Source organism: Cynocephalus volans, chromosome 5 (genome assembly GCF_027409185.1).
Source record: "Cynocephalus volans isolate mCynVol1 chromosome 5, mCynVol1.pri, whole genome shotgun sequence".
In the NCBI taxonomy this organism is placed as follows: domain Eukaryota; kingdom Metazoa; phylum Chordata; class Mammalia; order Dermoptera; family Cynocephalidae; genus Cynocephalus; species Cynocephalus volans.
This window is the reverse complement of record NC_084464.1, coordinates 54,768,215-54,839,645: the sequence shown is the minus strand read 5'-3', so window position 1 is coordinate 54,839,645 and position 71,431 is coordinate 54,768,215. Positions and strand designations below refer to the sequence as shown.

The window sequence follows — 71,431 nt, the reverse complement described above, 5'->3', positions numbered from 1 at the left end:
GGCAAAAGGAAGGAGCCAGGGATCCTCTCGGTGCCTCTGCTGATCATTAGGTGCAATTAAAAGCAGGCAGGAGACAAATCAGGGCATGCCAGGCATGGGCCCTGTGCATCCTCTCGTCCATCCTGGCCTCTGGGGGACCTGCCTGAGCTGGCAGTTATCCAGGCTGTGGTGGCAGCAGCAGCAGCAACATACCTCCTGAGCACACACACTCAGCCAAAGAGGGCGTATGGGCTTGTTCCGGGGCTGCAGACCAAGCCCCCACCCCTTATTACTCAGCTGGAAGAGGCCTGCTAGCAGAGGGCTCAGAGAGGACTGGCCTAGGAGTCCAGATACCACATGCCCAGCCTGACTTTGCCATCTGCTAGTTGGGAGACCTTGGGTTAGTCCTTTACATTACCTGTGACTCAGTTTTCCCAGCTTTACATGAAGGAACTGGATACTAAGGTTCCTCCAGCTTTGATGTTTTATGTTCTAAGTCTGAGAAGCTGCTTTCTACCCTGTGTCTTCAGCCCAGAGATTCTGGGATGGCGACACACAAGTCTCAAACTAGGCTGCTCTGGGATCCCAGGCTGGGGCCAGAGTGCTGTTAACCTCAGGCTGGAGCCTGGCCCTAAATGTCAGAGTCCTCAATACACATCCACACTCTTGAATGTTACCATGCCTATAAAAAATTGTAAAGACTTTGAAAATCTCAAGGGAGGTCCAGAATTTAAACATACAGGCAGGTTCCCAGGGGAGCCTCCCTGGCCTCAGCAATGCCAGACCCACATGCTTAGGGTCAGGTGACCTCTGGCCTCTCCTTAGAAGAATGAGTCTCAGGAAAGAGAGTGGGGATTGTGTGGAGAAAGAATGTGTTCATATAAAACAAATCACGTCAAATTAACCTTCAACTGTGTCTCTGGTCCTGAGGGACACCATGGATGCTGTGATTCCAATGAGACCAAAAGTGGCTTAAGCACTTGTTCATTCATTGGAGCCTCCCATCTTGTGACTCTTCCATTCCATACAGGACCAGTGTGGACGAATGATATATCTTTGGTGGAGGAGGTTAGACCCCAGGAAAAAGTTCCTCACTGGTGTGAAACCCCAGGGACCTGGCGATGTCATGGCAGATGGCTCTAAACTGATGTGCAGGCCCCACCCTATCTATCCGTAGGCAAAGAAAAGCCAATGTGGCTTTTCCAGGCAGCTTTGGATTTGGAGATGACTTGTGTAATTCCTGCTGCAGTTAGAGTCTCTCTCTGGCCAGTTGTTCACGGTTAAATCAAACAAGATCAGGAGCATGGGCCCTGCTCCAACAGCTTGGTTCTAGCAAATCCTTCACTCCCCAACAGAACACTACATTCCCCACACCCCCAAACAGACACCCTATAAATAAAAGCATTTTCAAATTAGAACTATACCAAGATACAATTTTTCACCTATCAGATTGGCAAAAATCCAAAAAAAAATTGCTAGCACACTTTGTTGGCCAGGCTGTGGGGAAATAATCACCCTCATGCATTGCTGGTGGAAGTTTGTTATAATCTTTTTTGAGGGGGGAGGCTGGCTGGCATGGGGAACTGAACCCTTGACCTTGGTGTTACAAGGCTGCACCTTAACCGACTGAGCTAATTGGCCAGTCCCATGTTATAATCTTGATGGAGAACAATCTGGCAACATAAACAATCCCAGGTCTGGGAATTGGTGCTACAGATATACCTAGTACATGCAAAATGACCCATGTGTGAGATTACTTACTATAGCATTGTTTGTAAAAGCTAAAGATAGAAATGACCTAACTCAAGAGAAGCCCAGTTGAATAACTGATGGATCAGTCATACAATGGAATACTATGCAGCTATGATAAAGGATCAAGACATTCTTTTTGTACCATTATTGAAAATTCTCCAAGACAGAGTATAAGCCAAAGGAGCAAGATACAGAACCATGTGTAAAGTATGCTGCCTTTTGTGGAGAAAAGGGGGAAATTAAAATATATATTCTTTTTTTCTTGTAAAATAGAATTTTAAAAATTCATGCAGGGTAAAATGCTCAAGAGCCCGAGAGCAGTCTTGCCCTGCCCACTTCTCCAGCTTTGAATGAGGAGTAAATGAGGTACTGGGTGAAAGTCAAGAGCTCTGGACACTGTCAGGGATGAGGGGAAGGCATGGCTAGATGCTGCCCAAATCAATTCTGTCTTGAGGCCTCCGCCCTCATCCCCCATTCCCAGGGTTTTCTCATTTCCAAGCTAGCCTCAGGAAAGGAGTTTAAGCATACTGCCCCTGACCTCATTAAGGCCAATTGTCCTGGCCAATGAGGAAAGTGCAGGGGTGGGGCTTAATATGTAAATGAATATGTAAATGAGCCATTGGGTCAGGTAAGAGCAAACTACTCCCAGGTCCCCCTTCAAGACAAAAAAAAAGCCTGTATTCTGATGGTCAGTACACTGTTCACACCACAAGTGGTGATCTGGTTTCAGCAGGAGACAATACACTAAAGTGTATGCCCTCCATTTGAAATTTACTGGTTGTGTTGTTTTCTTTGTATTTAAACTGCAAATTGATTTTTGTTTTTGAGTTGTGTACCTTAGTTGTATGTTTGCACATATCTAAGTAACCTAATTGTAAGTTAATCCTCAGGATTTTTTCCCTTTAAATAAGGTCCTAGACATTAATCATGGTCAGAAAAATCTATTTGATTACAAGTTTTCCCAGGGCCTGGGAACAGTCTTTGATTTTTCTTTTTGTATCCTCTTGGGAACACAGTAGGTGCTTAGGAAATATTTGCTGAAATAATTATCTAATTTAAGTAGAAATCTAGGAGAAAAGCTGGCGAGGTCCTGTCCCTCTCCCCCATTGATTGCAGCTTGCAAGGACGCCAGAGCTTCACCATGGGGGGAAGCAGATGGGACAGGGTCCAGTACTCAGATCTGACCTACATTCTCCAGGCACCTGCCTGGGTACACACCCTCTTTGCTCCTGGGGCCTCCAGTTTCCTCTCTGGAAATGGGGGTAGGGATGGCAGCCAACCAGGGCAGACCACTGCCAATGTCGGGCGTGGTTGCCCAAGTCAATGGGAGCACGTTCCTGAGATAGGGGTGCAATGGCCGGAATGTGAGGGGCCACAGGCAGTGATGGACCGCGCCAGCCCAAGAGCTGAACAAATATTGACCCTCAGTGGGGCAGCCTCTTGAAAACCCTCCACAAGATGCCTCTCGCTGTTCCCCTATCTCCAGCCACCCTCCTGGCGGGGTGCCTCCAGCTGAGGGGGCAGGGTTCTGGGGAGAAGGGGGCTGTTCACTCTCCATCTGGGGCCCAAGGCTGAAACCCAGGCCCAGAGACCCTGGGCAGGGGAAACTGTGGTGGCTGGCCTCACTGCTCCTTGAGTGGGGTTCCAGGTGCTTCTGGGCCTGTGTCTCACTGTCCTCTGAGCTCTCCAGCCTGGGTGTGGGTGACACCTGGAATAGGATGTGGACCTCCCTGGATCCAGGTTGCCCTTAAAATGCCTCATGGAGGCCTGTCCCAGCTCATTCATTAAAAAAGAAAACCACTACGGGCCATCAACAACTGCATAGCTATCAACTGCCCTGTTAATTATTGATAATGATAATGATTAGTAACATTTATTAAGAGCTTTCTGTGTACTGGGCACTGTACTAAATGCTTTAATGTATTCGTTTAATCCTCACTACAACCTTAGGAGATAAGCATTATTTTTATCCCCATTTTACAGATGTGGAAACTGAGGCACAGGGAGACTGAGAAACGCCAAATAGAGAAAAGTATCTCAAATCTATTGTTATTTGGTCTGTGGCTATAGAAATGTGGAGCTGGGAGGTCCTTTGAGAAGGCTGGGTACTAGTCTCCTTTTACAGATAGGGAGACTGAGTCCCTGAATGGGATGACTTGTGCAAGATCCCTCTAGGCTGCCGAGCAAGGGTGCTGAGTCAAAGGCGCTGCTGACTGGCTGACATTCCTCAGGAACTGACCACTGACCGTTGGGATTGCCTGAGGTCTTGTCTTCCAAGAATTACAAACACTTTGTTTTCTTTTCCTGCAGGAACACTATTCGAGGCAAACTCCCCCAACCCCTCCCTCTACCCCGACGGATATCTTTCTCCTCTCCCACCTCACTCATCCTAACCCTGACATTTTCCTGAATCACCCAGCAAATTGCTCTCCAAGTCCCAGTCAGTGGGCCCTCTCCTGCGGTTTCTCCAATATGTTTTGGAAAACCTCACTTACCCCTGGACTCAATGATCCCCAAGATCCCTCCCGCTGTAGCTCCATGTGCTAGGAATCTCTCATTCTATTCTGCACTTTGTCTAGAGAGGCTGATGAGTGAAGACCTGGCCCCTGTTCAGACCCTGTAGGCAGCTGGGGTCTCCCCTCGGTGTCCAGCCAGGTTGAGAGGAAGTCAAGAATGGAGTCAGGAAGACTGGAAGGGTGGGGAAGCTCAGAGGGGGTGTCCAAGAAGGGGTTCGCTCCACTGCCACCCCCCCAGTCTCTCAACCAGACTCCATCACTGCATCCCCACACACTGCCTCAGCCCCCAAGACCTGGGCCAGACCCCTAGGATCTCTCCTCTGCTGGTGGGGGAAGAAAAGAGAATGCAAATTGGGGTAGGGGGTGGGGCGGGACACAGCCCTTCCCTGGGTGGAGAGGACACCTGCAGCCCACTGGCCTCCCCTCAAGGGTGCTGAGGAGCCCGGGCTGGGTCTGTGGCTGGGCCCCTCCAGCTCTGCTGAGGACAGTGCCCTCTGCTCAGGAGGAAATACAACCGAGTGTGCCCAACCCTGCCCTGCCTTGCCTCCTAAGTCAAAGACCTGGGGAACTCTAAGAACCTGGGAGGCCTCCCACTCATCCCTCAGCCTGTCTCCAGGTAGATTCCCTGAACGTGATCCCCAAGGAGGGAGACACCTCCTGAGCTCTCCCCTCAGTCTCACTGTCCACACATTGCTTGGACAAAGGGCAGGGAAATCCCCCAGAGCTCGACACCACCTGGCACACTGGCCCACCCTCACTGCCCAGGCCTCAGTCTGAGTGGCATATATAGAGTGTGTGTCCTGGGGGGGTTTCAAGCAAGCACAGGTTTTCCCCATGCCCTTAGAACGTGCATTCCTTGCCTCTGGGAGAGGCTGGAGGCAAGGAGGGACACACAGACACCTTCCCAGAACCAGAGAAAGCCCTCAGGGGAAAAATCAAGTGTTGACACACTGAACAGGCTAACTAAGGAGGTTTCCTGAGATGGCAAGGGGGAGCCAGGCCCAGGGCAGAAGTGGGTGCTTCAGAACACAGGGGAAATCCCTCCATTAATTTCACCTGGACCAGAGGAGTTGGGCTTGAGAACTCCCTGCGAGAAGGGCTGTGTCTCCCCTCAGACTGGGGCTCCCTGAGGACAGGGCTGTGTCCTCCTTAGACTGGGGGCTGGCTGAATGATAGATGGTGGTGGTTTTCCTCATCAGACTGGAAACTTGGAGCCAAGGATAGAAGTTAAAGAAGACAAAGCTAAAGAAATCATCCAAGCTATGACTAGAAAGAGCTTTCTTTGTGTGTCATTTAAATTGATTATCTTTATGGAAAATAAAGCCCACAGGTACCATTCTGGATATCAGATAAATTTCAGTTAGGTGTCCAAACTCATTTACTCTGAGAAACACATCTTCATCTACCAAGGGGCAAAAAATGAAGTTAAAATTTCATTTCACTTGTTTTTTAAAAATTAGATAATATAGCCACATGGTTCAAATATCAAAGTACTAAACCTTGAGAATTCTCACTCCCAATACCTCTCCATTCTTCCATCCCCTCCACCATATGTCATCACTTACATTAGTTTCTCAGGTGTCTTTCCTGTGTTTATTTATGCAAATAAACATTCTTACTTTTCCCTCTCAGAGAGAACTTTCTGATAGCTAGAACATGTCCAACAAAAAATCCAGATCTGTACCTGAGGTGTGATGCTAACCCCTTTGACTCTCACATCCCTCTCCTGGGTGGGGGAGACACACACAGCCCTGCTTGCTGTGAGGAAGGAGGCAAGGAGCCAGCGCATGTAATGGCCCTGCATCAGCAAGTGATCAATAAATGCTTATTGGTTTGGGGTTTTTAAAAGAAGAAATCATCTGGCCTCAATCTGTTTCCTGCACCCTTAAGTTTGGCTGAGCTGCACTTGTTGGCAGTAGATTTGGAGAGAAGAGCTCTTCAAGTGAAGAGGGTGGGTTGTGAGGACAAGGCTCTAAGAAGTGGGGTGAGGCTGTTGCAAATTGGAGGCAAGTGGCACTTGTGAGGTCTGCAGGTTCTGAGAATATCCCGGCCAGGCGTACTGGTCCTGGGAACAAAAGTCATGCCCATGTTTCCCTGGCAGCTCAGCCCTGCAGCCTCTGAGGCCGGGTTTAGAGCCCTATCTAAGGTACACAGCATTATCTCCATTCCTCCCCACTGGGGGAGCCCAGGCCTCCTGGAGGGCCTGGCTCCTACTGCTTTGTTAATATTTACCACCGGAGCTGGAAAACAGCGGGCATACACAGGCACGGGCTACCTTCCCACACAGAAATGCACACACAGCAGATCGCCTCACAGAGGGGTCCCTGGGAGCCCCCCCTGATGGCATCAAGTCCCTGCACACCCACTGGCAGCCCTAGCCCTTCAAGCCCAGGGAGGAACAGTGAGACAGTTAACCAACAGGACCTCACTGTCCCACACAGGTGGCTGTTGAGCACTTGAAACATGGCTGGTCCAAATCAAGATATGTTCCAAGTGTAGCATGCATACCAGATTGTGAAGATTTAGCACAAAAAAGTAAATTATCCCAATGAGTTTTCATACATGGATTACCTGTTGAAATGATAATATTTTAGATATATTAGGTTAAATAAATATATACAAGGGACTTTTAAAAGTTCATGGAAAATGAAATTAAAAGGTAATATGAATCTTTCCACAAACCTTTTGAAGACCCTCTGTAAATATAAAATATATTACTAAAATTCAATTCACCTGTTCATTTTACCTTTTTAATATGGCTCCTAGAAAATCTAAAAACACAGATGTGGCTTACATTATAGTTGTGTTGGACTGCAGTGACCCAGAGTGTTACAGGAAATACGTCTTGGAGGCAGTACCCTTTCCCGTCTGCCTGACCCAGGATACAGTCACATCACCTGCTCCAGCCCCTAGACCCTGTCCAGCCTCCTGCCATCAGACAAAGAACCCTCTAAGAACAGAAGCCAGGCCTCTCCTATCTCCTAATTTCCTCTGAGTGCCCAGACGTTTGGTCTCACATGACGTTGTAAGTTCCTGGCACTACCATAGGCTTTCCCACATTGCTGACATTCATCGGGATTCTCTCCACTATGAGTTTCTCTCATGTGACATTGTAAGGCACTCACCCTACTGTAGCCTTTCCCACATTGCGTACATTCATAGGGTCTCTCTCCATTGTGAGTCTTTTCATGTCTTTGAAAGGAACTATGAAAACGGGAGGTTTTCCCACATTGCTCATGTGCATAAGGTTTCTCCTCAATGTGAGTTCTCACATGACATTGCAAGTAACTGGAACATCTGAAAGCTTTCCCACATGGCTGACATGTACAGGGATTCTCTCCATTATGATTTGTTCTCAAATGACATTGTAAGGCATTCCCCCTACTATAGGTTTATAAAGACTTTCCTACATTCACGGCATTCACGTGGTTTTACTCCCCTAAAAATTTTCTTGCAGAGGTTAAGACTTGGAATCTGGCTGAAGCTTTTTGCATGTTGATGACCTTCATTACTCTCACAGAGCCTTTTCACCACATGATTTCTCAGATGTCTCTCCCAGTTGTGCTGATCCTCAGTACTGTAGTCTTCTTAATACTCCCCTACTGAGACCAGGTTCCTAAAAGCTTCCAGCATCACATCTCTGTAGAGGTACCTTTGAGCAGAATTCATCAAAGCCCATTCCTCCAGGGTGAAGTTCGCAGCCATATCCTCAAAGACCACTGAGTCCCTGTCCTGGTCCTGCTCCTGGCTTTCCAGGGCGTCCTCCCTGTGGGCTGTGTCCACTGCAGGTATAAGTGACAGGGTAAGTGCCCAGACATTTGGGAGGGAGGAGAGATGGCAATGGGAAGCTGGCCATTCATGCCCTCTGCCATGTCCTTGACAGGATAGCCCAGGGAAGGCCAAAACCCTAGCCCTGTGGCCAACCACTGTAAACCTCCTTTGCATTGATTGACCATCAAATTAGAAGTTGCTTGTTTCATTCAGGTGGTCTTAAGAGGAGGCATAGTTTCCCCAAGACTTGAGAGTCAGGCATTCAGCAAGGATGGAACACACCTGGGTCATAAATGGCTAGGAATACTCACAAATTACAAAATTGCATGGAGAATCCACAAATAAATGTAGGAAAAGTCATGGAAAAAACTCTGTCCTTTCAGCTTTCACTCGCTCATCCTCGTTCTACTGCTTTCAGACACACCAGTGGCATGGGCCCTTCCTCCCTAGGAGAGGTCTTCTTGTAGTAGAAGTTCCCCCAAGTCCATTCTTTTCCAAATTCAACATTCTAGTTCTTCACCCATTTCTCACGAAGTCTCCTTTCCAGTTCCCTACTTCCCTGTGTGCTCTCTGAACAGACTCTGCTGTGTCTCCCACCTTCCTCTCCCCCAGCCAAACCTCGTGTGTACTTGCCACTGCTGAGCCCAGCAGGTCAGTCACCTCCCTCATTCTGGATAGAATATGCCCATTAACCTGGCCTATAATTTCCCTGCTCTTCAACACGTCACTGTTGACACACAGGGAGTTGTCAACAAGTCTTCAAGTCTTTTGTACTAAGTGCCTCTGTCCCCTCCTACTTATGCCGTTGGCATTTGGGACCTCAATGCAGGGCCTGGAAAATACTATCTTGTACCACTGTATACATCACAGCCACCTGTCATGGTTCTTTTAGGTCCTGATTCTCTCACTGGTGGTTCACTTTTCCTCCCAGTGAGATCAGCATAATAACTAGGCCTTCATCCAAATCATTAGCTCTCACCCCCACCACTCTTGCTAAATGTTCTGGCCGGGATACCAGTCCTATAGTCAATCCTCAGTCCTCATCCCACTTGGCCTCTCAGCATCTTTTGTAACAATTGGTCACCCCCTCTTATTGAATTTTTTTTTTTTTGCTTGATTTTCCAGTAATCACATGCTCCTGGTTTTCTTCCTTCCTCCCTGACCACTCCTTATCCGCCTCCCTTGCTGATCCTTTCTCAGCTTCCAACTCTTCAATGCTGGAATGCCCCATGGCTAGTCCTTTGACCCCTTCTCTTCCTTATCTTCACTCATTTCCTTGGTGAAAACACACCATTAGCAGAAATATGGGGAAACAGACCCTCTCAGACATTCAAGATGGGGAAAAAATTAGCACAACATTTATAGAATTTGACAATATCTATCAAAATGAAACAGACACATATTCGTTGGCACAACTATTTCACCTCTGTTTATTCTATAGAAACACATACATATCACATATATCCAGCGTGGGAAGTGACATAAACACAGTGTTATTCATTGTGGAAATCTAGATAACAGAGAAAGGCTGGAGGCTGTCAGGGGCTGGCTGAATAAATAACGGGGCATCAAGACCACGGCACCCCACAGGCATTAAAAGAATGAGGCAGCTCCCGGTGCACTGCTGTGTACAAATCTCCAGGATACATTGTTAGAGGAAAAGAAAGTTAGATTTAAAATGGCAAGTAAAATATGCTATAATTTGCCTTTAAAAGGATAGGTCGGTGGATAGATAGAAGATAGATGGATCAATCATATGCATAAGAAAGAGTAACTCCAGCTGCCTTTGAGGAGAGGAGCTGGTTAGCAAAGAGAAAAGGGTGAGAGGGAGACTTTACACAGTCCATGTTTTTGTACTTTCTGAATTTGATTCTAAGGACATTTCTTATCTATTTCTCAATACTCTTGGTTTTTAATTGCCCCGACACAATGTGCTGGGAGTTCGTGCTGGCTCCCGGTGACCCCTTCCTTCTAAGTGCTTGCTAACCATTCCTTTTGTAATCTGCAAGGCTCCTGCCAGGACGGCCCTCGATGTGAAGCTGTGCATTCCAACCTCCACCTCTTTTTGAAATCCAGAACCACATTTTCCCTTCACCAGGCCCCTATCCTCCCAGCTTCCTCAGAAGGGACCAAGTGGACCCAGAAGTCTTCAAAAGTTTCCTCTGTGCCTGAAATGTCGTTTTATGAGGAGAGGCCCCTTGAACTCCGCAGGAGCAGCTGGTAGGGAGGGGCTGGTCCCATATCCATGGCTCCCTGGACCTCCCTTTCCCTCTCCTGATTTGGCTCTGTCCTCTAGGTTTGAGGGCCACTCTCCTGGAGAGGAGCAGTGAGGTGCCCCGCTCTTTCCTCACTCCCCACCCGTGTTATGCCACCAGGCCCAGATGCAGCCTCTTCCTCCCTTGGTCTTGACTGGCTCTGAGCATAGCTAAACAAGCCTGGCTTGCCCCTGGGATCTTCACAAACCTCTGCCTACTTTTGGCTCCCAGACACCATATTTACAGGCCCATAGCCCTGTCCTTCCCTCCTCTGTTCAAACCTTCTTAACACAGCAATTTAGCAGAGCTCCCCTGCCACACACTGATTTCCTTGGCCACCTTCCCTCTTCCTTCATCACTGGGATACAGAATAACCTGTGTGTGATGACACAGCCCAATGTACATGTTTAAGAGCTGCCTAGCCCTCTTGAGACATCTGCCCCTCCCAGGGATTTGTGCCATGGAATCCTGCCTATCTTGTCACTGGAATATCAACAGCCTGACTTTGGAAAAGTCTACTTCCAGGCCTTCAGCAGCTCTCATCTGGATGCCTGCAAGAACCTCCTAGCTGGTCTCCCTGCTCCAGTCTGAGCTTCACATGGCCTCTCCCACCCATTCTCTGTACCAGCATCACATGATCTTTCTAAAATGCACAGTGAGCCATGCCCCTCTGCTGCTGGAAGCCTTTTAAGACCCTACAGGATAAAATCCAAGGTTTACAGCATGACTTTCAAAGCCACCATGGGCTGGTCTCTTTACCTCTCCACCTGCACCTTCTCTCTTCTCTCTCTCTCCATTCCTTAACTAAATGTCTAACTGTGCACACTACACTATTTCACATCTCTGTGCTTCTGCTCCTACTGTTCATCTACCTAGGACGACTTTCCAACTGTTCTTGTTAGTGCTGCTTGCGACCTTGCTCAGGAGTCACCTTTTCCAGGATACCTTCCCTGACCCCTAAGAAGGGGGCGAAGTCTTCTCCCTGTTTTGTCTCTGCATCCTGGGCCTATCTTAGGTCTTACCACATGAAGCAGACACTGCACCTTCTACCCAACAGCCATTCTGTCCCACCCCCTCCTCCTTGCCACCAAAACCCTGACCTTTCCAGGTGGCAGTGTGTCCAGGCCCAGGGATGAATCGAGCTTCTCTAAGCCACCATGAACATCATCCCTCACTTTCCCAGCTTCCCCGCAGCATTTGCTCTCAGTTCTGGCCAATGAGACAGAAGAGGTATTTTTCTGAGGGGGCTTCTGGAAAACACTTTTCTTCCCTGATGAAAACAGAGCCCCCTTTTTCTTCTTGGCCTTTTTCTTTTCTGCCTTAAATATAATTGCAGGAGGCACCATAGTACACATCTTGCGACCATGAGGCAACAAGCAAGCAGACGAAAAGTTACCACGTTGATGACAGAGCAGAAAGACAGAAAAGGCCCGAGTGTTGATAATATCACCAATGTTATCCTTTCACCAAATCTGGAACCACCTGCCACCAGAATTCCTGCTGTGCAAAACGGATAAATATCTTTATTGCTCAAGCCACTGTCTGTTGGGTTTTCTGTTACTTAAGACCAAATACACTCCCAACTGATACAGCATGTTGTATGAAAATGATCTTGGAGTCTGTCCCCATGACTAGATGATACACTCCTTGAGGGCAGGAATGGTGTCTTACTCCTCTTAGTATTCCCAGAACCTAACACAATGACCCAATAAATGATGGCTCAAGTGGACTCAAACAACAACTTTTTTCCTGACTGTTTTGAATAAGGGGACAGGTTCAATTTTATCTCAGGTTTCCCCTGTCATTGTCACTCTGCCAACCCACTCTGCCAACCAATCCCTCCTTCCTCTAGGCACTTCTCCCACCCTCTGAGAGTTGAAATGGTTCCCAATGCCAGCGAAGGACTAATCGGATGCTCTGCTTAACAAGGCCTCACAGATGAAGTCTCCACCCTCTGTGTTGTCCTGGGCCAGGTGGGCACTGTGCATCCCGGTCCTCCTGCTGCCCTGGCAGCTAGAGGGCAGGACTCACCCTGTTAGCCCTGACCAGAAAGTCCCTCCTTCCCAACATCTAGATCCAGATTTCTACTGATCCAGGGAATCTTGCCTTAACTCTCTTGAAGAATAGAAGTTCCTTGAAAGCAAAAACTTGGCTGTCGGGGTGGCCCCAAGGACTAGCCAAGTGCAGACACCTAATTAATAAAGAGGGCATCTGGGTCAGCCCCTCCCACCTGTCCTACTACTGCCCTTCCCAGTGCTTGGCTTGGGTAGATATTAAATCCAGAATGATGGCTGGCTGGTTAGCTCAGTTGGTTAGAGCACAGCCTTGTAACCCCAAGATCAAAGGTTCGGATCCCCACACCGGCCAGCCACCAAAAAACTGCCCCTCCCCCCAAAAAACCAGAAGAATGAACTGCCACCCTGTGCCCTAGTCCTGCTTATTAAATAATATATCTAATTATTTAAGGTACAAAGTTTACTTTTTAAACCTAATCAATGCTGAGCACTTAAGCCACTGATAGCATTTCATATTGATTACTGAGGGCTCCCAATATGTGTGATAAATACTGAATATAGAACTCACATTCTTGTACAACTTAACAGAAGGTATCACCTGAAGACAGCTCGCCACACTGCTCACATTGTCATGTAGTGACTGACCTTGCCAAGAGACTCACCTAATAACCCTTCAATCCCTCCATGAAGCCTACAGAATGAGGCCCATGTCATGGAGGGCTTGAGCTAGGGCCACCAGGCACTCTCCAATATCCCCACCCATTTCTGCTCCCACCAGACAAACCAAGTGTGTCCCCAGAGCCATTGTGTCTGTCCCCAAATTTGTTTGCCACTTGGACTTGTTATTGGAATTATGTAATTTTAATAAAATCTGACACAAAACAATGAAATATGATTATGAAAAGAAAGAGTTTTCTTTTTTTCTTAAAAATCCAAGTCGGATGCTTTGGAAGAGTTTGGTAATAGCAAACCACTGAAGAAATAGTCATTGAGTTAGGCATAGAAGAGACAGACTGTAAAGTGTCATGCTGGTGGGTGGGGTGGGAAATCTAATCTGGAAGGATCCTGCCCTTGATTGGTTCTTAAGAGCCATGAAGTTCTGATTCTACTTCAAATAAACTGAGGCCAGAATCCAAAGAAGTCAGAGCGTCATCGGTTGGTTTATGCAAGAAAGACCATTTAGGGATCAGGAGAGCCTCTGCTGAGTCAAAGGCCTCAGACAGACATCAAAAGGCCCGTGAAAGTTAGCATATCTATGGGTCACCAATTAAAATGAAATATTTGCACTGTATAGGTTTTATTATTTTATGATCCCTTTTATAGCCAAACAACTACAAGCCTTGATGTTATTGGACAGGAGGGCTTCTCTGTGCCAATTGCAAATCTTACAGCAAAGGCTTTATTGCTGTGAGCCTTCGTTTCCTTGTGGGTCGTCATCCGGCCCATGTCAGAGGGTCCTGAAGGTTAACTGGGAGACTGAAGGGACGAGCAAGCACTTGTAAGCACCCAAGTAACCATTTCCGCAAAGGGCATCACCGTCCAACCGATGAAATGAGCCAGAAATCTTGCAACCAAACCCAGCCCCTCTCTCCTCCTCCCCTCCCAACTCCTTCTACCCAGCCTATCACCAAAATCCTGCCAAGTCTAAAGCCAAAAAACTCTGCTGACTGTCCTCAGAGCACCATCTCCACAGCAACCATCCTGGACAAAGCCACCACCCTCTGTCACCTGGGGTTCCTTCCTACCTGGTCCTGCTGTTTTTATTCACCCCCCACCCCGGAGTCCAGTCTCCTTTAACAGCAAGAGGGATGTCTCAAAAACATGAATTCAATTATGTCACTCCTTTCCTTAAAACTCTTTAACAACTTTCCAAACTCCTTCAAATGACCAAGACAGACACACACACAGAGCACACCAGCCATCTGTCAGCCCCTCAGAACGCACGCTGCCCCTTTCCTGCCTCAGGACCTTTGGACATCCTGTTCCTGCCACTTAGAACAGTCCTCACCCTGTCTTGACCCTGTTAATGCTTACTTATCTGTCAGGCCTCTACTTAAATGCCATTTTCTCAGGAATGCTTTCCCTTTCACTTACAAAAAAAAGTATTTATTCAGCACCTTTCACATGCCACGCATTGTTCTAAACACTGGAAATACAACAGCAAACAAAACAGACAAAATCCCTGCCCTCATAAAGATTATGTTCTAGTGGGAAAGAAAGATAATAAACAAATAAATACTATTTTCAGATGGCGGTAATAAAAGCATCTGATTAAAATATGATTCATTTTTTAAGAAGAAATAAACTATTACAAGAAATAATTTATATATTTTAATTGTTTTAGAATATTAGAATTGAACATTATATCAAAGGCATTTATTTATATCTGTGACTATTGAAATTTAGTTCTAGAATGTTATTGATATTTGTATAATTTTAAAAATGTGACTCTGGCATGTTCCCCCAATCAAAAAATAAACTAGAATTCAAGGGCACTGCTCATGGATGTACACACACAAACACACAAACCTCAAAACCAACAGAGAGAGCCGGTCACAGATCACGCACGTTGCTAACCCCCTTCGCTCTCACACACAGATACACCAGACTTGAAACATCACACACACATACACTCAGACAGTCAGAAACATGCAGAGACAGAAGGCCAGGGTGTTGGCACACCTCCCCCCATGCCCCACCCCACACCTCCCTTACCCCACCTGCCAAAACCTGACCTGCCTGCTGGAGATACGGCTGCTGCTGCTGCTGCTGCAGGTGGCAAGTCTCCCTCCTCCTAAGACATCATCATTCAGATGATAATCAGCAGCTGGGGTGGCAACAGGAGGCCCTAAATTCTGTCCCAACTCCCAACAGTTACCCAGCAACCTGAGTCCTGGCAGAGGCTGAGGTTAAATTAAAATAAAGAGAGATCAAGGTACATTGTAATTTTGTGGTTCTTCTCTACTCTGACCTCTACTCGCCTCCCAAGCCCAGTATCACACTCATGACCATCCCATCAGCACCACAGAGCAACCCCAGTCACCCCACACTCACACTGCACACACACTCCCACTGGCCCTGTCCAGCACCCCTCACCTCTCCCCACACGGACCCCCTTAGATCTAACACAGATATGCTCATTGGAAATTCATAGGCGCACATAGGCATACACTTTGCCCGTGCCACACGTAATCCCCATCCTCACATCTCTACACTCACACCCACAAACCACACACTCCTCCTACACAAACCTGTCCCACATGCATGCAGATGCAGGTCAGCCACCAGACATATCAGAAGATGGGAACATCTGGTGTATGGACCCTACTTCATCACCCCCTCCTTATCCACACATACACAGTGTCCATGCCCTGCCCTCTCTCTTCACCACTACCTGAAAGACGTGACTCACTGCACTTACACCCAGAGCCAGCCAAGCAGGGCAAAGTGGTCCCCTCCACTCCCGGCCCCAGGCCAGCCTCCAAGCCTCCCCATCATCCACTGCCACCTGACACCACCTGCCACACTGCCAAGAACATCCAGGAAAGGCTAAAGTCTTCCAGGACAAGGTCCCTCCTTAGCGGGGCAGGGCGAGTCACAGGACCTGCATTGATGTCAGGGACTGGGCAGAGGGCACAGCTGACTGCCTGTGTCTATGTGGTCTAGCACCCCTGGGGCACAGCTGGCCATGGCAGCAGTGACAAATGAATGGAGGACAGTCAAGCAGCTGCAGAGGAGTCTGTCCCATTGCCATTGGGTCTAGGGAAGGAACAGGGATGTCTCTCCACCCTCACTCCAGGGCTTGGTTCCGGGGTGCCCCCGGGAGTAACAAGGATGCCAAGGAGCCAATCGCAGGGCCACATCAGAGAGTCTCTGAAGGAAGACAAGGCCAGCACCTTTCAGGAAGCCCCAGGGTCTTCTCTTCTCTCTGTTCCCCTGGTACCAAGAGAGAACCAGGCAGCCAGCGAGCTGTAAGGAGAACAGACACAGAACAGACCAGGGCTTCTCAGTGGGAATAGAACAGCCTTGAGAGTCCATGCTTCTGTGACTTAGGGCAAGGGCATGCAGAAGAGAAAGGGGAGAGTGGCCGCCCTCCTCCAGCCTTCACCTTTGTGGCCTGCCACCTCCACCTGAGTCCATACCTGGAGAGGTGACTGTTCACATGGACAAGGTGTGGCCATCACAGCCTGCCCAGCCCCTGTCCCAGCCCAGCCCCAGGATCACTTTATGAAGGACTGACAACCAGCAGTTTGCCTCCCTGGAGGCCCTTTGCAGGGCGGCGGGGACAAAGACCCAACTGCACAGCGAGACACTAGAGAACAGAGCTAAAAGTGGCTCAGAGATGCAAAGGAGAAACTACGGGTACAGTGAGGAAGGACTGCCTGCCTGACACAGACAATTTAATTGAAGTAGCAGATACCAACTGAGTACCAAATCTGTATCAGGAACCGTGCTAGGTGCTGGGGCCACAGAGATGTAGGAAATGTGTTCTCTGCCCTCAGAGGGCTAAGACTATAATGAAGTCATAATAACAGCCAACACCATTCCAGCATTTATGTTGTGCTAGCCCTATTCTAAGTGTTTTATGTGTCATTTGGTCCTGTCAACCAACCTTCTAAGCTAGATATTATTATTATTCCCATTTCAAAGATGGCAAAGACATCAAGGCATAGAAGGTTGAGTAACTTGTCCAAGGCTGCACAGCCAGGGAGTGAGGTTTTGAACCCAATTCTCTGGCTTTGGAGTTCCTGCTCTGACCAAGTTGCTCTCCACCTGCTATCGGGTAGTGCCATCCCCGTGCCTATTCTCCATAGAGCTGAGAACCCCTTATCTCTCCCATTCATCCACCCCCAGCCTAAATAACCTGTCATCACGCTTAGGTCAAATTCACCAAACACACGCTGAGCACCTACTATGTGCCAGGCCTTGTGCTGGAGTTAGGAATGCAGACATCAAAGAGGCTGGGGCCTGGCCTCCAAGGAGCTCTCTGCCTGGTGGGTGACATCATCCAAGTAGATCTACCTGCATCACAAAGCAGGGAGACAGGTCAGAGGCATAGGCATGAGACACTCTGGAACCCGAGGTAAAGGAGCCACACTGACAGTATCAGGAACCAGGACCATTCATGAAAATTACAAACTTTTGTGCATCAAAAGACACTACCAACAGAGTAAAAAGCCATCCAGAGAATGGGAGGAAATATTTGTAAATCACATATCTGGTAGGGGATTGATATCCAGAATATACAGGGAACTCCTAGAACGCAACAACAAAAACTTGATTCAAAAATGGGGAAATGACTTGAGTAGACATTTCTCCAAAGAAGATATACAAATGGCCAATAAGCACATAAAAAGCTGTTCAACATCACTAGTCATTAGGGAAACGCAAATCAAAACCACAATGAGACACTTCTTCATGTCCATTAGGATGGGTACTATTTTAAAAAACAGAAAATAATAAGGGTTGGTGAGGATATGGAGAAGTTGGAACCTTTGCGCACTGCTGGTGGGAATGTAAACTGGTGCAGCCACTGTGGAAAACCATATGGCAGTTTCTCAAAAAATTAAAAATAGAATTACCATATGATCTAGCAATTCAACTTCTGGAGAACATATATATGTATATCCAAAAGAATTGAAAGCAGGGTCTCAAAGAGATATTTGTACAACCATGTTCATAGCAGCATTATTCATAGTAGCCAAAAGCACTTGAGAAGTAACCCAAGAGCTCATCAATGGATGACTGAATAAACAAAATGTGGTATGTACATGCAATGGAATATTACTGAGCCTTAAAAAGGAAAGAATTCTGACACAGCCTACAACACTCATGAACCTCGAGGACATTATGCTAAGTGAAATAAGCCAGTCACAAAAAGACAAATACTGTACGACTCCACTTATGTGAGGTACCTAGAGTAGTCATATTCATAGAGACAGAAAGTAGAGTGGTGGTTACCAGGGACTGGGGTGGGTGGGGAGTTGGTGTTAAATGGGTGCAAAGTTTCAGTTTTGCAAGATGAAAAGAGCTCTGGAGACAGATGGTGATGACGGTTGCATAACAATGTGAGTGTACTTAATGCCACTGAACTTGTACGCTAAAAAATGGTTAAGATGATAAATTTTGTTACGTGTATTTTACGTCAATAAAAATTTTTTTAAAAAAACTAGGGGCAAAGTGTAACTCCAAAGCCAGCCAGCCTCAGAGGAGAAAGTTTCCCTGGGGCAGGGACAGAACAGAGGCAAGAAAGCAGCACTAAGGGAAAGCTGAGTGTGTGTGAGGACGGAGCTGGCCTTGGCCACCAAGCCTGGCTATGTTCTAGATATGTCACTTCCCACTCAAGGGCTCAGTTGCCTCATCTGTCTAGTGGGATCAATAAAACCTACTCTGCCAAACCCTAAGAAATCGTGTATGCAAAACTTGGAAAAGGATAAACTGTGAGTGTGCAATATTGAAACAGAAGATAACAGATAAAAAGCGACGGTCAGGAATCTGGTAGAAGACTTTAGATTTGAACACCTGAAACAAGACAAAAGTTTTCAAATATTCATGAAGAGCTCTGTGAAACAGGAGTAGGAAGAGAGTGTGAGCTTGAGAGAAAATCTTCCCCGGAGGACAGACAGCCCTTTCCACAGCGGGTTTTCCTGTGAGGGTCATCTTGTCCATCCCCCTGCCTCCACAAGACCCATCAGAGCCCCTGCCTTGCACTACCCCTGGGGTGGCCCTGGGATGCAGGGAGGCCACAGCCACTTGCAGACACAGAGCCAAGGCAGTGGCAGATGAACCCAGCCTGGCTGAGCTCAGGGCCACTGGATTCTCACTGGGGGAAGGTAGAAAAGGGTGACATGGACTGGATGGGTACCTCAAAAGCTTTCTGGAGGACTGGCTGAGCCAGTCTGGTGGGGAAATGGCAGGGAGGCAGCCCATCACCCACAGTGGCAAAAAGCACAGAACTTTGACACAACACAGACCAGGGTCGAGTCCTGCTCTGCCCTGCACTCCGTGCGATCATGGAGCAGTTACATAAGCGCTCTGAGCTTCCTTTCTACTCTGGTAAAAGTGGGGGTGAAATTTGTACCCTTCTCACCGGGCTGCTGTAAGAATTACAAGTGAGTCTACATGCCCAGTACCCAACAGAGGGTGGCTCTTGTTATCATTAGTAGTACATATTAGCCTGTTTTCCAAGGCCAGGAGGTGGGACAGAGGTGGAGGATGGAGGAAAGACTGGAGATGCTGTCGGGTTGAGACAGTGTGATGCTGGAGCACCTCCCAAGTCCAGTGGGACATGTGTATGGGGGTGCAGTAAGGAGCCCCAGGCTCCTTCCCTAGCCAAAGCCTGACCTCTTGAGGTCTTAAGGCATGCCCCCACCTCCCTATTGGCTAGGAGAGACCCCACCTCCTGCAGGAATCCTAAGCCTGGTGTGTTTTTTCTTCCCCCAAACTGTTCTCCTGTCAGAGCTTGGGGCAGCACCCTAGGCTTCAGCATCCTTCTGGGGCTCACTAGTTCCCTGGGCTGTTTCCCATTAAAGACCTAAGTCCCTCCTCAAGGCCCAAGGCCAGCCAGGAGAGCTCCAGGGAGGAGGCAGCCCTACTAGGACGTGTTCAAAGGAAGCCTCCAACCTCCTGCTAGGGCTGAGCCACCCCTCTGTCACCACCTCTCATTCCTCTACCCACCTATCTTCACACACACCAACATCTAGGTCTATTGGTGACCCAACAGGTAATCATTAACCCTGGGAGGAGGTGCTGGCCCTAAGGCTGCCCTGGGAAGAGATGGCAAAATCACCCCATTGGACTTTGCCCTGAGGCTAGTGGGGAAAACAAGACCTGGGAGCTGAGTTCAAGAGCCTGCCCAGGCAGGCCCACAGTGGGAAGCCCAGCCCGGAGAGCAGCTCCTTCTGGCCTTTTTCACTCCCTCTTCCCTCTGTAAAGCTCACCCTGCTGGAGATTATAACAGTAACTCTGCAATGCACACATGTCCCCAGGAGTGATACTCTCTGATGAACATTCTTTCTGCCCAGATTGTTAGGCTTTGTTCATACCCCACCTCCTTCCAACGAGTGTCTGGGATCCTTTCAGTGCCCATCTGGCACTGTGTGAGAAAGGGGACCCTGGTAAAGACCACCCCGGCTGTGCCAAGCATCCAGCCCAGAGCCCAAGGTGCCAACCCAGCAAAAGCATTGGCCTAGTAAAAGCAATGGGAGGTGGTGGGATGGGAGAGGGCACAGGGGTGGGAGTCAGGACACTTGGGTTCTGAACCCAGCTCTGCTCTGAGTCACCACAGGGCCTTTGAGTGTCTCAGCACGTCTCTGATCCCAGTGTGTCTGCCTGCAGATGATGGGCCCTCTCTGCCAGCTGGTGTCTGTGGCTCTGCCACCCTCAGGTAGCAGTGATGGAGCAGGGGGTGCTGATGCAGGAGGTGGCCACCATCTTCCCTCCTCCCTGTGAATCAGGACCACAAGCGGGCCACAGGCATATCTTGGACTAACTGCAATGGGCAAAAGCTTTCTTAAATAGCTTAGAGCAAATTAATGGTTGAGTAAGTGTCTTTCAAGGGCCTCAGGTGCCACCGCCTCTGGGAAGCTTTCTCTGACTGTCCCAACCTTTGGCTCCAGTGCTCAGGAGCTGCTCTGGTAAATATATCACCTCCCTAAATGGTTTGTGACCTCCCAGAGGCAAAAGAACTGTATCACCTCTGACTCTGAGAGCCAGAGTGAGAATACCGCCTGACCAATCAAAGGCACATGGCAAATGTCTTGTGAGTGAACAAAGGAATGAACATCAAAGGATTTAAAATACCAGCTCTGCACACAGAAGGAAGCCACAGGTCTGAGTCCTGAAGTGCAGGTTTGGTCAAGGACGAGCCCAAGCTCTTTCACCAAAAAGCTGGGAGACCTTTTGAGAAACAATCTGACCTCTCTGACCCTACTTTGGCCCAGATCCCATAGGCTAGTCAGTTGGTGAGCATCAATTAGGGGAACAACGTGTGAAGGCACTGGGGAGGGTTTCAGAGGACCACACAGGAGAATTAGAAGACACAGTCTCTGTCTTCGGTTGTGGTTGAACATACCCATCTGAAATAATCTGAGAGCAACAGCAAGGAGAAACCAGGACAAGACAGGCAGATATGGCCTAGGAACGGGGTGATGCAAAGAATAGGGTGAAAGTAATCCTAGGAGGCTTGCTAGAGGAGGTGAGTTCTGAACTATAGACCTAGGACATTCGCCCCATTCATCATTCATTCGTCCATTGAAACAATCAGGCCTGAGAATACAGTGGTGAATGAACACAATCCTTCCTTCAAATTGCTTACGGCCTCACTCGGGAGCCAGCAACTAAACTCAGGTGACTATGGAGTCTAAGATGTGACTTGATAGACATACAGACCACATGCCAGAAACTGGAGGAGGGGGGTGAATCTCAGGAGGGTCAGTCTTGAAAGAATCCTCCACCAAAATCTGCCCAGCGGATCTGAGCTTCTAAGGGAGTGGGAAGATGCAGGTAATGAGAAAAGGAGCAGGAGGAACCTTTGTAAAGCAATAGTTACCTGGCAGATAAAAAAGGTTTATGGAGACTGTTGTTTTTCCAGGTTCTTGGTGACCTCACCTTTGACCAACAATTTTCTGGCACTAGCTCGGGCTGCTAAGTGTAGCAGAGGGGGAGGAAGAGGAGGGTAAACAGCAGGTGAGGCCAAAGGTGGCCCTAGAAGGCAAGGGGCACATTCCAAAAAGTCTCCCCAGCCTGAGGCCTGCGGCAGAGCCCAAAGTCCGATAGGGAACCCACACCTGCATTCCAGCCATTGAAAACAACATAAATACCTGATTACCCAATGGAAAGGATGGTTTCTGCTGCCTGGGAATGCCTCCCTTTCCCCACTCCGCAGCCCCATTCCTAAGTTCTCCAAGTGCCCCCTTGTCCAGGAGACCTTCTGGATTCGCTGGAAGGAGCTGAGTATTTCCACCTGGGCCTGACCTTTACCTCCCACCACCTCTTCCTCTTCTCCAGTATCACTAATAACCATTAGGAGAAGCTCCCTCTCTTCAGTCTTCTCAGCCCAGACTGGCCAGTGGGAGAACTTTAGAGGCCTTGCTGTGCTGTGACCCTGCTGGGCACTATAGGGGAAGCCCTGAAATTCCTCAGCCAGCAGCCGAGTTCCTGGATCACTTGACCACTGAGGCTGTGTGACCTTGGGCAAGTCACCAAGCCTCGGTTTTGTCATCTGTAAAATGGGAGTGCTGACAAGGAACACATTCACTGGGCTTTGGGGAGGAGCAAATGAGATAATGTATATGAAATAAAATTAGGCATTATTATTCTAAATGCTGGATATAACCAGCGATCACCCAAACTTCCAATGTTATTGATGAGTAACTAAGCCCCAGAAAAGACATGAAAAAATTGGAGGACTGGGTACTCTGTCCTCCTTTTCTTCCTCCTCCTATTACTCATCTTCCAAGTTCAGCCTGGACTTCTAAATATGGTTCCTAAATTTTGGGGGTGTATTAGTCCATTTCTGTTGCTTACAACAAGATGTGGAACTGGGTACTTTGTAAGAAAAAAAATGGTATTGCTTACAATTTCTGAAGCTGGGAAATCCAAAGTCCAGGGAATACATCTGGTGAGGGTATTGGTGACGGAGACGGTGACCAAGGGGTCTCAGATTGCAGAATATGGTGGAGCAGAGAGAGAACTTCTCATGTGATCTTCTTTTAAAGCTCTCAGAACTGCGCCCCTGATCACCATTATTAATCCACCCACTATGGCATGGTCCTACAGTCTAATCACATCTTCAAGTCCCCACTTCTCAATTACTGTAATAGGATTTTCCACCCTCAACATTTACAATGGGAATTAAGCCTCAGTGAGGTTGGGGAGTATCTAATCAACAGCATTCTGCCCTGACTCCCCAAAACTCGTGTCCTTTTCACATACAAATACATTCATTTCATCCTCAAAGTCTTAACTTGTTTCAACTCAAAAGTCCAAAGTTCAAAGTCCTATACGTGAAATCAAAAGAAGTTATCTACTTCCAATATACAATGGTGGAACAAACAGAGGGTACATATTCCCATTCAAAAAGAGAGAAATAGGCCAAAAGAAAGGGCTAATGGATCCCAAACAAGTTCAAAACCCAGCAGGGCAGGCATCAAACCTAAAGCTGGTGAATCATGTACCTTGACACCATGTTCGATGTCCTCTGCACACTGGTGCAAGGATTGAGTCCCCAAGTACTGGGGCAGTTCTGCTCCTGTGGCTTTCCTGATCTGAGCCCATGCTTCAGCTCTTGCAGGCCAGCATTGCATGCTGGTAGCTCTACCATTTTGGGGTCCCCATGGAGGTCCCACTCCTATGGCCACTAGGCATGGCTCTGGTGGGATTTCTCTGCGGCAACTCTGACCCCACGTTTCTGCTTGGCTTTGCTCTAGAGAAGGCTGTCTGTGGTGACTGCCCCTGCAACAGATCTCTTCCTGGGTCCCCAGGCTTTTCCATACATTTGAAATCAGGGTGGAGACTTCCAAGCCTCCACAGCTATGGCATTCTATGAGCCTGCAGACCTACCACCATGTGGACTCCACCAAGGCTTCCAGCTTGTATTTTCTAAAGCTGTGGGTCTAGCCACACCTGGGGCCAATTTAGCCACAGCTGGAGCAGCCAAAGCAGCTGGGGTGCTGGTGTGGGAAGCAGCATCCTGAGGTGGCCCTTGGCAGCGAGTCTGTGGAGGCACCTCGGGCCTGTTTCCCAAGACCATTCTGTCTCCCTAGGCCTCTGGGCCTGTAATGGAAGACGCAGCCTCCAAAATCTCTGAAAGGCTGTGAACATCTTTTCCCTCTTCTCTTGATAATCCCTTTCTTCTGCACTCATCTCCTTAGTAAAGATTCCCTGGGCTACACCCTTGCTTTTGTGGCCAGGCTAAAAGTTTTTCAGTTTTTTTGCCCTCTGCTTCCCTTTTAATTATACATTCTGGCTTTATGTCATGCCTTTTCTGCCACAACTCAGCGTAGACTGTTGCAAGTAGCCATGAAGCTTCCTGAATGTTTTGCTGCTTAGAAATTTCTTCCACAAAATGCACTGGCTGAGCACCTTGAAGTTCCACATTGCATAAAATTTGGGGACATGAATAGAATGCAGCCAAGTTCCTTGCCAGTTCATAGCAAGGTTGATCTTTGCCCCAGTTTCCAATAAGTTCCTTCTCATTTACAACTGAGATCTCCTCAGAATGTCCTTTACTGTTGATATTTCTTTTACTTTTATTTTTTTTATTTTAACTTCTCAATATACATTGTAGTTGATTTTCATGTCCTTTTACCTGTTCTCTTTCCCCCTTCCCTTTCTCCCCTCTCCCCCCAACTACATCATATCTGCTCACTTGTCTTAACAAGTTCAAGGAATTGTTGTGATTGTTGAGTCTTCTTCCCTACCCCACCCCCCATTTATTTGTCTGTATACTTATTTATTTATTTATTTTTAGCTCCCACAAATAAGTGAAAACATGTGATATTTCTCTTTCTGTGCCTGACTTGTTTCACTTAATATAATTTTATCAACTGTTGATATTCCTATCAGCGTTCTGGTGACCACCATTTAATCAGTCTCTAAAACATTTCAAACTTTCCCTGTTTTTCTTCTCTTCTAAACTTTCACCAGCCTCTAGGTTTTTCCTAGTCTGTTGCTCCAAACTCTTCCATCCTCTCCTCAACACCCAGTTCCAAAGCCGCTTCCACATTTCAAGTATTTGTTATAAGCAACACCTCACTTCTCTAGTACCAATTTTCTGTATTAGACCATGTCTGTTGCTTACAACAAAATACCTGGAACTGGGTACTTTGTAAGAAAACAAAATTTATTGCTTACAGTTTCTGAGGCTAGGAAGACCAAAGTCCAGGGAACACATCTGGTGAGGGTCTTGGTGGTGGCAACAGTGACCCAGGGGTCTCAGATGGCAGAAGATGGCAGAGCAGAGAGAGAGAGAACTTCTCATGTGTTCTTTTAAAGCCCTCAGAACCATGCCCGTGACCACCATTATTAATGCATTCATTACAGCATGGTCCTACAATCTAATCACCTCTTCAAGACGCCCCTTCTCAATTACTGTAGTAGGATTTTCCATCCTCAACAGTTACAGTGGTGATTAAGCCTCAGTGACACTGGGGGAGCATCCAATCTACAGCAGGGATCTCTAGAGATCTGTGAAAGTTAAGTAAGGACTTTCTCTCCCCAAAATACATGTATTCATATACCCGCAAGACTATACAGGCAATTTCAGGGGTTCGTGTGCCACAGTTGGGGACATTGCTCCATGACAGAACAGAAAAAGAGAGAGGCTGTCACAGTTCTCAGGTTGTGCTTCCCACAGTCACAGCCCTAGAGAATCAGGAAATGACAAGGGGCAAAGCCGGAACTTCAGGGAGCAAACCTTGCCCAAAGAGTCCCCCAAAGCCCAATCCTCAAGGCCCTGGGGGAAAAAGTTCCATTTGATCCCCCTCCAAAATCCTCACTGCCTTTTCCCTTACCCTCACCCATCTCAGTCCATCTAAAACCCCCTGTCTACTTCAGAAGTCCAGAACTGATTAATTCCATTCTTGTCTTTGAAAATCAAACAGAATCTTAAAGACTATCTGTACAACTCTCTTTATCTTTACAGATGAGAACTATAAACAACAAAAGATGTACTGACTTGCTTAAGTTACCCAGATAATCAGAACAGGAGCCGGGCTGCATTAACCAACTCAGTCCCATGAGTGTGCACTGAGGACCTACTGTGCCTTCTGTGCCCTGCTGGCAGGGGTGGGGCCACCAAGAATTGGTGAATTGTATCTTGATTGGCCAAGCAATTCTAAAATCCTAGGAATGAGAGTGCAAACAGGGTTACCAAGCTCCTGATTGTGTAAGACAGGTTGCAAAATCTCTGGAAGTTCAGCAAAGGCAGAGTTGGAACATTCATTCATTCATTCATTCATTCATTCACTCATTTAACAAATATTTATTAAAAGCCAAGCACTAGACATGGGGCAAACAATTAAAACAATCACCAGACAGGGTTCCTGCTCTCTTGAAATCCTATAAGGGAGAAAAACAGTCTCCAAACAAATAAATAAAATTTAGCTAGAGATAAATACCATGAAGAAAATAAAAAGGATGATACGCAGGCAACTTGGTGATGTCATTTATATTGACGGGGGGAGGGAGTGAAATGCTCAAAGAAGGCCTCTTGGAGGAGGTGACATTTAAACTGAGTCCTGAAAGGTGAAGCGGAGACATCCATGGAAAGGTGTGGAGGCAGAATGTTCCTGAAGGAGGGACAAGTGCAAAGTCCCTAAGGCAGACATGAAACTGACATGTTCAAGGAATGAAGGGGTCATTGCGTGCAGGAGGTGAGAGGGGCCCCAGAGGAGGCTGCAGAGATGATCAGGAGGCAGAACAGGGCTCGTGGGCAGTGAGGAGGGCAGCCTTCATGCTGTGTTAAGGGAGTATTCAAGCATGAGCAGCATGAGAGGCAGCATGAGCCATGTGTGGTGTCAAAGTTAGTCCTGGCCGCTGGAAGGGCAAGCACTGGAGAGGCCGGAGGAGAGTGGGGACTCCACGGAGCCCAGGCCACATGGCGGGAAGAGGGAAACAAGGGATGGAAATGTTTTTGAAGCAGAACAGGCCCTGGGGGATAAAGCAAAAGGAGGATCAAATATGAATACCAGGCTTCCAGCTTGAGCAACTATGTGGGTGCTGGGCCATTTACAGGTATGGGAAAGTAACGGGTTTACAACGGGAACCAAGGCTTAAATTTGTGTGTCAGGAAAAAAACTCAACACCCTTTGCTCACAAAACCTATTCTGTCTGAATGTGCTGTAAATCAATGTGGCCATATGACAACAAAAGATAGAGCCATTTAAAAAATTCAAAGGAGGCTGTGACAGGGGATGAGGGAGCCAGACTAAAAATGGCCAAAATAGCTGCATATGTATCAATCACAAGTAAAATTTCAAAATTGCTTTCCTTGTGGGTTTTTCACTCCATGTAGTAGTTGGCTAGGCCTCTGCCTCAGGCCAAAGGAGGGGCCGTATGGTTGGGGAGAGGGCTGGCTGGGGCACCTCATGCCCGTGTTTATGGTTCTTTAACTCTTGTGTTCCCTTTCATCCCATTTTCATGTTATGCAAAGAGTGGTAACTGGATTTGGGCATGGTTATTTTTATAAGTCAAGAGTTCCTTTTTGTTAGAAAAAAGTACCACCTGTACAAAACCACATTCTCAGCACCACATTCTGAGGGAGGCACGGGCATTAGACCCTACGGCTGGAGTTCCCACTGGGCGCCACCAATTAGAGGACAACACTGACCATCTGTCCTGTGCTTATCACTGCAATCCCCAGAGGAAGACATGGCAAATTCCTTCCTCTAGGGATTCTGGTTGGGAAAACCCAGCCTCTTCTTCCAACTCCATATCTTGTGAGGTCCTACTGGATCCCAAACCTGAAGCTTTGGGCCTTGACCAGCTCCAGTCTCAGCCCTAACCTCAGTCCCGCCTCTCTCCTGTGTCTCCCCTGACCTCTGCCACATCCTCCCTCTTTCTTCCCCCATCCCAGTCTCTCCACTTGGTCTTCCTTACTTCTGAATGGAGATGACCTGTACTTTTTCCTCCTGTGCTAGTCTAGCACTGGGCCATGTCCTCCAGGTTGTCCCCAGTGGTTAAGCCTGATGCCATCATCAACCTGGCAGTACAGTTTCCAGCCCTCCCTCTCTCTCTGCTCTATACAGTGATGTGTGATCATCCTGGCTTGTGTGGGGGTGTGCATGCCCATGTGCATTAACAGACCTGAAAGAGCACATCTCCTGCTCAGATTGGAAGATCTTAAGGGGCCTTGGAGTGACCAGTAGACAACTTTTCATTCTCTTCCTCGGGAATCTTCCCTTTCTGGGCCTGTTCCTGGTCACTGTCCTGTCTTCCAACTCTCCCTGGCCTCTGCCTCAGGTCTTTTCCATCCAGCCAACAAATATTTACTGAGTGCCTACATGGTGCCAGGCAACTGCTGGGCCCAACCGTGAACAAGATAGATATGGCCCCAGTTCTCATGGAACTGTTATCCTGGGTCAGGAGTCAGCTTACCCACAGGGGGCTTGATGGGTGAGTGGGGAGTCGGTGCTTAGCAGAGGCAGAGAGAGGGAGAAAAGATCATCAACAACAGTGATAGGTGCCACTTACTCACTCAACAAATTGAGCATCTACTACATGCCAGGTGCTATTCCCGGGACTTAAAATATATCAGTGAACAAAACAGACAAAGATACCTACCCCTGTGGAACTTAAACTCTAGTGGGGAAGACAGACAATATAAATATGCGCATTTTATAATGTGAGAACATTAGAAAGTGAAAAGTGTTTAGAAACAACGATAAAACGTTAATAGGAATGGATAGTGTGGGAAGGATAGTTCCATTTTAGATAGGATGTTCAGGGTAGACCTCACTGAGAGGGTGACATGTGAGCAGACCTGAAGGTAAGGGAATAAGTCCTGCAGATGCCTGGACAGGCCATGCAAAGGCCCTGGGGGCATGCGCGTGCCAGCTGTGCTTGAAGAACACAGTTGCTGTTCTTGAAAAGATATCACATAGGACCTTGAAGGCCATTGTAAGGACTGTGGCTTTTACTCTGGGGAAACCCAGGAGGCATTGCACGTATTGGAGCCAAAATGTGACACAATCTGACCCACCACTTTCTTGTTAAATGGAGTGATTGACAGAAAGTGACTGGGGGCAAAAGGAGGTTGCCACTCTAGGTAATGAGATCAGGGAGGTTGACCCAAGGAGGAGCATCTGAGCTGGGAGCGGAGGGGTAGTGACGGACACACCCACTCTTCCTTCCCCTCCTCTTCCTCAATCTGCCAATGGGAAGGGCATCTGACGTCTGACCACACCTCCCTCATGTCCTTTCCCTCATCTCCTCACCCTTCCTCTCTCCCTCCTGTACCCCCCCACTCCCTGTCTCCCCATTTCCCTCCTTTCCTTCCCCTCTCCTTTTGTCTTTGGCCTCACCCCACAGACGCAGGGCCTCTGCCTTCCCAGGGTTCTTAGAAAACTGTTGTGAAAAGAAGAAGGAAATGCTGTGGCAGGCCCTCAGCAGGCAGGTGGGCAGCCGATTACCATGTCTCGTACTGGCAGCTCACCCTGCAATCATCACCGTGTTTCAGGTGGACAGGGACATGAGGCATGGCCCTGCCAGGCCAGGACTTTCTACCCTCAGCCAGCCCCTCCCCAAACCCTGTCTCAAACATAGGGGAGAGAGAGACGACACCTCGAGGCCCTGCCCTCTGCCCAGCCTTCAAGCACTGATGAGGGAAGAGCTAGAGGGGACCCACGAGCCTTCAAACACAACCCCTCATGGTACAAAGGATGGAACTGGGGCCCTGAGAGGAAACAATGCCGCTCCAGGTCACATAGTAAAGTTTGAACCCAGCGTGCTGTGCATACCCCAGACTGCCTCATCTCCCAGCCCAGGCCTTGAGATCAAGCAGCAGGTCAAGGTTTTAGTACTCCCTGCCTCAGGCAAATAAGCAAGGGCTGTCCACGGTCGGTCGGTCGTCTGACAGTGTTGGAAGGGTAAGGACAGAGGTGGTTTGCTGCTGCATGCTGGCTTCCAAAGGGCTGGGGTAAATAAACTCTTTCCCAGTTGAGAGTGACCCTAACCCTCTGCCTCTGGGAGAGTGGGGATGTCTGAGGACAGCTCCCCCCACACACATGCAGGTGAACAAACACACTACTAGAAGAACAGCTCAAGCAGTCAATGGATCCAAGTCTCCAGGGGACAAGGAAGCCCATGACGGGCCATCCTGTCAGTCCTACTCAAGGGGTCCAGGCTCTAAGCCTATGAGTAGTATCTCTCCTGTCCTCTAGGGAGGAGATTTCAGCATCAGTTTCTTGGGTCACCTATCTGTCCAGGAACAGACCAGGCTCTCCTTGGCAGTCACATGCCACGCGTGGCTGTGGCCTCCAGCACCTGAGTCATCTGTGACTCATCACCCTCTGCCCTTGGTCCCAAGAGGGCTGGGCCAGCAGACTCAGCCCTGAGATGGGATAAGACCAGTTTGATGTCCCTGATACAGACCTGTTCCTTCCCCATCCACCCCACACTGAGACATAGGAATAGCCAGACCCCTCACAGAGGACCCACATAAACACACATCTCACAGAGGACCCAGAGCAGCTTGTACCAGATCCCCAGCCCACCCCCAACAGCCCCCCCTCCACGCACCCACTCCTTCATGGGGTCTCCCACTCACATGTGTGCTGGGTGGCCCCACATCCCCCTGAGTCTCCATAAGCCCAGAGCACCAGTCTGGGATTAAGGCTCTGCTGTAACTCCTGTATGACCTCACCCACAATCCTACCCCTTCCCTTTCTGGTCCTCAGTTTCCTCCTCTGATCTGGGACTCACGGGTCTCCAAGACCCTTTCTAGTCCTTAATCTAGGGAGGGGCTTTAGTAAGGTGATCACAGGCCTGTGGCCAACCAGTGAAGGGAGAGCGAGGAGAGTGAGGGAGGCCACTGCCGAGGAAAAAGGAGGACACCGGCCTGGTACCCTCCAGATCACACTAACCTCTGGCTACAGACCAGCACTGCATGGAAAGAACAGTAATGCCCTGGAACCCTTTCCCCAAACCAGCCAACTCTGGGCCAACAGGGTCCCATTGAAGCTATTACCTCAAGGGAAGAACCGAGGAGGCGAACCCCCAGATGTCTCCTCTCAGACTGGGGCTCCCTGAGGACAGGGCTGTGTCTCCCCCTCAGACTGGGGCTCCCTGAGGACGAGGCTGTGTGTCCCCTCAGGCTGGGGCTCCCTGAGGACGAGGCTGTGTGTCCCCTCAGACTGGGGCTCCCTGAGGACGGGGCTGTGTCTCCCCCTCAGACTGGGGCTCCCTGAGGACGGGGCTGTGTCTCCTCTCAGACTGGGGCTCCCTGAGGACGGGGCTGTGTCTCCCCCTCAGACTGGGGCTCCCTGAGGACGAGGCTGTGTGTCCCCTCAGACTGGGGCTCCCTGAGGATGGGGCTGTGTCTCCCCCTCAGACTGGGGCTCCCTGAGGACGGGGCTGTGTCTCCCCCTCAGACTGGGGCTCCCTGAGGACGAGGCTGTGTGTCCCCTCAGACTGGTACTCCCTGAGGACGGGGCTGTGTCTCCCCCTCAGACTGGGGCTCCCTGAGGACGGGGCTATGTCTCCCCCTCAGACTGGGGCTCCCTGAGGACGGGGCTGTGTTTCCCCTCAGACTGGGGCTCCCTGAGGACGGGGCTGTGTCTCCCCCTCAGACTGGGGCTCCCTGAGGACGAGGCTGTGTGTCCCCTCAGACCGGGGCTCCCTGAGGACGGGGCTGTGTCTCCCCCTCAGACTGGGGCTCCCTGAGGACGGGGCTGTGTGTCCCCTCAGACCGGGGCCCCCTGAGGACGGGGCTGTGTCTCCCCCTCAGACTGGGGCTCCCTGAGGACGGGGCTGTGTCTCCCCTCAGACTGGGGCTCCCTGAGGACGGGGCTGTGTCTCCCCTCAGACTGGGGCTCCCTGAGGACGGGGCTGTCTCTCCCTCAGACTGGGGCTCCCTGAGGACGGGGCTGTGTCTCCCTCAGACCGGGGCTCCCTGAGGACGGGGCTGTGTCTCCCCCTCAGACTGGGGCTCCCTGAGGACGGGGCTGTGTCTCCCTCAGATTGGGGCTCCATGAGGACGGGGCTGTGTCTCCCTCAGACTGGGGCTCCCTGAGGACGGGGCTGTGTCTCCCCTCAGACTGGGGCTCCCTGAGGACGGGGCTGTGTCTCCCCTCAGACTGGGGCTCCCTGAGGACGGGGCTGTGTCTCCCTCAGACCGGGGCTCCCTGAGGACGGGGCTGTGTCTCCCCCTCAGACTGGGGCTCCCTGAGGACGGGGCTGTGTCTCCCTCAGATTGGGGCTCCATGAGGACGGGGCTGTGTCTCCCTCAGACTGGGGCTCCCTGAGGACGGGGCTGTGTCTCCCCTCAGACTGGGGCTCCCTGAGGACGGGGCTGTGTCTCCCTCAGACCGGCGCTCCCTGAGGACGGGGCTGTGTCTCCCCCTCAGACTGGGGCTCCCTGAGGACGGGGCTGTGTCTCCCTCAGATTGGGGCTCCATGAGGACGGGGCTGTGTCTCCCCCTCAGACTGGGGCTCCCTGAGGACGGGGCTGTGTCTCCCTCAGATTGGGGCTCCCTGAGGACGGGGCTGTGTCTCCCTCAGACTGGGGCTCCCTGAGGACGGGGCTGTGTCTCCCTCAGACTGGGGCTCCCTGAGGACGGGGCTGTGTCTCCCCTCAGACTGGGGCTCCCTGAGGACGAGGCTGTGTTTCCCCTCAGACTGGGGCTCCCTGAGGACGAGGCTGTGTCTCCCTCAGACTGGGGCTCCCTGAGGACGGGGCTGTGTCTCCCTCTCAGACTGGGGCTCCCTGAGGACGGGGCTGTGTCTCCCTCTCAGACTGGGGCTCCCTGAGGACAGGGCTGTGTGTCCCCCTCAGACTGCGGCTCCCTGAGGACGGGGCTGTGTCTCCCTCAGACTGGGGCTTCCTGAGGATGGGGCTGTGTCTCCCTCAGACTGGGGCTCCCTGAGGACGGGGCTGTGTCTCCCCCTCAGACTGGGGCTCCCTGAGGACGGGGCTGTGTCTCCCTCAGACTGGGGCTCCCTGAAGACGGGGCTGTGTCCCCCTCACACTGGGGCTCCCTGAGGACGGGGCTGTGTCTCCCTCTCAGACGGGGCTCCCTGAGGACGGGGCTGTGTCTCCCTCAGACTGGGGCTCCCTGAGGACGGGGCTGTGTCTCCCCCTCAGACTGGGGCTCCCTGAGGACGGGGCTGTGTCTCCCTCAGACTGGGGCTCCCTGAAGACGGGGCTGTGTCCCCCTCACACTGGGGCTCCCTGAGGATGGGGCTGTGTCTCCCTCTCAGACGGGGCTCCCTGAGGACGGGGCTGTGTCTCCCCTCAGACTGAGGCTCCCTGAGGATGGGGCTATGTCCCCCTCAGACAGGGGCTCCCTGAGGATGGGGCTATGTCCCCCTCAGACTGGGGCTTCCTGAGGATGGGGCTATGTCCCCCTCAGACTGGGGCTCCCTGAGGATGGGGCTATGTCCCCCTCAGACTGGGGCTCCCTGAGGATGGGGCTGTGTCTCCTCCTCAGGCTCTCCCACCTTTTTCCCCAATCTTCTCTCTTGAGTGAACGTGACTCAACTCCAGGACCAGTTCCTGTTCACCTCTTTTTACCATCTGTGAATTGGACCCCAAGATGACAGCACCCACAGAGAGGCAAGTACTGATGAAACAATCTTAATACAGGTAGCTATCACTACTAGGCCTTCCCATTTTCCATCCGTTTTATCCTCAAACCTTCCTGAATAATGTGGGTCACACACCTGGATCTTATTCTCCAGAGGAAAGGCAGAGCAGTGAGTTCCGGAAAGCCAGAGACTTGGCAGGAGGCACAAAGCTGAGTGTCATCAACCCCTCACCCTCTCTCCATCCTTGTCCACTCACCCAAAACTCCTGGTGAGGGCCACCTCCCCGCCCCCAGGAAGGGGTTAAGGAGCATCAGTCCTCCCAGGGTGGAGGGAAGTTGGGAAAGCTAGGGAGGGAGCAGTGTTTCTACACTTGGCCAGAGCTTCAGTTTCCCAACCCAGTAATGTTGCTGTGGGGCAGAGCCAGGCCAGAGGCAGCAGACCAGACTGGGCACCACCAGGCTGTGGAGTCCAGAAACTTCTTCTCCTGTTGGAGTGGCCCAGCGAACCAGACTAGCCCACTGAGGGCTCTGTCAGGCTAGGGCTCAGACCCTTCAGACCTGTTGTACAGACTGGGTCATAAACCCCTTACATGCAGGTCCACAAGCTAGGTAACAGGAAAAGGATCATAGGAGCTGTGGGTAAAAATTAATAGGCTTTATTCAGATGCAAGCTCAAGTAGCTAGCAGCAGCCGCCCTAGTGGCCTCCTTGGGTGTCCCGAGGGCCGTGGCAGCAACAGCCTCCAGCAGCAGTAACGACCTCCCCGAGGGCCGGGGAGGAGGGGTGCACTGTGGATCAGAGCCGTTCATACTTTATACTTAATACCTTATATTGATAAAGGATATAAATATCCTTTATACTGATAACCCAGGACACATGGGTGCAGTCAGACACCCAAAGAAGACTTGGGCATACATGCGCAATTACATTAGACAATAACCAAGGAACATCTGGGCGCACATGCATATTCACATCAAATGCTCAACAAGATTCTGAACATCTGAGGGACCTTGACCGTTTACCTTCACTTTCCCTACAGGCTCTCAACTGCGAGGGTCCTGGCCCCTTGGGAGAGGGGGCACCAGCCCAGCAAAGGCAGGGCAGGAAGACAGGCTACTGTCTTCCTTACTCTGTGTAAGACTCTCTAAATATTTTCTACCCCATTCTCTTTCATTTTTAGGGCAAGGGCTTTTGCCACACCCCCCTGACATCTGCACCCAGCCCGGCAATGACCAAACCACCACTGGAAGCCCCCTGGTCTCCCCTGTGGGAATGATGGGGGTGCCACAGGCCTCAATCCCACCCCTCCTCCTTCCTCCTTTTTCCATCCTATTTCCTTCCCCTTTCCCCTCTCCCCCTGCCTCCCAACTGCTCCACAACTTCCTAGAATGTAAAAAATAATATTAATAAAATTACATTTTCTTTTTAAAGAAAGAAAAAGAATAATGCTGGTTGCAAACTGCTAGATTGACTTTATGACCCACTGATAGGTCACAATTTGCAGTTTGGAAAACACTGCCCCAAGGTCAACAGGCCATTGTACAGATGGGGACACTGAGGCACTGAGAGGAACAAAGAGCTGCCCAAGATCACAGGGTTGGTCAGTGACAGAGGCCCGGCCAAAGCTCAAATGTCTTGGTTCTCAGGAAAGTATTTCTACTGCAAGTTTCCAGAGCTTGGGGACTTCTTGAGATAGCTGTCTGCAAAAAGAAGTCTGGGGGAGAGAATTACCACTGGTGGATGTCAGAAGAGGTGAGATAGATGTTTGCTGACTAGCAGGGTCTCCGAGGGCTCCCCCCAGATCACAGCACTAAAAGCCATGTTGAGCCTACGGAAAAGGTCAGTCTTGAGGGTCAGTGCCCACGTCCTCCAGAATATGATGGAAAGGGGATAGGGAAGCCATCAGCCTGAGGAGTAACTGACTCAGTCCAAAGGAGGCTCCCAGTTGGAGGGGGGAGACCCTGACTCTGCCCTCAGAGAGCTCCTAATATGTTTCAGATCTTCGTTCCAGGGAGAAATTAAGCACATATCCAGAACAGGGGCCCCATGTGCAATGTCTACACTGGGAATCTCACTAGAAAAACAGTGGGGAAGAGGCAAAAAAAAAAGTAGAGAAGAGGGAGGCAGGCATCAAATCACCTGAGAATTCACCCGAGAGGATGATCCAGCCACTCCCTCCGGGCAGGTTTTCCAGATAAAGTACAGGATATCCAGTTAAATTTGAATCTCAGATAAGCAATGAAAAATTTAACAAGGCACCCTATATTTTTATTTGCTGATCTGCCAGCCTACCTCCAGATTCTTCCCTCCAGAAGGGCCAGCTGCCCAGGGAATCCTGAGTCCATGTACAACTAACAGATAGCAGGAGAAACTCAGGTCAGACCTGAGAAAGAGCTTCCTGTTCAGGCACCCAGTACTGATCTGGAAGGGGGCGGGGTTGGGGGGATTAGGGTCTCTGGGACCCTTCCGAGCCTCCAGTAGACAGTCCGCAGACCACAGGTACCCCCAGCTCAAGTAGCTGCCTCCCTACCCTCAGAGAGAGGATGTATGACCTGGGATGGGGAAGGCGAGAGGTAGCCTTTGGAATGGGCATGTGATGGTGGGCGACGGAACCAATGGCTTCCTTTGCCCCTTCCTGGCAGTCGCAGCAGGCCACTCGAGATAAGCTGGTCTTTTGGGAAACTTCCTGTTAGGCAAGAGCCAACGGCTAGCATGCCAGTGGCATCTGGGGGCCAGGACTGGGAGAGGGGCAGTTTCTCTGAAGTCATGAGGCCTTGGGGAGGGCTTTACCAGCATTGAGCTGCGCTCTTCCCCTCAACCCCCTGTCTCTTCTGCCCTCTTTCTCCCCTGCACCCCTACCATCTGGGCGTTTAATGTGACTGCAGGAGTTAAGCGGTGCCGATGGTGTGGCTGGGGTGACCACAGCCTGAAGGAAAGGGGGTGAGCCCCACTGGCCTCACCAAGAAGGCATTCCCTGAGCTCTCACAGGCTTTGTGGGCAAAACATCCCCTTCCCTGGTCCCAGGGAAGAGGTTAAGTGCTGGGACTGGACTGGGGGACAGGGGTACAGAGCAACGCTGGGCAAGCAGCTGGGAGCTGAGCCTGGGGCCACGTCCTGGGAGGGGACTAATTGTAGGGCTGGGGCCCAGGCTCTGCCTGCACCTCATTACAAAGAGGAAAGGAAAAGCTGTTTCCATTTTTCCCTGTGGGTTTCTACATTGGCTATTGCCACACCAAGGGAATAAACCATCTAAAATGCTGAGTCTTTGTTGGGTTCTACAGATCAGCCCCAAGGGAACAAGCCCAGAATTGTACCCTCATCTTCAGGGAGCACAGAGGCTGATGAGAGAGAATCTGCCCCCTGCACTTGGGAACCCTGAGAGGATGAGGTGGCTAATGTTTTATTCATTCATTCAACAAGTATTATATTTACTGAACCCCTCTTAAGTGGCAATCACTTTATGTTCATTATCTAAATTTAATCCACATCAACACCTCGGAGGCAGGTGTTACCATGCCCATATTACAGAGCAAGACAATGAGATCCAGAGAGGTTGAGCAACTTGCCCAAGGTCACAGAGCCAGAAAACTCTACTCATGTCAAAAGTAGAGCTCAGTTCTATCCAATTTCAAATACTCCCTTCACATCACCCTGTGCTCAATCTCAACAACAATAGCTAACCTTTATTGGGCACTAACTGCATGCCAGTCACCATCCTAGGCTCATCCACATTTCTCCAAGCATCAGCGTTCTCATCTCTAGAATGGGGACACTACTGCCTACATCTGGTATTGGGAGGATAATGTGACCTTATGTATACAAAAACACTATGAAATGAATATCATAGTACCTGTTTCACAAATGATGACTGAAATTCAGAAAGGTACTTTCGTCCTAAGACGTAGTTTAGAAGCTGTCAGGGTTGGGGCTGTATTTTAGGCTTGGGTTTTGGGCCCAAAATTAGCAGCCGGGATTTGAATTAGCAGCTGGGATTTGAACCCAGGCAGTCAGGCTAGGCCAGGCCAGAAGTGACCTAGTGTTATCAATTCTGTGCTGCCAGAGAGAGAGTTATTAATAGCCATGAGGTATTTATTGCCAAACAGTCAGCAGCTCCCAGAAGGCAGCTCGGGGTCATGGGACTGCAGCCAGGTCAGCCCCCTACCCCCAGCCCCATGGGGGCTCATCCGAGAAGCTGGCTCCCCAAGCTTGGCTTCACCCTGCCCCTAGGAACCCTTACCCAACCAGGCACTGCCCCATGACTGGGAATGGTGACCCCTGTCACACTTGTGTGTGTTCGAGCCTGTGTGGATGTGCTCATGCGGAAGAAGACCTGTGACCGTGGCCTCTTGCTCCGGGAGAGAGGATGCCTTGGGAGGGTGTCTGCTGGGGGGCCTTCCCCACAATTCCCAGCCTCAGGGGCCCAGCAGGCCCTAAATCCGGGCCCAGCCTTCCTCACTCTTTCTGAAGCTGAACAAGAGAGCAGATGGGAGGGAAGCCCTGGGGAGTGAAGAAGGAGAGACTTGGGATCGGGGTGGAGATTCCTTTGGGAACCAAAACACACAGATTAGCAAACAACCTCCCTGAGTATTTCCCCAGAGATATCCTCCTGCTGCCTCCCCAAGAGAGGGCAGCTCCCAGCTCTCAAAGTCCGAGGGAAAGCCTTCTTTTTCCCCGACCTAGTCCCACAGGCCCCTCTCCATACCTGTACCACAAACCTTTTCCCCCAAAGATCCTGGAACAACCAGGTTTTCACTTGGCAGGGTAGGGGGCCTTCTGAAGCTGACTCCCCGAGGGTCTCCACTGTAGACCCTTCAGATGTAAGCTGGCCCAGGCAGCCCTACCCGGGCCTCAGAATGTCCTGCCCAGAGCCCAGCCATGTGTATAAGGGTAGACACGAGGCCTCCTCCATCAGACTGGAGACTCCTGGTGTATTGCAGGGACAGGAGAGAAGACTGGCCTTGTGTTCTGGTCCTGTTCATTTGTTCATCGATTCCACACTCACACAGGCCACCTTGTACATGGCCCTGGGTTCAGAGCCACAGGCATCATTCCTACCAGGAAGGGCTCTCCCCATACCCTCCTTTCCCTTAACTCCAACCTCTTTTCCTCACTCCTGGGCTCCAGGACTGAACCTGCCCCGGCTTGCCTCTCTCCACCTCAGGAGAGTAAGGATGTATACTTGCAAAGATGGGTATAAAACCCAGCCAGAGTATTTCAGTTAAAAAAAAAAAAAAAAAAAAAGGTGAGGGGCCAGCCCGTGGCTCACTTGGGAGAGTGTGGTGCTGATAACACCAAGGCCATGGGTTCGGATCCCATATAGGGATGGCCGGTTCGCTCACTAGCTGAGCTTGGTGCTGACAACACCAAACCAAGGGTTAAGATCCCCTTGCCGGTCATCTTTATTAAAAAAAAAAAAAAAAAAGGTGAAAAAAGCAAACAGCCAAATTGTACTATGGGGACTAGAATAACGACCCAATTACAGTGACCATTTTTCAAGTGCACTCTACACACCAGTCACTGCACAAGGTACTTTCACATGTCAGTATCACTTCATCCCTCAAACTCCACCATGTGGGTATTATTGTGACCATTTTAGAGATGAGGAAGTTAAGGCCCAGGGAAGTAATTTGTCCAGTGGCAGACCCAGAATTCCGACTTAGATCTGTCAGAAGTCTTGGTGGGGCTTAGGGCAGCCCAGAGGCACCAGACAAGACATCTGTAGAGAGGTCCATATGGGCTGAGCCTCCCAGGCCATCACTCCACCCCCTGGGGGACTTCTAGTCCTAGGACGGCAGGGACCAGCTATAAATGGGGTGGGGAGTGGGGACATAGTGTTCCTGCAGGAAGTCTGAGGAGGTGACAAATGAGGTTCTCAGACCTCCCCAGCAGAGGGGACAGGAGGAGTCTCAGGAGGACTCTCACCTGGAGCCAGGCCCAGGAACCGTCAAGGGATGTGTGGGGAAACACCAGGGCCCAGGCTGGTGAGCCACACTCATGACAAATGGAGAGGGAGAATCCCTGTGGGGACTGTAAATGTATGCTGGGAGTAAAGGACAGGGTTGGTGGCCTTAAAAGGATTCATCTAGCACCAACATCCAGGGACTATGAACACCTACAACAGCCAGATGAAGGTGAGGCGGTACCTTCCCAAGACCAGCTTCCATCTTAAACGACAAAAAAATGTCTGATGGAGTGGGTTCTGTCTCTGCCCTCAGACTAGAAACTCTGTGAGGGCAGGGCACATCCCAAGGTCAAGGGCATGTCACCCCCTCAGACTACACTTCCCTCATGAAGACACTAACTCCTAACGGCAAATGCAGCCTTTGAAACCCTCTGAAAAGAGAGTGTCTCGTCGTGGGGAGAGCCAGGCCCAGCCAAGCCCAGCCTCACTCCCCGTACGCACCTGCACCTGATGGGCCCTTTCCCTTTGAATCACTACCCCCTCAGTTCTAGCTCTTCCCTTCAGAGTCGCCCCTTCTTTCCCCGCCCCTGCAGATGCTCAGCCAAGTCCTGTCTTTGCCTTGCATTTTCCTTTTCCAGGCAAATTATAAATATTTACTGATCCCTCCCCTGCCCTCCCCTATTCCCCATGTCCTGATGGATAATGTCCTGTGGATGCAGCTGAATTATCTCCCTCCCAGCAATTCTGAAGCCAACCTGGTGGGGCCTTCCAAGGGTCATCTCATCCATCCCCCATCTCTAGAAGGCCATATGCTAAAGCTGCCCCTAGTAAATGAGAGACTGTCTCATACCAGGGCATTGCACACATGGCTGGTATTCAATAAATGCTGGAGGATGGGAGAGAGAAGGGAAGAAAAGGATTCTACAGCCTTTTCCTCCAAATCCCTTGTGCTTCCCTCTCTGAAAGTCTTTCTCATCCTCTGTCCTCTCTACATCATGCTGTAGGCGAGGTCCACTTTCTCTTGGTGAGACTTCAATAGAACCGAGTCACTGTCCTCACTCCAGAAACTTTGTCCTGCCTTGGTCAGCCTTTGTGCTGAGTCTTCCTACCAAACTTACCACCAGGGCAAACCCCTGGTCTCTGATTCTCTTATAAACATGTCCTTCCTTCCTTGAACATACCTCCACCCCCTGAGACCTTCGTGCATACCAGTAAAACCTGTGGAGGGGAAGGGACAAAGGTCCTAATCCCAAGGAAGTGATTATTTAGTTGGATGGTTCAGTTATTACTTCTGAGTAACAACCATCCCAAAACTTAACAGCTTTAAACAACAGCCCATACATTTGCTCACAACTTTGTAACTTTGAGCAGGGGATGACTTCTCTCTACTTTATGTATTGCTGACTGGAGTGGCTCACCTGGGGCTGGAGAATCCAAAATGAACTCAATTGAATGGTGCCTCCGCTTGGAGTGGCTAAAACAGCTGGGTGCTACCTGAGCTTCTCTTTTCTCAGCAGCGTGGTTGAACGTCCTCACAGCATGGCAGCTGCTTTCCAAGAGGGCAGAAATGGAAGCTATAACACCTCTTAAAGCCTAAGCCGGAAAGTCCCAGAATATCTCTTCTGCCTCGTTCTTAGTCAAAGCAAGTCATAAGGCCAGCCCAGATTCATAAGGAGGAAACATAGACTCTACTTCTTTTGGGGAGGAGCAGCATGTGGGCACCAGGATGGGAAGAAGTGTTGGCAGCCCTGTTTGCACACAGGCCACCACAATGGTCCTAAAACACAAAACTGACCAGAATCACAGTTCTATGTGGGTCCACCCACCCTCTTTCAGTAGCAATTGTAGGAGGGAGGAGAGTGGGCAGACAGGCTCCCAGAGAATCGGGGACTCTAAAGGCCTTTGAGGGCTGTGACTAGGGTGGGTAGCTCCTTTGGGAAAAGGGAAATGGTCGCAGGCTAGGCAGAACGTAGTTGAGAAGAAGCGATATATATCTCCAGGGAAAATAGCGGCCAGACCTTGCAGTGTGAGTCCCACAGTCTGGAGATGAGCTGGGAAGGCAGGGTAGGCCTTGGGACTTGGTTAGGTCTTCTCTGGGCCCTGACAGCTCCTTGGGAAGGGCTCCAGGGGTGTGTCTGAGCAGGTCTTATACAACTGGGGATGCAGCTTTTCCATTTTCTCCTTCTTTGCTCCATGATCTATTTCAAGACTGTTACTCTTGTCCAAGACTACGTGTTGCAATCTCTCGCGTGCTTAGGTTTCCAATCTCCCACTGACGAGCCCCAGCCCCTGGAGACATCTCTTGCCTTGCCTTGCCTTACCACGCTTCGGGAAGTCTGGATTTCAGCCCTGGGTTTGGCCATGGCTACATCCTCCCCCGTCCCACTTTTCTTCTGCCTGTTTGTATTCAGTCTAGACGACTCATTTTTATTTGTTGATATCCTGCCTTAGCCTCGGGCAGCTGCGGTGTAGTGGGAAGAGGACTAGCACTGGAGTCAGGAAAGCTGGTTTAAATTCTGGCTTGGCCATTTACTGGCTGTGTGTAAATTCAGGCAAGCTATTTACCCTCTCTGAGCCTCCTGCTTCCTATCTGCCAGGCAGTAACAAAGATCTCCAGGGTGGCTAAAAGGAGGAGACAGCACCCAGCACCTACGAAGAGGCATCTGCTCCTAATCCCTACTGGCTGGCTCTGGGTTCACTTCTCCTAGCCAAGCCCCGCTCAAGTCTCCACCTGTCCAGCAAGCCCTCCACCAATCACTCCTGGCATCTCTGTAGAAATCCCATACCCATCTCCATTGTCCTGGGATGAAACCTCCAGTCTCCAAGCCTCAGTTTCAACAATGTCAGTCATTTAACAAATGTATATTGAGCATATACTACTATGCTCCAGGCCCTATTCTAGGAGCTAGGGCTACAATGAACAAAACAGATAAAAATCTCTGCCCTCACAGAGTTTGCATTCCAGTGGGGGAAGACCGATGAAAGGCCGAGTACATTTTAGAGCTACACCGTTCAAAGCGGTAGCCACTAGCTGCATGTGTATATTGAGCACTTGAAACATGGCTACGACCAATTGAGATATGTGATAAGTGTAAAATACTCACCAGATTCAAAGATTTAGTACCCCAAAAAAGTAAAATCCCCTATTAACAATTTTTATATTGATCAAATGTTGACATATTTTAGATATGTTGGCGTTAAATAAAATATATTATTTAAATTAATTTCACCTGTTCCTTTGTACCTTTTCAAATCTGGCTCCTAGAAAATATTAAGTTACATATGTGGCTTACATTACATTTCTATTGAATAGCACTATTCTAGCTTATGTTGGAAAAAGCCAAATGGCTTTAAAAGGTCCTGCACCATCTGGGCTGCCTCTGCCTCCCTGATTATTCAGTGATTTCTGGCATGTGCTATCGGAAAGAAGGCAGGATTGTGAAAAGGAGAAGCCCGAGTGCAGAATGGGAACAGGGTAGGGGATCAATGCTGCAGTCAAGGTAAACCTCACTGAGAAGGTGGCAAGACTTGCAGGTAAGGGAGCCACGCATGCCATGTTGTGGCAAAGAGTGCTCCAGAAGAGGGGACAGCCAGTGCAAAGGTCCTGAGGAGGGAGCATGCCCACTGTGTTTGAGGAACAGAGAAGCCAGTGAGGCTGGAGCTGAGTGACCAAGGGGGGTCAGAAATCACTGACTAATCATGGAGGCAGAGGCAGCCCAGATGGTGCAGAACCTTTTAAGGCCATTTGGCTTTTTCTCTGAGTAAAACAGAGTCTCTAGAGGGTTTTAAGCCAAAGGTGACATGATTGGGCTCACGTTTTAACAGGCTCACTGTGCCTGTTTTGTGAAAATCAACTAAAGGGAGGCCAAAGGAGAGTCCAGGAGGCCAGTTTGGAGGCTTCAGCAGAAATCCAGGCAGGATGACAAGAGCCCTGCCTCACAGGGCTGTTGTGCGGACTCAGTGTTAACCAGCATGGGAGCCAGCACATGGTGAGTGATGGGGACAGGAGCACTAACTAGCCCAAAACCTCCGAGAGCAAGAGACTTTGCCTTCTGTCCCCCTCCCAGCGTAGACCACTCTGCCCTCACTGCCAGTCACCTAAGTCGCCTCACCACCCTCAGGGCCTCTTCCATGTTGCCAGGCATCCATCGAAAATCATATCTGACTGGGATGCCCCCTGTGGAAAGCCCCTCAGCAGCTGCTCCTCCCTGACAGGCCTCAGGCTGCTGGCACAACGCTGCAGGCTCCCCCCAAGCAAGCGCACCCCTGCCTCTCTCTCTAGCCTCAATCCCCTCACTTACTCCCTGCCCAAGCCCCCCCTCCACACCTTTGCTCACCCTCTCCCCTCTGCCTGGGATGCCCTCAGTGCCCCCACTCTCCCTGTTCTGCCTGTCTTCTACCCATCCTTTAAGGGGCAGCCTAAAGGTAAAGTCATGAGAAGACCCCTCCATCCACCACCTCCAATAAACTCCCACCCCAAGCTAGATCAGAGGCTCCCATCACATTTTATGTATTTTTCTATTCATGGATTTGCAATTCTGTCTTCCCACCCACTCACCCTCACCAGATCCTTGAAGGGTGGAATTGTGTCTCATTCATAACAGCATCCCTGTGCCACAGCACAATGGCTAGCCCAGTATTTCTTCAAACCACATATGTGGTTTGAAAGAATCAGTGAGAGGCTAGAGGAAGTAGATATTGAAGCATTGCTCATCAATGCCCAAGACACAGTCAGGCTCACCTTCCACAGGACCAGAACAAGAAAGGACTTAGGCAGCAAGGTTGGGCAAGGAGTCCTGTCAGTGGAAACCAGAGCTGTGGATCTGTCTTTCACTTCAAGGAACTCCAAGACTCACTATGTGTAACTATGTATAAGTCACACCTGGGGTCACAGCCCCCCAGCATCACTCCCTTTCCACTCTCTGCCTGTTGCAGCCAGGACCCCACAGCCAAACAAACACAGGCCTCTCCTGTCTCTTACACAGCAAGCTTGGAGACATGGTCAGTTCCTTCCTTGACCAAGGGACAAGGCCTGGATCACATGACTCCCAAAGGCACCACTATCCACTGCAAGGGCTCTTCGCTCCTGTCTAAAGGGCTATCTCCCCTCCACCCATTCCCAGAATCCCCTCCTCCTACATCAAGACAGGGGATGGAGGGGTTCCCCCAGGACCAGACCAGACAGAATGAGAAGGACTCTGGCCCCCAGCACAAGGTGGATCACCCACATCCTACACACCAGGGACCCGGTTCCCGGACCTAAGACAAATGCCATGCTCCCCAAGGGAGGAGGGGAAGGGGGCAGGAGGATGTCTGGAACAAGGATCCAATGGAGAAGGAGAAACCAAGAGGAGCTTTGCAATCAGAATTAAATTCTTTAATACAAAATGCTTTAAGATATATCTGTATTTCTTTGTTGTTTAAAAATAAATATGTACTACGGATTATCTCGAAAAACTGCACTAGAGACAAAGACGTGATGTTAATATCTTTCCCCCCACAATTATTACAGATAAACAGTAGCACCAATAAATAAATGATAACAAATATTAAAATTAAAAAAGGAGAGAGATTTAGTATGTAGAATTCTCTATTTTTTCTTGTTTTGTTTTTACATATAAAAAACAGAATAGCAATGTCTATTTTATCAGAATCACATATATACATAAACATATATATATATATATACATATACAAACACAAGTTGCCAAATATATATATAGTATGTAAATGTATATTGAAACCTTATTTCAAAGGAATGTGTGGTGGGGAGCCAGGGGAAAGGGGAGGGCAGAGCTGAGTGTTAGCAAAATTAAATATCTGTTCAGGACAAGCTAGTGACTGTCACCAAGATCAGGGAGAGATTGGAAACATGAATTTTATACACAAAAACCAGTACAAATAAGAGAGAGAGAGAGAACAGAGATACATTTCATAAATAGTTGAAATTAAATATTAACCAAGAATACTGAAAAAAAACCCTACTCTTTAATTAAATTAACTGTTTTAATTTCTAATTAAAAAGGAATATTAAATAAGTATCATATATAAAACACTTTCTCTTTTCTCTGCCTCCACAGTGGGCACGTGGATCCTGCCCTGTCTCTCTGTGCCTCAGGAAGGGAAGGGTCGGGGGACGAAGGAGGTTTAACCACTCACACACACACACACACAGCCAGGTCTCCTGGGGGACAGAACTAGTGGTTTCAATGGTCTGAGGACATCAGGTCCTTCTGGGCTGCAACCCAGGACATGGAGCAGGGAGAGGATGGGGGGGGGTCCCAGGAGAAGACTCTGTCACCAGGCTGCTTCTTCCACCAATGTCTCTTTCTCTTCGCCGGGACATCTGTCAGTGGCCTCCTGGGCAACTTGGAAGCAGGTGAGAGTAGGTGAGGGCTGCCCGGGCTTCTGAATCTTCCAGGCAGTGCCCCTGGAGCCAAGATGCCTGTGCAGCATGTAGAGGGGATCCCCAAAGCACAGCAATGTCCTGAGGCTCCCCAAACTCCTGGTGGGAGCCAGCGTCCTTGACCCTGTACCTGTCATCCATCTGTCCATTTGACTCAGAGTAGAGGCTCAAGGCCAGGGCTGGGTTTGTCGGTGTTCCCAAAAGTGGGCCAAATTTGCCCCCGTGCCCTGGCCTTGCATGTTCCCAGGCAGGGGAGAGGACCCTGGCCTCCCTAAGAGGGACAAAAAGACCATGCCAGAGTCTTTCGCCCCATTGTCTTTCCTGTCGGGATCTGGGTAGGGACATTCTCCTCCCAACTCAAGTCCACAGCAGTCAAATACATCCAGTGAAGACACCAATAACATTATCAATGTTAATTTAAAAAAGAACATATATATATTTTATATATATAAAATATATATATATATTTATTTTTTATATATATAATATATATATAAATGTATGTATGTGGGTGGGCGTGTCTACAGGAATCCCAGAAATAAAACTCTCTAATCTTCCGGGCTCGGTGATTTAGCAGCAAGAAAAATAAAATGGCGAATCCAATTCCAAGAGGGACCGTGCTTGGTCACCCGCCCGGGAATGCTTCTGCCGGAGTCTGGCCCTCCGGACCCAAAGTGCTTTGCGCAGTCTCCTCTTCCTTCATTTCAGGTTTCTGGATTAAGGATTGTTCTGTGGATGGTGGTGATGGTGTGGTGGTGGTGCTGTGGTTCTGTCTCGGTCATTCTGTGTCAGTCTTTCCTGGTGAGACGTCTGGTTCCCAAAACCCTGCGGGAGGCTCCTTCCTCCAGCCCAGCTCACCGCCTCGGCTTGTCGCATCTGAGGGAAATGGAAAACAAGGCTGGGGGTCAGGGCCAGGTGAGGAAGCCAAGCCATGAAGCAGGCAGCCTCCCCAGTCCTGGGAGCCCTGGGTCCCTGCAGGCACCCTAAGAGCAGAGAGGATAGGGCAGGAGTGATCCTGGGACAGAAAGACTTAGTGTGAGGGAGAGAAGCAGCCCCTGCCCTCCAGGAGCCCGGCTGCGCAGTAGCTGTGCTCAGAGGCTCCCTGTCTGCCCTCTAGAACTTGCACTCTAGTTAAGACAAGACAAAGACAGGAACACTTTACAAAGCAACAAATGAACAAGTACCAAAGAACAGTCCCTACTTGACATTTTAAGGGCTGATGGGTGACCAGAGCTGGATGAAGTTAATCAGGAGAGGGTCCCTGCAGCAGGAGGTTTTGCAGCTCAGTCTCTATGGGGCTGGTCTGGGGAAGAGTGGGCAGAACAGCAGGGAGAACCCCCTGAGTTGGGGTGGCCAGTGAGGGGGAGAGGCTGCCCTGGGGACGTGAGGAGAGCCAGAGGGGCCTAAGGCCCCAGGAAGGTGAGGGAGCACCCCCATTTCCCATGCCCTCTCCCAGGCTTGGCTGTAGGCCTCATCTCTTAAGCTGGCTGGCAGCTGCAGGCCCAGGTGTCTTTCCAATACACTGTTTAACTCAGAGTAGGGGAGATAATTTGGTGGCTTCGCTACCTCCTGTTGAGGCAGAAGAGACCTCCAAGAGCTTTCTCATCCTGTCCCTGCCCCTGGGCTGATTGTCTTTAACCCTCCCCACAGTCAGCAGGAGGCAGAACAGGTCCTGCCCTCCAGGAGAGCCTGGGAATGGGGACCCTAAGCCTCTAATTTTGGGAACTGAAATTCCGAGATGCAGCCAGGTTGGGGGTTGGAAAGTCTCTGGAGGTTAGGGGTAACCTCAGTTAGGTCGAGGGTTACTTCACACATCCCCCATCTCCGACAGCCTCTCTGCAGAATCATCACCACAGAAACCCTAAAATGTCACATCCCTTATCTTCCCTGAAGCCTCCTGGATTGAGACCCTTCATCCAGTGCCAAGAAACACAGAACCCCACACAGACAACCCAGGGCCTCATCTCCAGCGTCCTCTGAGCATCCACAAGCCACAAGGACAATGGCAGGGGGGAAGGGACACCCCCTAAGGACTCTATTAATGGGGCCTCTGGACTAGCTGGGGGTACCCTGGCCCTACCTTGGGAATCCCCCTAAAAGCCCCTCCTCCCTGGGTGAAGCTTTCCCTGCCCAGAGGGTCTCGCTCACTTTGAGCACAGGCCCACTTGGTAAAGAACATGAGTCAAGGCATCAAAAGACAGCCAGTCATCTGTCACAGCCCTGTGCTCATGACCTCACCCTCAAGCTGGGGCATGTATTAACTCACACACTTGACACTTCCTTGGTCCCATCATGGACAAGACACAGAAGTACAGGCTCCTGAGAGTCACAAAGGTAAAGAGGCCGAGGCCCAGGCCCAGGAGTTCAATCTAATGATAGGAAAGTGAGCATGGCCCACTCCCTCCACCCATCCCGGGGGCATTTGGAAATATGTGGGTTGTTTGGGGTTGTCACTGTAATTGGTGGAGGGTAAAGGGTATCTAGTATCCTTGGATATGCAATCTCCTACAAAGTGTAGGAAGAACTGCCCCATCCTAAACCAACAGCCACAGCCCTTGCCTTTAGGGAGCCCTAGTCTGAGGGGAGACACAGCCCAGTCCTCAGGGAGCTTCAGCCTGATGGCGAGATACAGCCCTGTCCTCAGGGAGCCCCAGCTTCAGGGAGAGACACAGCCTTGTCCTGGGGGAGCCCCTGCTTCCATGGAGAAACCCTGAAGAGATGAGAAGCCCAGCCATGCAGACTTCAGAGGGTGGTGATAAGGCCTGAGTGAGAATGTTTGCACCTTGTAGACATGGTACCACACCTAGAAGGGCTCTCAGTTTCTTAGTACTAGTATCAGAGGTAGTAGTAACAACATCAGGACCAACAGCCACCACAAGCAGCAGGACCACAGGACACAACACACACTTGCGTCCATACCACCACATGAAGCCACACCAGCCTATCCACTCAGGCAACCAGGGCAACCTCTAAACAGGCCTCACCAGGCCAACCAGTGCCTGTGGCCAACCACAGAGGTCTCACGAGCAGAGAAGGCAGCAGTCACCAGGAAGGCAGCTAGAAGCCGAGCAAGCAGCTGGCCCCTCTCAGGAGTGCGCTCCCTCTCTCTCTCTCTCTCCCCATCTCTGTGGGATGCCCCTCTCTGACTCGCTTGCCCTCTGGGAACCAACCTGCAAGTACGTTCGTTTAACTCAAGCTGCCTCGCCTTGCAACGTGAGTCTGTGTTTTTGCAGGAACATTTACACGTCTGCGGATCTTGTACAAACAAATGCTTTCTCCGCTCTGAGCAAGGCCCACAGGGACTGCAAAAAGGCAAAAGGAAAGACATCTAAGCTAGAGCATCAGCAGAAAGAGAGAAAAAAAATACCATGCAACACCCTCTAACACATCCGCAGCTGAGTGCCCCCCAACCCCCACCCCCAGCTCGTCGGCCCCCACACCCTTCTACACCCTGGAAGGCTCCGAGCACTACAGCAGAAGACAGAGAGAGCGGCATAAAGAGGTAGCACTGGCTAGGACACCTCCCTGCAAGGGACAGGCGGGCAAAGACGGGCAGAGAGTGCAGGAAGAGGGCTGCCACAAGGGGCAGTGATGTGTCCCAGGGAAACAAGTACAAGTCTCAGGCCACAAGGCCCCAGCACTGCTGCCCCCAAAAGAGCACACCTTGACTCTTCACCTACTGGGGACAGCTATCAGGGTCACTGAGATCGTCCTGTGCAAGGGCTTATGGTCCCTCCACCAAAGGTGGGTTAAAGTTGGGCATGATGAGAAGCTAAGCCCAGAGGCAGTGTCCACAGGCTGAGGGCCAAGCCACTGGCGACCAAAGGGCCCAGGGTAGGGCCACCATAGCCTCCAACCCAGAGGAAGAAGCCACCCTACAGGGAGGCTTCTGTGGGTGCCATGCACTGGGCTGGCATAGGGGCTTCCCCTCCAGAGGCCCCAAGGCCACAAGGAGCCAAGGCACTTTACCAGATGAGGAGGGGCCGTCACCTGGTGCTTGACCCCATGCAAGCTCCTCCTTCAGCTGACAACAGGCTGCATCTGGCCTTTTGTACCCCTTCCTCACACCACGTCTGCCCTCCCCACTACCCTCCACTTCCAGGCAAGTGCAAAAGCCTAGACCAGTGGAAACCAGTTGGGTGAGCAGGCACCAGTGCCCAGCCCCCACGTCCAGCTCCTGTGCCAACATGGGCCCATCACCAGTGCCCAGTGAGTGAAAGAAAGTTGGTGCCCAGCCAAGCCAGAGTCCCCTCCCTGAATCTTCCAGACCCTCTCAGCCCACCGACCCAACCCAACCCTGGACCAGCAATGCCACCACCAATTCTACCCATTGGTGCCAATTAGTGGAGTGAGAATGAGAGAGAGAGAGAGATACTGGGGCCAGGAGGGAAGGATGACAGCAGGGGTGGGTTCTGGGGGGTGCTAAGGGAGGGAGGCAGTGTTAAGGGGTACTGCAGGCAGGAGTTTGATTGAGGGCCAGGGAGACCCCAGGGAATTAGACAGCAGCGGGCACCAACGTACACGCTCCAGGATTTATACCGGGATTTCTTGCGCTTTCGTTTTTGCCCCTTTCCCTTTCCTCGAACTGATTTTCTGGAAAATAAAAAAACAGAGACAGACAGGGAGAGAGCAAGGGGAAGGGGAGAGCGAAAGAAGCAGTGAGGAGGGCAGGGGTGGGGACAACCAAAGCCGTCAGGTCCCACTCCCTGGAGCAAGGTGTTGGGGAAGCAGGGGTCTCAGGAAAGCGCGCACTCAAACACGCATGTGCACATTTGGGCAGCATGCACTGGATGGCTCCTTCTTCTCCTTACTTTGCCCACCCCAGGGTGGCAAACCCAGTCCCTGCCAAGGCTTTGGGTGTGGAGCAAAGACTGGATGGAGGGCACAGGACCCAAGGGTCTCCATGCTCATGGCAGCTTCTGGTCCCAGGCAGGGGCAGAGCCCCAAGAGTGGACTCTTTGCACAGAAACCTTGATCAAGTCTGACCCTGAAGGTCAGGGGGCTACAAAAGGTAGGGCTAGCTTTGCGGAAAAACTCAGAGACCTGATTTGATGGGGGCTGGGGGGACTGGCTGTGCTTTGAGCACCATCTGTCTTCATTTCCAAGTACAATAGCACGAGGGTTCTTCCAAGGGCCCTGCCTCTGGGATCCTGGTGTCGGGGAGCAACTACCTTGGGAGCTGGCACAATACTGAGAGCAGCACATGAAAGGCACCAGCCGCCTAGCCATCACCTGGACTAAAAGGTGGGGCTGGGTGCCCTGGTGCCCCAGGCAGGAGGTAGGGTGGGGTGGGAGTTAGGGAGTGCTGGGGAGGAGAGGCCTGGGGGGTACTTGGCAGGGAGTTTTCTCCCCAGCCTGTCAAAGCCTGCTACACCATCTCACCAGACTCTCTTCTGAGCCCAGGCGAGCCCCCCACTGTCCCCATGGGCAAAGCAGGCGTTCGGGGATCAGGCAATGGGGGCAGGCTGTAGCCTGTCCCCCTCAAGGGAAGCAGCACTCTCCACGCCTGCCAGGCTTGAGAGAACACACCTCAGAATGTCTATCACAGGGGAAGGAAGGAGGGGTAGAGGGGACCGAGAAGGCCAAATCTGCTCCCCCTCAGGAGAAAGCACTGGAAGGATGGAAGGAGGAGGGACTTCATTCTAATTCTCTCTCTCTCTCTCTCTCTCTCTCAGCCTTGCTCTGGTAGCCACAGTAATCCTGGAAACTGGGGCTTAGGAAAGAGGCAAGAGTTTAAGGCCTAGGAGGCTTCAACGTCCCTAGAGTGTTGGGGGCAGACAGGATGGTGGAGGGGAGGCAGGTAGCAGGGCACAGGTGCTCTTTCTCAGTCTCTTTCCCTGCAAGTTTGTCCCGATGCACACCCAGTCTTGAAGGCTCAGTGCACCCAGACCTTACCACCCACCCTATCCTGACCCAATCCTCCACGCTGAGCAACTGGAAGCCTCAGAAAATGATCAACATTCAACGTTCTCTCCCTGGCCAAGAGGGCTGCGTGCTTGCCGCCTGCCCCGCTCCTGTAGAGGCGTGCACCAAGAAACTCCCCAGCCAGCCCCAAATCCAACTACACCACCACAGTGGCCACCAAAAGAGGCCGTTTCCTCTGACACACAAAAGCTGGCCTCTTTGCTCCCTCTCCCCGCTGTGGGTGCCCTAGAGCAAGCCAGGGAGCCAGTGTCCACATTGCCCCCTGACATACCGAAACAGCAAGTCCTGGCCAGGAATGATCTGGAGACCTGGAAGGCATTGTCTCTTCCAGGGAAATGCCAGGCTCCAGGCTGGGTTTTCTCATTAACCCTGGAGCCATAATCCTGGAGTTGGCTCCATCCCACTGCTGTCACCACAAGTCTCCCACGAGACCAACTCCCTGACCCAGTGAGGCCATCCGAGCCCCTGACAGAGGAAGCCAAGAGCCCCAGACCAAGACAACCGGCAAAGGAGAGGGAGAAGGGCTAAAATCACGACCACTTACTTTTCTTGCCTTGCTCTGTCCTTCTTTGATCTGCAATGGGTAGGGAAAGAGAAAAGAACGCAACAGAAGGGTTAAAATGGTGATGATAATAATAGTAAAAACAACACAGCGTTTATGATGTAGCAACACTATTTTAAACCCTTTTCAGACGAGGGTACTTCAAAAAGTTCGTGGAGTATGGTTTTTGTTTTTGTTTTGTTTTTTGGCAGCTGGCCAGTACAGGGATTGAACCCTGGACCTTGGTGTCATCAGCACCACATTCTAACCAACTGAGCTAACCAGCCAGCCCTTGAAAAAGTTCATGGAAAGATTCGTATTGTCTTTTAATTCTATTTTCCACGAACTTTTTAAAGTATCCTCGTATAAGAACTCACTTAATGCTATGAAGTACATACTATTATTGTGCCCATTTTATAGCTGTGGAAACTAAGGCACATTGAAGTAAAATGCCCAAGGTCATACAGTTAGAAGGTAGACACGGGCTAACAAGTGCAATGTGCTTAACCCTGGTGCAGATCAGGCACCCTGTAGCCACTTATTGAATGAATGAATCCATGACTCCATCCTCACCTGCATTCACATTTGCTGTGCTGTAGGAAGCTCATCTCTCCTATGTGCTGGCCTTGATGAGGTTTGACCCGCATAATCTGGAGAGGAAGGAAGCAGATCACAGAAGTTAGTGACCCAGCCAGCCATACCCAGGTGGGACACTCCCTGGGCTCCTGCCACTCAGCACCCAGGGGTTCTACAGAGCAGGGATGGGTGTTGGAGGTAGGAGGGACCAGGAGCTCTAGCAGGAAAGAGCCTGAGGCCCACCCCAACTCCCCCAATCCTGCTGGCCTCAAGGAGCCCCTGCTCCTCTTGAGGGCAGACATGGCTACAAGGGTTGGCCAGGCTGGGAATTCAAATCCTGATTTCTCACCACTCCCCAGCCCCTTCCCTCCTTTCATCCCTTCTAGGCTCACCACCCTGACCCCTAGTAGCTACCCAAGAGCCCCTCCTTCCCTGTGTCTCAGAACTCCCTCCCACCCTGTCTGGACTGAGATGTGCCCCATCAACAGGTAGTACCAAAAGACTGGCTTTTTAAACTCTCCATGAACCAGGCTCATCCAGCCTCCCAAATAGAGCACCCAGGTGGGGAGGTTCTTTAGGGCGCTTTCCAAGAAAAGAAGAGAGGAGCCCCTGTCACAGGCATCAGTCCCCTCCTGAGCCCAGGGGGCAAAAGTCAGGGAGGAGAAAGAGGTGATTGGGGCTTGCTGGGAACCTGGGCTGGGAAACGCACGCATCTTCTTCACCAAAGAAGAAAAGAAACCCACCACACTTCCCCACCCTACCCAGAGGGGTCCAACTCAGAGGCAGGAGCCGGGCAAGGCAAATCTGGCTCCTCCTTGCAAGAGCTTCTCCGGAAAGGGCCTGGGACCACCTGTTCCCAAAATCTAACATCCCTCCCTATACCCCCCTTCCCCTGTTCCCCACAGGTGCCCACCTGCATGGTGACGTTGAACTCCTCAGTGGGCACACACTCCAGGTTCTCATCATTGCAGCAGCCCCCACACCGCATCAGGGCCACACAGGATGGCCTGAAGATGTACTCAACCTCATCAGGGTACTCCTGGAAGATTTCTACCAGAGTCTCAATCGGACGGCAGTAGCTGCGCTGGAAGACGTCCATGAATTTCACCACTGCATGGGAGGGGGTAACACGTGAGCCCAGTGTGTGGCATAAAAGATAGCCAGCCCCTATCTCCTCCCAACTCTGTAAGGCCAGTCCTCAGGGCTCCTATGACAGGTACCCACTATCAGGCAAGTCCTTCCAAAAATCTAACTTAAGTCCCTCCTGCTATGGTTAAAGCACTTCCCGAAGCTTTCCACCATCAACACTGGTGAAGGCCTGTTTTTATTCCAAAGATTACACAAGGCTGTCAAGTTCCAATGGAGATGGTCTGCCACATCTGATCCCCCCTTGCCTCATCGTGACAGCTGAGCCAATTCCTAAGGCAACCTTGATGCCAGAGGACAGTTTGAATATGCGTACAACTGTTGGGGGTGTTCTAAGCTTCCCCTGAAAGGGGGAACAGCCAGCTTTGCCAAGCTAGTCTCTAGTTTCCTACAACCTCCCTACAGTCACTGCCATACATCAACCGTCCCCACCACCATTTACTGAGCACTTATTACATTCTGGGTACTGTGTACAGTAGTCCATAGTCACCACATCACACAATTCTCCCCACATGGTACTATTAGACACTACTGGAATCCCATTTTACAAATGGGGAAATGGAAGCTCAGAGAGGCTAAGTAATTTGCCCCAAGGCCACACTGCTAGTAAATGGTAGAGTTAGAATCAGCTCTGACATCAAAGCCTTCCCAAGCTTATGTCAAGCAAAGACAGAGGAAAAGCTTCCAGAGGCACCTTGCCACCTGCCAGCACCGCCCACCATCCCCACCCCAGACACGGGCCGAGGAGAGGGTGGGCATCAGCACAGGGGCTGGGCCCTCCTGGAACAGGTGGCAGTGGGCGGGCACGTTGCGCCAGCCCTGCCAGGCACAGATAACCCCGCCCAAGAGGGCAAACTGCTTGCATCACGGAAAAAACAGTGCTGCCACTGCAGCCACGGAGCATTTCTAGAAGCTGATTCGGAGGGAGACCAGGGTAAAGACGTTTCCCAGACTGGCCGTGGAGCCTGGGATGCACTGGAGCATGAAGGGGTAATTCTGGGCCACAGGGGCGGGGTCTTTGAGAATAAGTAAATGCAGGACTCTGGCATAACTACTCCAAATTGTGGCCCGGCCTACCACTCCCCATCACACACACCCCCACTACCACACAGCAATCCTATCCCTGAAATGAGTTACCCTACGGGAGGGAAGCTAATGAAGAGGCCCAGGCTCTGACCATGACTTGGTGTGACCTTGGGCAGATCCCTCCCCTCTCTGGGCCTCCGATTCTGCTCATCTGTAGAAGCAAGTTGGGCTGATCTCAAAAGACACTAAAACGGAGGCAGAAACATGGGGTTTTGTCTTCCATTTCCAGCCCCGAGAACACAAAGTGCACTTTTCTCAGCCCGAGTAACAGAAAGTGTGGAACTTCACTGAGGCATCTTAAGTGCAAGTCCCGTAGACTGCCGCCCCACCCAGAGACCGCAGCTGAGCCTCCCCCTCACCCCTCCCTCCAAGTTCTGTTTTCCAGAAGGGTAAAGGAAGATGAGACCCAGAGGTCTGTACAATAGGTTGGTCAAGGAGAATCTGGGGAGTTGAAGAGAAAGGTGGGAGAAGGCCACAGGTGTGACAACAGAAAGGAGAAAAGCGGGGGAACCCAAGCCAGTCTGAAGTCTCTACTCCTGTCCAGACAAAGGGCACAGAATCCTTCTCTACCCTCAAAGTGTTAAGGTAAATTGTCATCAATAAAAGTAAATAAGACCAGAGATCTGAATAAGTCATTTTTTAAACCAAGTCTGTATTGAAGGAGGTGACAAATCAAGAATTTTTGAACTGACGCTTCATCATGATTGGGACAGAGGTGGCCAGGCTTGTGGCCTCACCCAGCAGAGGATAGCAGAAAGGTCTGATCTGGGCAATGGGGTTATAGCTGAGGGTAAAAAGACTTAGGCTGGGAATTCCTTCAAAAAGCTTCTCCCTGGAATCCCCAAGGCCCATGGGAGGTGGGGGGTGGTGGGCAACTTCCACCCTTTGCACTCCAGCCACTGCCTCCAAGGACAGCTGTCTTTTGCACAGGGCGTATACACACATACACTCCAACATCAGGCTTTCGTGGTTTTCCTCATTTATCGCAGACAACCATTTCTCCAGCAAACAAAGACCATTTGTCTTGCTTCTTTCTCCCAGACCACAGAGACCACTAGGAAGCTGAAGGGGGTAAGTGGTGCACTAGGAGCAGAGTGCCTGTTAGTGGCATAGGCCAGGGAGTGGCTGGGAGGCCAGGCCCTGGGCCAAGGAAAGGGCTCCTGGGGTGGGGAAGGAGTAGGCAGAACTGGCTGGCCATCACCACTCCTGGCTGCTACCCCAGCCACACTGGATTTGGGTCAGAGAAACTCGCCTGGAGGAAGACCCCACGGCCTTCCTTCCCCAAAGGTGGGGAACTGGGAAAGTGTCTTCAAGCTGAAGCAGAGGCCACATTCGGTGGTGGGGAGAGCCTGGGCCTCCCCAGAGAAATGGGAGGATCCCTGTCCTCCAAACCACAGTGGAACAAAAGGCAGACAGACTCGGGATGCGGGGCGGGGGGCGGCAGGGCGCCTGGGAGTTACAGCCAGCCCTCTGCTGGCCCAGGAGGGAAGTTCACAGCACCCAAACCTAGTCCACCCACAGGGACTTTCTCTACCCGCAAAAGAATGCAAACTAGGGGGTGGAGAGAATCCCAGTAGGCTGGACCCTGCACCTCCAGCTTACACAGGAAGGGTCACAGCCCCCACAGGAGGGACATGGCTGGGTAGGAAGTGACACTGAACATCCATCCTCCCCTGGGAGCAGGAGGGACAAGGGATACCTCTTCTGACATCTGGAATCCCTGAACACTGTCTTCCTGGTCTATGTTCATGACTCCCTCTCCAAATAAAATTTTATTGGGAAGAGCAGAAGAAAAAGGCAACAAGTTCTATTTCTAGCAGAGGCCTGAACAGAGGAAAGAGCCCTCAAGAAACTGAAGGGTTAATCTCATGGTGTTCCCCTCTATTTCTCGATCCAGATATTTCGGTGCCCCTCCCCCTTCCCCATAACAGGCCTGAAAAGAAGGAATTGGGCCTCCATACCTATCCCCTGGGAGAACAGGGGACTCCATCTAAGAGCCAGGGGACTCACCTTCGTGGGGTTTCTGCCCTCCTTCTGCCATGGGCGCAGCCTGGGACCACTAAGGACAGAACAAAGAGCAAATCATAGGCAGGAGTGCAAAGGTCCAGCCACGCGCCCCTATGCCCTCCCTAAATCTCTCCCAGCCCACAGCCTCTAGCTTCTCCAAGCCTTCTGAGTCAAAAAGGGCATAGCCCAGGGACCCCGCAGGCACAGAGCATACCCACCACCCCCAGACTGCTCCAATTCTGAAACCAAGGAAGTTAAAGACTAACTAGATGTTGGGGTATGGGGAGCTCAAAATGCAGGAGGAAAACGCCAGGGTGCTGCACTGTCCAGGTCCCCTGTCCCTTCCCCACAATCTCTCTCCCTGCTCTCACTGCCCCCCGATTCCCTGGTCCAAAGCCATGGGTATGTATTAAGGTCAAATAGGAGGACAAATCTGGACTGGGACAGAAAGGAAAGACTGGGGGCGAGAAAAACAACATGGTGACCTTCTCCTGCTGACATGACAAATACCAGGGTGAGCCGGTGTTGGATAGGGAGGGGGTGCAGAGGACCGAAGGGCACCAATCACCTCCCCCATCCTAACTCTCTAGTCCTTGAAAATATCCAGCATACCCACAGGTGTTTTAGAGGGTTAAAACCTGGCAGGAAACCCTGGGGGAGAAGAGAACCCCATTTTCCTGCCAGCACAAATCTCCCCAGAGCCTGAATATATTTCCAAAACCTTACCAGCCTCCCACTCCCACCTTGTTCCCTGGTTTCTTCTCCCTCCCACAGTGAGGGGGTCCCAAGCCCCTCTCACCTGGGCACCTTCCTCAAATGCAACCAGGGAAGCCTAGTATGCCTTAGCACTGCCCGGCCCCTAGGGGGCCCCCTGCATTACCCTAGGCCTGAGGCCTGCCCCAACCCTCCCCAGCCTGGCCAGATCATTCCTCCCCTCCCCAGAAGCTGTGAAGGTCAATAAGCACAGCCATGTGGACCTGACAACACCAAGCAGGCAAAGGTTTCTCCTAGCCCTTCATGGGGTCTCCAGTTCTCACCAACTCCCCACCCCACCTGCTCCTTTTGCAGAGCAGATCCAGAGCAGGGAGCTACCCTCTAGCACACAGAACTCCAGACTCTGCTGGGAAGGAGTCCCACTGTCTGTCTGTCTCTCTCTCCTTCCCACACACCCACAATACAACCCACCCAGGTACCCCAGCCTTGGCCCCAGGGCCAAGGTCAGAGAAAGTCCCTTTCAAGGGAAGATAACAGACCCCAGACTCCCAGCTGGATAGCCTCCCTCAGGGACCCCCTGGATTCAGCACCTCAGCCCCTCACCCACCTCCACAACACCCCCTGGCTTCCCACTGCCAACATTCTCCCTATGCCCTCCACTCCTCCTGGGCCCCGAGGAAAGGGGACAGAAACTTCATACCCCCTCCAAGGCCAGGGGGCACCGGAGGGGCAGTTCTAGACAGGGAGGGGCCAGGTGCCCTTCTCTGGGGGCCTCTGAAGGTCACACTGTGGCCAGGCAGCTACTCCTCCCCCTCCCCCCCCCTTGGAGGCCTGAAGCCAAGGCCTTTGTGCCAGGGTCTGAGGAACTCCTGGTGGTGGCAGGGACCCCTGCCCAACTTCCTTCTGCCTCCTCTCCAAGGGGACTATGGCTGAGGGAGGGTTAAGAGAGGAGCAGGAAAGGACCTCTTTGGTGGCTTTGAGAAGCAAGTTGGGTGGGTAAGTTTGGAGTTCAAAAACACCTGCTCCGATGCTGCATTTCACCAGGACAAAGTGTGTGTGCAAGGCTGGCAGGCACTCCTTCCAAGGGTTCAGGAAGGACTATCCCCACGCTGTCCATGTCACGGCAAATTTCAACCCATTTTTCTACAAAGGGTAGAGTGGGGTAATGCCACTCTTTAAACTCTCCCTTCCCAACCGTCATAAAAGCTAAAGCACAGCTCACTCGGAACTGTTGGGGAGGGAAGGGAGCACACTGTCACCAAATCCGGACTTTCGTAGTCTCAACAAAGCACAAGGGTGGGCTCGGCACCCCGACTCCTGACAATGATCATCCTTTCCCTGGACTCTTGGGCCGGAGAGGGGTTAGATGGGTCTTCTCAGCAGAGAGAAGCAAAAAATAAAGGGTGGCAGGGGCTTCTCTACACTCTAGGGAGGAAATGGGAAAAGTGGGAAGGGGCGTCAGGATACTCCTCCTAGCACAGGGCAGGGGTAGGAGCTGGGGACGTCGGGAAAGGATAGAGAGGGTTCTCCGGGTCCCCGGGCTGGGGCTACCTCGAGAGGTCACCTTCCTGCGGAGGGCCGGCGGGGGGAGGGGCGCCGCTCGCCGCCCCGGGCTCCCAGCTCGGGTAGCCGCGGCTCCGGGAACACGCGGCCGGCCAGGCCCGGGCTGATGTAATCGGCTCCGCGCCGCGCGCGCCCGGCCGGGCGGGGGAGGGCGGGTACCGAGCGGGACGCGAGCAGGGACGGGCGGGGGTGGCGCGGCGCAGGTGGCCCGGCAGAAAGGAGGGTCCCCGCAGCAATCCACCCCAAAACTTTTCCCGAACTAGCGGCAAGGGCCGAAGAGACCGAGTGGCAGTGACAGCGAGCCCCTCTCTTGCCTGCGCCCTGCTCCCTCCACCCTCCCTGCCCTCCCCCGTTCCAAGGTCCGAGCACCCCCCTGCCCGCTGGGCTCTGGCTCCCGCCCCCACTGCCCAAACTTCCAGTTCGTCGGGGACCAGCAGCCGGGAGCAAACTTCAGCGGCCGGCGGCAGCATAAGCCCAGCCCCCTCGGCCTCCTCCTCCGGCTCCCGCCCTCCGCTGGTCGGCCCAGATCGTACGTGCGGTGACTCTGGTGGGTGGGCAGGGCCCGCGTGGGCGGTGAGACTCTATCCTGGTGCCCTCCCACCTAGCGCGCGCCCCCTCCCCCTACACGTACGACGACAGAGCGGGATGCCGCGCGCCTGGTGCCCATGGACCCGCGTGGGGCACGGAGCCCCCACGCGCGCGCTCGCACGCACGTCCCCAGCCGGGAGAGGCGTCCGCAGCGGCCCGCGGCGTGGCGCGGGCACGGCCGCTTACCTTAGCGTGGTGGAGGTAGAGCAACAAGGCAAGGCTCCAATGCACCCAAGAGAGCAGAAAGTTCATGGTTTCGGAGGCCCGGCCGGGGCCGGCGCGGCTCGCGCTCCCTCTCCGGCTCGGGCTGCGGGGCGGCCCGCTCTCCTCGGCGCCGCGGTGGGCTTCTCTTCCTCCCGCAGCGGAGGCCCGGGCCAGGGCCTGGGGCGCGCGCGCGGCTGGAGCACTGTCTGCGCACACTGCCGCCTCACCCGTCCATGAGCCCGACTTCCGAGCGCCGAGTCGCCACCGCGGCCCCCTCTCCTCTTCCTTCTCTTCTTCCTCCTCCCCCTCCTCCGGCTGCGGCTCCTCCCGGCCCGAGCTTGCACTTCTCCCGGCTCCGCTCGGCTCGGCTCCCCCGGCGCCCACCACGGCTCCTCCGGAGCGAAAACAGCCCAGAAGTTGGACGAAAAGTTTCAGTGCAACGCCGCGAGCCCCGACCCCCTCCACCCCGCCTCCGGGCGCGGGCTCCGGCTCCTGCCCGCGGCTCGCCGCCGCGTCCACCGTCGGCTGCCGACCCTGGAGGAGGTGGGCGCTGGGGCTGGGGGCGGTGTCTGTCTGTCTGTCCGTCAGCGCGACTGGTCCGATGCGGGATCCCGAGGGGGAGGGCTCACACGCGCTCCGCCAGTGTCCCCCAAAAGCAGGTCACTCACTTTGCCCCTGTCCTCGCTGCTCTTTCGCCCGCGCGCTCTCTCTGACCCCGTCTCTCTCTCTCTTCCTTGACTTCTTTCTGGAGCTCTTGCTACCTCTTTCCTCTCTCTGATGGTTTCCAAAATCCAAAGTGCTTTGGAGGTTGTAAAAGAGCAATCTCCCCAAACCGTCGGCCCGATTTAAGTGGGGAATGGGAAGCAAAAAAAATTAAAACGGGAAACAATACAGTTTTTTTTTTTAAATGTCTAAGAAAAAAAGGAGGGGTAAACCCCGTATAAATGAATATCGAATTCCAGAGCGGAGACCCCTGGCGGGTGAGTCCGCTGGACGGTCCGCCTAGCCGCTGCGTCTCCCTACAGAGCGCCGCTGCCGCCGGCTCCGCTCGGCCCCCGCGCCTCTGCCTCCTCGCAGCCGGGCTGCCCCAAGCCTCTGCCGCTCCTCACCGCTACCAGCCGACTGGAAAAAAGGCCTGGCTCCGCCCCTCCCCGCCCCAGGGGGCGGGGACAGGCCGGGCCTCGGCCCCTCGCCTCCAGCCCCTGCACGCGCGACCTGGACCCCAGGCGCTGCCTTCCTCCGGGGACACCCGGACCACCACAGTGAAGGGAAAGTTGACCCCCCACCAAAGTTCACAGCCCGAAAATTACCCATCCGCCCCCTGAAACTCTGCCCAGAGACACACACGCCCGCAGGGTATTGAGGGGGGAGGGAACAGGAAAGTGAGGTTATGTGCGGACAGGGCCTGAGAGCGATTCCCTCTTTGCTGGGAATATTGGAGGGGGTGGGGAAGGGCGGGGAGCCCGACACGGACGGGTGGGGAGAGGGACACACAGATCATTGGAATCCTGGAGTTACCCGTGGCCTTCTCCCCACTTCAACGCCCTCAACCCCTACACACACACACAGACACACACACTCTCTCTCTCTCAATTTGACACTCACACGCGTCCTCACTCACGCAGACGCTGATCGCCCAAGTTCACCCGGCTTCCCTGTGGTGGCCGAGCGCCCCCTAGTGACTACCGTCTGCACATCCCCGCTCAGGATTAAGAGGGACAGGGGCTTGGGAAGGGGGTGGGGGAAGTTTACTCCTGAACCCCCATTTCTGACCTCCCAAACAGTTGCATGTTTGGGACTGGAATAGCCTCATACACAGAGATCCCAGTTCTGGGCACAGCAGGGACAATGTATCCATCTGGACGACGTGCCCATCCGGAGCTCTCATCTGGCCTGCAGACATCAGTGAGCTGCAGCCAACAGGCTGGAGTGAGTGGGGTCCTTCGGGAAGTGTCCAGGGGAGGCTTCCCTGGGGAGAAGAATTTGGCAGGGAGGCTTCTCTGGGGAGAAGAATTCAGTTCGTGGAGCTGAGAACGGGAAGCCGTGTGGTTCAGGGGTTAGTCAGTGACTGGAAAGGAAGAGGACCTGTTGAAGCCCACGTATGCACTGTGGAGTCTGGCAGAGCCCAAAGGGAGAGGCAGCTGGGCAGACAGAAGCCCTTGTTCCTGCCTCCCCCCCCCCCCCACCCAGATGTTGCCAGAGAACTGAGGCCAGGGGGCTGGTGGGGGCGGACATATGCCAGGGACTGAGTGATGATTCAAACCTACCCACCAGCACTAAGGAACGTCAGTAGGCCAGCTGCCCAGAGCTCCCACCCAGGCTGGGGGCCAGTACTTCTATCAGCCCCAGCCCAGGCTCACAGCTCATCTTCTGGACAGCATTGGAGGGGTTCTCTTCAGCACCTCTCTGTCCCCCCACGCAATCCCTCAGGATCCCTTGGCTACTTTTCCAAGCTGGCAGCCTCTCCCCTCTCTTTCCCCCAGTCCCCTCCCTCCCCTCAAAGCCCCCTTCTCCTCCAACTCCCCAGGTCTCCCCTAAGTGCTCCCCAAGGCCCCCCACCCCACCCTTGCATATAGGAACAGCCTGGAAAAATTCCTGGTTGGGCTTTGGCCCAGCTGCTCTCAGACTCACCCAGGGAAGGAAGTGGGGGCTCTGATACCTGCAGGAAGAGAGGGACCAACCAGTCTCATTATCCACCCAGATCTGGCCAGGGCCTGGCCTGGGGCTTATCCAGCCTCTGTGAAGGCCTGGGCTGAGAATAGGAATGCAGCAATTTCCCCCAATTTGCCCAAAGCGATCCAAGGAGGTTACTCAGCCATTTCCCTGCCTCAGCACATGGTGCTGTGGTTTGGTGGGGGTGTTAGGTAACCTCCTTGGTACCCCCATTCCATTGAAGTGTTCTGAGATCCCTGTGAGGAGAGGGGCTGGCTGCCACCCACTCCATACCACCCTTTCCACCATTCATGCTCCAGTCATGTGTCCACCACCTGGCAGGCTCCCCAGCAGCAGGGGCAAGGTCTTTTTACAGTTAGTAAATGTTTATTTGCTAGCTCAGGGTACCCTCCTAGGCAGGCCTCCTCACCTGGGCTCCATGCTCTAAGCTGCTGAGTGGGATATGGAAGGGAAGCCACTAAACTTCCTCCTTGTCTGCCTGTAGCACTTCAGGAGCACAAGACGTGGACACCTTGGCAAGGATCCTTTCCCTCATCCCTACACTGGGGCAAGACAGAGCCTCTGGGCACCCAGGGCTCACTCTTGCCCCTCCCCCTGCATCCCTTCTTACCTCAACCTTCTTCAGCCCCTGCAGAGGCAATGGACCTCAAGAGGAGGTCTTGGGAAACGACCTTGAAATTAAGAGGAGGCTGGAGGGGTCCCAAGGAGAAATGTCACTTCATAGCCCCAGGGGTCCCCCCCTCCCCACCTGAGCCAATCACTTCTCATGGCATTATACAGCAAGGTGTTTTACAACAATCTGTATGTGGTTCCTTTTGTGGGCTCTGCCCAGGGAACCAGGGGAGTAAGAGTGCAGAATTCCCTTTATGTAGGGCTAGGACTGCAACCCGGCCTGGGGAGGGGGGGTTTGAGAAACCTTCACTAGGGTGGGGATGAGCTCCCTACCTCCACCTTTCATTTTAGAGAACAAATCTGGTGGTGACTCAGAGGAGTCAACTCTGGATCACATCCCTCAATGTGGTGTCACCAGCTTTCACAACAATACACTCTTGTGGATCCAACCAATGCCCATGTTGTCACAAAATTAAAAGCTCAAGTCACCTGGGTCATCAAAAAAGGGAAAGAGAAACAAAACAATCATATGACCACATCATGTCTCTGTAGCACCTTCTCTTCCTAGGGGCTTAATCCCCTAGAACAAACTTGGTTCCACTCATCCTCCCTCCCCAGGTAGCTGCAGGGCAGGTGGTGTCAGGGCAGACTTTCTCCCCAGAGAATCCCCCAAAGGCTTAGAGAGGGCATAAAGCGTTCCAAGGTCACCTAGAATTTAGGGGGAGAGATGGAGCAGAGAGCAGCCCAGACAGAGGTCATGCTGGGTCCCAGTTGAGGGAGCTCGACCTCAGCCCCACTTGGAGGACCCCACCTCAGGACCAGGGTGGCCACAGCCTGTGGCTCTGAAGGCAGTTCAGAAGGAGCCACGGAGGAAGGAGGAGATGTTCCAGGGGAAGGGGAGAGAGGGACAGGGTGGGGATGGGGAAGAGCACGAAAGGCAGCCAGGAGCCAGCAGTGGCCCCAGACAAAGGAAGTAGTGATTGGGCCTAAAGTACAATAGTTGTACTTTGTCCTGATGTCCTGTGTCCTCCAGTGTTCAGGGAAACTCTTGCCTGTGTGGGCAGTTAATCTGAAGCCCATAGGTAAAGGGACAGAGCTCCTCCTGAGGAGGGAAAGAGGGTGAGGACAGGGTCTCCGGATCTTTCTGTTGCCTATGTGTTTCTCCACTGTGATGAAAGGAGGTTTTCCCCAGCACCCCGTCCCCCAACCCCCAGGCACCTAGCAGGACACTGTTCTGCAGGAAGGGCAGGGATACCAACCGGTTGAATTGAAAGAGAGAGAATTGGGTTGGTTCCCCTCAACTCCCTGTCTCTGGCTATGGGTCAATCTCTCTCTCTTTCCTCTTTCTATCACTAGGTGTTTCTCTATCACTAGGTCTTTGCAACAAAGCAACAGAAAGACAAAGAAAAAGCAGGAGAAAAGGGCCTTTTCTTCCAGTGCCAATATCAGCCCCATGTGGATCTAGAGGTTTGACTTGGTGTAACTGATAGGTAATAATGGACAATAGATAGAGATTGGAGCAGAGGAAGCCAGAGAGGTTAGCTACCCCCGGAGGATCCCGTCAGGAAAAGAAGCAAAAGGCAAAGGAGCCAGTAGGAGAGGGGACAGGGCATGCCCACTCTCTGACACCTCAATCTTTGCTACCCCTAAAAATCTGACCCCCATCGTGCCCATTGCTGCCCTGTTCACATCTCCCACCCAGTCTCAGAGGGAGTCCCTCTGCTGAGAAGAAGGTGGAGGCACGTGGTAGCAGCTGAGATCACAAAGCTGTATCCTCCCTCCTTACCTGGGCTCTGCCTGGGAGCTGAGCTTCATTCCAATTTGTGAATATTATCCAAGGTTTCCAGGCTTTGTGCTGGTTTTATAGGATATCCAGGGCCACCCAAATATGGCAGTGGAAAGTATAGGGACTTTGGAGCCAAATGGACCCAAGTAGCACTCCTGGCTCTGTCACTCTTTAACTATGTGACCTTAAGCAGGTTACTCAACATCTCTGAGCCACAGCTCCCCACATCTATAAAATAGGAGTGAAAATACCTGCCTGGAGAGTTGCTGCACACAGACAAATTTGCAAACAGTTACTCCTGAAGGCAAGAGGGGAAAGAGGCCCTGGGAGAGGCACAAAGTGTCATAAAGGTGTAGAAGCAAAGCAGCCAAACTGGCTGCAATGGCCACCAGGAAGGGCTTTCTGCAGGAGGTGGCATGGGACATTTATTCTACAGCAATTACCCCTGCTTTGGGCTGGGCCTTGGGGCTACAACAACGTGGAAGGGGCTTCCTGTCTAGAGGGGAGCCAGAAGAGTAAACTGAAAATAGGAATTCTCCAAGGGGGGGCCATAAATTGCGGGGAGTAGGGGAAGGTTTCCTGGAGGAGGTGACACTTGAGTTGAGTCTTGATGGAAGAGGAGGAGTTTAGCCAACTGAGTGGAGCAGGGAAAGAGAAGAGGCTGGGGAAGGTGGCCTGGAGGATTCCACTGGCCCACACTGAGTTTAGGTGGTCCTTCCAGTGGTCCTCTGAGTGACAGGGACTTTGAGGCAAGGCAAGGCAGGGGATTAGGTCTTCTTGGGAAACATTCCTAGCCAAAGCCCACAGGGACAATGTCGCTCCCTTGGGGGTGAACTGCACACTGCCTTCCCCACCCTCTGGGACAGCAAGTCTCTGCCAAAGACTTTAAACAAGCAATCAGACACTAGAGGTAGGTCCAGCTCACACACTGAGCACCACTGTTTGCTCTAGGGGCAAGCAGAAGAAGGCAGAGGACACCAGCCTGTGACAAGCACAGGGCCACTCAGCTTAGGCAAGGCATATAAGGTACCCAGAGCCCTGCTGTCTGCCTGTCACAGACATGTGGAGGCCTGCAGACAGCACTGGGCAAAGTGTCCAGAGTTTGCTGCATGCTATGTGACCTTGATCGAATCAGTCCTCCTTTCTGGACCTTAGGCTTCTCCTAGGTAAAGCATGAGGTTATACTTCCTAAGCACTGAGGCTCTGTGAAACTGTAACATCTCCATCAAACTCTCCAACCAAGATCACTGATACCAAATGTCACATCTTCCAGCAGGCTGTGTATTCTAAAAGGCTCTTGGAGAGGGCAATGCTTACCTCAAAGAAATCAAGCACTAATGATGAAGCTGGAGCCCTGCACCAAGTGATGAAGGAGAGGTGTGGCTTCAGGAAACCCCCAAATCCCAGCAGATAGGGAACTGCTTCCTCTGTTACCTGGAAGACCAGAACCTCTGTCCTTTCTGAAAAGGCACTGGTTTGCTGAACCCTCACTTGTGAAAAGCCTCAGCCCCCACCAGCTGGGTTGGAATATTGGCTCACCACTTCCAAGCTGTGAGACTTTGGACAAGTCACCTCATCTTTTTGAGCCTCAGATTCCTGATCTGCAGAATGGGAGCCGTAGTTCTTATCTTCCAGGGTTATAGGGAGATATATGGAGACAACGAATACAAATTAAGCTCCTGGCCTAGAGTAGGTGTCACATAAATGTTACTTCCCTTCCCTTTCTCCTGTACCTACCCCCATTAGTGAGCAAACTCTTAGAGAATGCAAACTCACTATCATTGGGGTAAAGTCAAACAGAAAGGAATAGGGAAATGGGTTTACCCCGCCCCACTCCCAGTAAAAAGAAAAAAAGAAATCACACAATGCATGCCAAAGATAACTAGGGGTGAGGGGATAGGTTGGCTTGGTTCCTGCTCTAGTCTTTCTTTGGAGCAACTATGTCACCAGGTTGTTACTGAGTTGGCTGCAATATGAGTTTCTTCAAGGAAGTACAGGAAAAAAAGAGGCAGGGACCCAAAGGACCCCCACCTCCCAGCAAGAAGGGCCCCTTCCCTCGGTGGCCCCCTGGGCCTGGACCGGAAATCTGGCCCATGACCTGAGCCCCCCAGGACGGTTCACAAAGATAAAGCCAGTTAATGATTGGCCCCCTGAGAGGGATCACCCCTACCATCCTGCCGGCCTTCCCAGACCCAGAAGCGCAGGGCAGGGCGTGGGGAGTGGGAAGACCTCCCCTCAGCTTTCAGGATCATCCTGGCCTAATATCCCTGAGATAATCGGTGAAACAATTAGTCAAAGGATATCTGTGTCAGGAAAACATCAGACTGTGTTCCTAAAAGCCGTGGGGGTCCTCAGAAATGGGACAGGTAGGGGAGGGTGTGGGAGTGGGCAAACATAGCATACCTAGTTTTATCTGCTTTGTTTATTGGAGTTGCACTTGGAATTTCATTTGAAGAAAAGAATGCACTGCTAAAGAAAAAATTTATAAACCCCTTCACTGACCAGATGAGCAGAACGAGGTCCAGATCTGTCCAAAGCCAACAGCTACACAGAGGCAAGACCTAAACTCAGATCTGTTGACTCACAGCATGGTGTTCCTCCTATCTCTCCAAGGTCCAGTTAGACACTTAATTGGGGCCTTGTACTGTACCAGGCACCTTTGGGACACATAGCGCTTCTGCCCTCGCTGACTGGCAGGTTGGGGAGGCAGACAGTGCCAGAGAAGGGGTGCTGGAACTAGGTGCCATGTTCACTGATGCATGTCAGCAGCTGGGCCCAGAGATTCATTGTTCACTCCTCCTTACCCCCTAGAGGGGCTCAGTACTTCCTCATTCAAGGCAGTACCTTGCAGAGGGCACAGCTTGTAGGAACCATGCCCCACTGGGGTCCCCTAGAGAGATGCCTACATCTCCCTGCACGCCAGCCTGCTCACCCAGACCCATCGCCTTCCAGAACACTGCTGGAAGCATCAGAAGCAGTGAAGCAAGGCATGTTCAGAGTTGCTGTACCTGCTGCCAGCTTCCCCAAGTCCCAGGACCTGGTCCCAGTCAGCTCCAGCTATGGGCACCAGCCCCCCATCCAGCTGAGAATGATGGCCAAAACATTCAACACCTTTTAAGGCTCAGGCACAGTTCACATAGAGCTGGGTCATTTGCCAGGCCAGGCATAAACATCTTAGTTTCTGAATTGTGGGGAGGCCCGGGGAACCAAGAAAGGGATTGGGGTAACCAGAGAGGCATAGGGGGTATTCAGAGGCTGGGACAGCAGCTATTTACCAATCAGGTGTCCGTGCCACATCATACCAGCTGAATATCCGCCCTGCTCCAGTCCACACTCAACTCTAGACTGGAATGTGCGGCTCCCAGCCGAGACTGAGGCCAGTCTGGGGCCCTGGTCTGCGTGCCTTCATATTTCCTCCACTCTTGGAAAGACCAGGCCAGGACTTCTCCCTACTCTCCATACATAAATGTAGCCCACACTGACAAATCAGGTACCTCATCCGGCCCTCAATCCTACAGGCCAGGCCTGGGGTTGTGGACTCGTGGGTTCTAGCCACTGTGGAAAACATGGCAGACAGGGCTAGCCTCAGCCCTGGGCTGGAGTTCCAACCCCAAGTGCCCAGGTCATGGACTGTTATGAGTAATCAGAACATTTTCCTTTTCCTTTCTCCTCTCTGTCCTTGATGTCTCCATCCTTCCTTACCTCTTTCTCTCTCCCTCCTTTCCGCCTGGCCCCATTGTCCCAGGGGGCCTCCTGGGCCAGTCCTATTGACTAAGTGCTCCTTTTTGCCTGTCAGGAGCCTCAGCTTCTCAGAGCCCCCTGGGAAGGTGACTGCTCCCCACTTCCCATTCACTGTTGAGGAGCGAGCCTGGTCAGTGGGTGACAAGCAAGAGGACAAGATGCTTTTTACGTCTCCCCAACTCCCACTGGCCCTCCAGGAACTAAGGGAGAAGTTGCAGAATGGAAATGTCTGAGCACATGGGACACACTCCTGCCCATCTAGGTGCCAGGGGAATTAGCATGGCAACTCTAGAGAGAGCAATGAATATAGTGAGGGGTACCAAGTCCCCAACCACAAGCCTCTGATGCGACCTGAGGCTTTAAAGAGGACAGAGGTAGAGGGCCAGCCCGTGGCTCACTTGGGAGAGTGTGGTGCTGATAACACCAAGGCCATGGGTTCGGATCCCTATATAGGGATGGCTGGTTAGCTCACTTGGGACAGCGTGGTGCTGACAACACCAAGTCAAGGGTTAAGATCCCCTTACCAGTCATCTTTAAAAAAAAAAAAAGAGGACAGAGGTAGGCACAGTGAGTCTGCCCTTCACCCGTGTCTGGTCATAGCCTGGGGGAGCTGCTCCTCCCATACTGTGGAACTCTCTCCTTGTCACTCATCCACCAATGTCCCAGCTCTCCACATCTCCTCATCTCTCCAGGCTGAAGGCCACAGGGACTAATAACCCACACATATACACACACACACACAAACAAGCCCCACTGCCACCACCACCACCACCCACGACAGGGCCCCACAGAGAACAGAAGAGTATTCTCAGAAATCCAGCCGTTCCAGGCAAGGCGACCTGGGTTACGGCGCCCTCCCCACCAAGGCTGCAGAGAGGCTGGCATCCCCTGGGCACCTCCTCCCAATACTGCCACAGGAGTTGCCTTGAAAGCCTGTCAGACAAATAGTTTCTCTAAAGCCCTTCTATTCAGCCCTGCTGCTTCCTGAGCAGATCCTCAGCCACATGTGAGGCCATGGCTGGAGGTCAGGACACCTGGATTCAAAACCAGGCATTGTCGCTGCCTTGCTGTGTGATGTGGAACAAGGCACTGCCTATCTCTGGCCACTGTGTCCTCCTCCGTAGACTAAAGGGGTTGAACTCATTGCTAAAGCCCTGTTAGGGCTCCCAGCCTATGGCTGTAGGGGATGGGGAGGAGGCTATAAGGATGAGAGCTGTGGAGACACTGGCTAGTGGCTTGGCCAACTGCAAGAGATAGAGGGAGGACTAGGGAGCACCATTCTGGGAGCATCTTTTAGAGATGCTATAAAGATTACTCTGGTGTGGGTGGGTGGGGAAGCAGAGAAAAGCAAACTCTTCAGTCTGACCAACAGCCTGAGTTTGCCTATTGCCACCAACCAGAACCGCTGGGATTGCAGCAAGAAGGATTTAAGTTAGATAAGCAGAGACCTACCAAACACATTTTCTCTGGGGGATTTCTGGGACGATAGCAGTGAAATGTTTATCTAGAGACTTCTAAGCCAGGGAATGGGGAAAAGGAAGAGGAGACAAAGGAGGAGAAGGCAAGACAGCATGTCAGCTCCTGGGCGCCCTTTTTGAAAGAGGTGATAGGCGGGTCGCCCCTACCTCCGAGCTAGGAGCTGAAGTGGGAGAAGGAATGTGCCAGGGGTGTGGGGCTGAGTGCAGGGCAGCAGGAATGGAATGAGAAGGCTGTCAAGTGGCGCAGCAAGTGTTTGTGGGAAACGCAGAGAAAGACCCTTTCCTGGTGGGAGGGGATGAGAGGGAGCCTCAGCCCAAGACTCCCTGCCCTAAGCACCCCCAGCCCCACTCCAGGAACAACAGAACATCCTGGGGGCAGGACCTGGGGCCTCCACTGTGACATCAGCTTGGGCAGGGGAGCCCAGAGCTACTGTTTGAGAAGTTGGTCCCAGGCACTGGGTTAGGGTAAGGCTGGGCTGTCTACAGGGCAGAGACCAGGGGGAGCAAGGAAGCTTCCCTCCCCAAGACCACCGGGCTGCCCAGGCCACTCCTGCTTTTTCTCTGGGCATTATTCCCATGCCTGGGGGCAGCTGGCAAACCTTTAGGGAGGCGATCTGCCCTTGCTGTGCTCCTGGCCTGGCACTTGGGCAGGTGGAATAATTCTGTGTCTCATTCCATAGACCCTCCTCCCTCTCTGTCCCAAACCCAGGACTCTTTGGGTCTCCTAAGGGACATGGGGCTGAAAAGCTACCCAGGAAGGAAGTCCCTCTTTCCCTCTATCCACCTTCCATTTTGCTGCAGCAGGACCAGGTAAGGAAGATGAGCAAGAGAAAGGGGCCTACACCCTACCACCATATTTCAGCAAATAATGGAAGGCTTGAGGCGAAGCAGGGGCCAGGTGAGCAGATGTGCTGTTATGCAGGTGTATTATGATTATTAATACAGATGTCC

At 51.8% G+C, this 71,431-nt stretch overlaps 1 protein-coding gene across 1 annotated transcript; it reads right to left on the bottom strand.

Annotated features, from left to right (window-relative positions):
- Positions 1-44,830: 44,830 nt before the first annotated feature.
- VEGFA (vascular endothelial growth factor A) lies at positions 44,831-60,844 on the bottom strand (the record flags this gene model as incomplete). Its single annotated transcript, XM_063098306.1, has 8 exons — positions 44,831-46,716; positions 49,011-49,142; positions 50,362-50,433; positions 52,310-52,339; positions 52,880-52,956; positions 53,796-53,992; positions 57,125-57,173; positions 60,173-60,844. Coding segments are annotated over 8 exons (1,251 nt in total), but the record flags the coding sequence as incomplete, so codon positions are not given.
- Between the last annotated feature and the right edge of the window lie 10,587 nt (positions 60,845-71,431).